Here is a 72,089-nt window from a genome sequence, read left to right as displayed (position 1 = left end):
TACGACATATTTGATTCACCAAATGAAGGAATTGGAAGATGCTTCATGGCCAAAGGTCCAAAGGTAACACATCTTGAGTATGTTGATTTCAATAGTGATGAAGATGACTTGCTTGTGGATGATGATTTACTTGTTGACAACTCTAGTGATGAATGCTATGATGAAACGTCAATTAATCATGCTAATCAAACGAATGACAATGATAAGGATAAAATTGAGCTTCTAACTAAAGAACTAAACACTCTAAAGTTGGCTCATGAAACTATCTTCGAAGATCATCGAGAACTTTTAAGGGCTCATGAGAAGTTACGCTTTGAAAAGCTCAATCTTGAGCAAGAGCATGAGTTCTTAAAGTCAATCAATGATGATCTCCGTAATAAAAGTTCTTCTTACATTGCCAAGCGTTTAATCTTATCTACTTACATGCCTCAAGTCAAGTCTGGTAACAAGTACAAGAAAGATACTTCCTCTAGTAGCAACAATAATAATGTTAAATCCAATATTGTTGCATCTAGTAGTTCTCTTGATTACACTAATGATTCTCTTAGCCAAGTTACACTTGAGCAAGAAAATAGCTTATTGAAGGGAATTATAGAGAAAGGTGTTTACAAGAGCCTTGCCGGGAGTAAGCAATTCGAGGAAATTGTACGCAAGCAAGGAAGACACCGGAAGAATCAAGGTGTTGGTTTTGAACGAAAGTTCAATGCCAATGGAGTTGAGTGGGAAGAAGATCAATACCCTAAGACGAAGTTTGTTCCTCAACAAGAGAAGTATGATCCTACTTCCTTCAAGGGAACACAAGCTCAAGATGATCTTCCTCCACAAGACCACAAGAACAAAGGCAAGGATAAGCTTCAAGAAGAGATTGATGCATTTGAAGAAGCACCTAAGGTCTCGGTCAAGTGGATTCCCAAGACTACGTCAAGTTCTACTTCATCAAGTACAACTACAACTCCAAGGATTCCCATCAAGATGATGTGGATCCCGAAGAAGAAGAACTAGAGAGTTCTTGAGGGTGACTCCGCCAACATTCTTCACTCATATCTTTATGGCAAGGACAAGTGCCATCAACTTCCACATCTTGCACTAGTTCAAGGAGTCACAAACCCTCATGTTAGTAAGGCAAGGGACAAGGTAACCTAATGGTTTCATGGACATCATCTTGTGTGTGCATCACTCTATGTCTATGGATATTCTTGTTTGTTCCTTGTGGGACTAACCCATGTAGGCAAGTTGAAAGTGCAACTCACTCCAAAGGATTGCTCCAAATGATCTACTTCAACATTGAGCATCCACATCTTCAACACCTACATGAAGTCATCATCGACAAAACCCAAGGTTAGTTCATCCCTCTAAAGGGGGATCTCACATCTAGGGGGAGCTTAACTCAAAAATTGAGTCAACGCAACTCTAATGGTGTGAACACATAAATGCATTATGTAAAAGTGGTAACCCCACTTGAGCTTAAACGATGAGTATGACCTATGATCAAATGTTCTCATTTGACTCCTAAGTCAATATACTCATATATAGATGACCTAGTCATCGCCAATTGTTTGATAGATGCTAGAATTGGTTGTGCATGCTTTGCCACATATTTCATTTGCCATTTTATTGTGTGAGCATGTTGGTGCATATTTTACTCATTCAAGGACATCTACTTGTTGTTTTGATTGTTTGGTTCATTCTTCTTTTGGCCAAGTGGATGGACAAGAATGCCTAAGAACCCTCTCTAGCTATCTATGCTTTTCTCGTCTCAAACTCTATTCATGCTACATCACAAAATTTGATCAAGTCAGATTCGAACCACTCTGTGTGAGGAGCACTCGGAGTCCCCGATTCGTCATAGACTTAAACTTCCAAAACCTCTTTGTGATTCTCGGTCTGACCGATTCCTCCATTTCGGTCCTACCGAGATCATTAAGTTGATCTGAGTTTTCAATCTCGGTGCAACCGATTTGAACTTTTCGGTCACACCGAGTTGCTGTAACTGAACACAGTTATGCATCTCGGTGCCACCGAGTTGTTCCACTCGGTCACACCGACAGGGTCGGGCTATATATAGACACGGGCAAAATTTTGGAAATTTCTCCGAACCCTTCGCCCGCGCAATAGCTCGCTCTGCCATCGAAGGTCTCCGGATCGTCTCCTCGTCGCCAGCCGCCTCCTGTCGCTGGTCTCCGCCGCCGTCAACGGAATTCAACCCCACCGTTGCCGCCGTAGCGAGTTCATCGCCGCACTAGGGTATGGACTGATCTTTGCTATCCACATCTGATTCCTAGCACATTGTACTCTTATTGATTCTTGCCACGATTGAAACAATCCTATCCAGCCAAAGTAGTCCGTAGAGTAGATTAGATTCAAATTTTTAGGGTTAGGTTTCCGCCGAAACCATCTCGGACCCACCGAGTTGAAAAACTCGGTCTCACCGATTTGGCATATGCCATTGCACTAGTGACTCTCGGTCTGACCGAGAATTACTAATCGGTGCGACCGATTTTAGGATTCTGTGAAACCCTAGCAGTCTCGGTGCCACCGAACTGTGACTCGGTCCAACCGAGTTCATCAGTTTAGGTTCCAAAAACTGCTTCGGTATCACCGAGTTTGAAAATCGGTTGATCTGAAATGCTTTCTGTGGAAAATTAAAACTGAATTTTTTGAATCATTCTTTTGAAAAATCTCTGCATTTGTGATGCTCATCCACTCTATCTCATCTATAACTCTTCACAGGGTCAGCAGTCAGCTTTTGCAGCATGTCAGACCAGAGTGACAGTCAGAACAGGTCAGCAGAGCAGATTCACTTGAGTGAGGGCACTAGTCCCTCCAGCACTTCAGATGAAGGGAGCAGAAGCACTCCTAGCAACCTGCCTAAGGCTGCTACCAGGCAAAGGAGAAAGAGAACCTCAGACTCAGAAGATGAGGACTACAAAGCTGAAGAAGATGAGGCTACTTCCAAGAAAGTGGTGCTCAAGAAGGAATATGGCTCAGCAAAGGATATAAAGCCAGGCATGAAGATTAAAAGGCCTGCAGGAAGACAACCAATGCCCAAGGCCAGAGCATCAACTCAACTGCCTGAAAAGCCTGATCCCAAAGAGCCAGCTGCTGAAGGCAAGAAGAGGAAGGAAAGGGTCAAGAAGACCATGGCCAGAGTTGTTGGGAAACCTTCCATGATGGAAGAGGAAGAGCTTACTGCACCAGCACCAAAGGCACCAAAGCTTATGGGTGATGCTATTAAATCTGGGGCTGCAACATCTAAGCCCAAGGAAGCACCCAAAGCTGCCCCCAAGGCCAAGTCTTCACCAAAGAGGAATACCAGGAGTATTCCAGCTGCTGAGAAGAACAAGGCCCCAGTGCCTGAGGTTGCTGAGGAGGAAGATGAAGAAGGACAGGTTCTAAGGAAGCTCAAGCCAAGATACCAGATCACAATGATGCCCATCCTGTGGCTGAGGACATGAACATCAGAAAAGACTCAGGGTTGAGGCTATGGAGGATGGCAGATCCATATGCCACAAGGAGAAGAACTGTTGTTGATTACAGGTTCCATACAAAGGAACATCAGGACTTCTATGAGACAATCCAGCAGGACTTCTATGAGACAATCTTATTGGACAAGAAGCCCATAGTTTGTGATATGAGGTGGGTCGACTGGACCTACATGAAGGAAAATGAAGAGCACTATCCTGGAATGCAAGACAGCTTTGTTGCTTATGGAGTTGCAGATTTTTTGGGCAAAAGCTCACAAACTGGAATGATGAACTTATCATGCAATTCTACTCCACAGCACATTTTTACCCAGATGGAAGAATTGTTTGGATGTCTGAAGGTACAAGGTACCAATCCACTGTAGAAGAATGGGCAAAACTGATAAATGCCCCAAAGGAAAATGATGATGATCTGGATGTATATGCCAAGAAGAAAATGGGACACAATACCATGCCACACATGTACAAGGAGATCCTAGACAAAGCCCTAGAGACTTTCTCTTTTGGATCAGTCCATTTTTTGTTGTCAGGACTGCCTACTATCAATTGGATTCTCAGGGACACTCTGTTGCCCAAGTCAGGTGTCCACAACATGATCAGAGGGCATGCCATCAATATGTTGCATTTATTTGATGTGCCACAGAAATTCAAAGTCATGAGCCTTATAGTTGAAACCATTAAGAGGACTGCAGCAGATCATAAGAGGAGATGTGGTTATGCCCCTCAGATTCAGGAATTGATCAACTCAAAGATGGGAACTGGCAAATATCTATTGGATAGGGAACATTTTCCACTCTATCCAGACTTTGAAGACAGTGAGGTTGTCATGAATGAGGATGATCCATCATCAGTTCAAGCTCAAGAGAAGAAGGATAAGGCAAGGAAGGAGAAGGCTGCCAAGATGCCAACTCAAGAGGAGGCATCTGAGTATTTCTTGAAAAACAAGCAGGATCAGCTTGGTTACTTGATAGCATCATCACTGAGGATTGAGAAGGGGTTGGCCACCTTAACTCAGAATTAGGAGAGCCTGGAAAGAATCATGGAACAAAAATTCTATGATCTAGATGACAAAGTAACTGAGATTCAGTCAGCTGTGGAGCAACTGCAGGATGACATGCAGGAGAGGAAGGGCAAGACAACCACAAATGTCTTTGCCAGAGTGCCTAGAGCTCAGAGGTCAGCTGCTGTGCCAGTGCCAGACACTAGAGCAACATCTTCAGCACCAGCTACTGCCCCTTCAGCTCCAGTGCAACCAGCTTCAGCATCAACTCCAGCACCCTCTACATCAACTGAAGCCTTCGTCCTTGGAGTTATCCGGACACCACCAACTGAAGATCAAGCCTGAGAGTCGATCTAGCACTATGCATTTTCTATGAACTTTTTGGTAACTTGTTGCCAAAGGGGGAGAAAAATGTATAGATCATAGGCTTCGAGAGAGAGAGTGTGTTCCTTTTGTTCTCTCTTGCTTTGTTGGTTTAAACTTGTTTGCTTTTTGATTGGTTGAGATACTATGCTATTCTTGTGAGACATTGATGATCATGTGTTTGATCATAAGCTACACTTATGCATGTTTGATGATATTATCCTATCTATCTTATGTGATCATTCACTTTGCTTGGTGATGAGTGCATGTATTCAATACTTATCATTTTGAGCGCTCCACCAAGATGTATGTGACATGGAAGAGTAACCCATGAGCCTAATTCCTTGTGCATTTGCAGTCCAAAGCAAATTTTAAACTATGCACAAATTTAGGGGGAGCTCTTGCTTATCACATACTTCTCAAAGCGACGATGTTTTTATTCTTATTATCATTTGTCGAAGCTTTGATCTATATGTTGTCATCAATTACCAAAAAGGGGGAGATTGAAAGTGCAACTATCCCTAGGTGGTTTTGGTAATTCATAACAACATATAGCTCATTGAGCTAATGCTATTCCAAGACTATTATTTCAGGAAAGCTCAATGAATGGCATGGCATGGATGATGAAAGTGGATCCCTCAAAATACTAAGGACAAAGGATTGGCTCAAGCTCAAAGGCTCAAGACTCTTCATTTTATATTTTAGTGATCCAAGATCACATTGAGTCTATAGGAAAAGCCAATACTATCAAGGAGGGATGAGGTGTTGCTTAATGAGCCTCTTGCTTCATGTGCTTTGTGATATGCTCCAAAACCCTCAGCTACTTTCCCACATCCACAAATGACCTAAACCCAAAGCCAAAATCGGTCACACCGATTCTTCCAATCCGGCGCCACCGATTCCAAAAGTCATAGCCACTGCCACAAACCCTAAGCAAATCGGTCCTACCGATAGGGATCTCGGTCTCACCGAGATGGGATTGTAATCTCTCTGTTTCCCTTTCGTAACGTTTCGGTCTAACCGAAGTGAGCGATCGGTCCCACCGAGATTGCAATGTAAACTCTCTGTTTCCCTTTTGTAACATTTCGGTCTCACCGAAAAGAGCAAATCGGTCCCACCGAGTTTACCTGACCAACTCTCTGGAAAGCTTATTACCAAAATCGGTCTTACCGAGTTTGTGTAATCGGTCTTACCGAGATTACGTTATGCCCTAACCCTAACCGAATCGGTCTCACCGAGTTGCATGTCAGTCCCACCGAAAATCACTAACGGTCACTAGGTTTACTAAATCGGTCCGACCGAGTCTGTTGAATCGGTCCCACCGAGTTTGGTAAATTGTGTGTAACGGTTAGATTTTGTGTGGAGGCTATATATACCCCTCCACCTCCTCTTCATTCGTGGAGAGAGCCATCAGACTAAACCTACACTTCCAACTTACCATTTCTGAGAGAGAACCACCTACTCATGTGTTGAGGCCAAGATATTCCATTCCTACCATATGAATCTTGATCTCTAGCCTTCCCAAGTTGCTTTCCACTCAAATCCTCTTTCCACCAGATCCAAATCCTATGAGAGAGAGTTGAGTGTTGGGGAGACTATCATTTGAAGCACAAGAGCAAGGAGTTCATCATCAACGCACCATTTGTTACTTCTTGGAGAGTGGTGTCTCCTAGATTGGCTAGGTGTCACTTGGGAGCCTCCGACAAGATTGTGGAGTTGAACCAAGGAGTTTGTAAGGGCAAGGAGATCGCCTACTTCGTGAAGATCTACCGCTAGTGAGGCAAGTCCTTCGTGGGCGACGGCCATGGTGGGATAGACAAGGTTGCTTCTTCGTGGACCCTTCGTGGGTGGAGCCCTCCGTGGACTCGCGCAACCGTTACCCTTCGTGGGTTGAAGTCTCCATCAATGTGGATGTACGATAGCACCACCTATCGGAACCACGCCAAAAACATCTGTGTCTCCAATTGCGTTTGAATCCTCCAAACCCTTCCCTTTACTTTCTTGCAAGTTGCATGCTTTAATTTCCGCTGCCTATATACTCTTTGCATGCTTGCTTGATTTGTGTGATGATTGCTTGACTTGTCCTAAGATAGCTAAAATCTGCCAAACTCTAAAATTGGGAAAAGGTTAAGTTTTTAATTGGTCAAGTAGTCTAATCACCCCCCTAGAATTCAGGTCCTACAGGAACCTTTGTCAACCCGAGAAGGTAAGATATCAAGCTCAATCCTTCAAAATGCAGATTCGGAGTCCCAGGCGGAAAGTTACTCGGTTTTCTCATTTCCGAACGAGGGATCGACGCAAATCCAGAGAAGATTGGCACAATCCTCCGAATGAAATGCCCAGTGTGTGTGCATGGCGTTCAGAAGCTTACCGGTTGTTTGGCTGCTTTGGGCCGATTCATCTCACGCGTTGGTGAAAAGGCACTGCCTCTTTACCGATTGATGAAGAAGTCTGACAAATTCAAGTGGAATGATGAAGCTGAAGCAGCATTTGAGGAGCTCAAAGCCCTGCTTTCCACCCAGCCGGTGCTTACTGCTCTGGTTAGCAAGGAGCCTCTACTGCTTTACATCGCTGCCACAGGACATGTTGTTAGCACGGTGCTCACAGTCGAGCAGGAAGAAGAAGAAGGCAAGGCCTCCAAAGTTCAGCGCCCCGTGTATTACATTTCAGAAGTCTTAACCCCATCCAAGCAGAGATACCCTCACTATCAGAAGCTTGTTTATGGGATTTACTTGACCACGATGAAAGTTGCACACAATTTCTCTGATCACTCAATTTCAGTCATCAGCGACGCTCCATTGTCAGAGATTCTGAATAACAAAGATACAACTGGTCGAGTGGCAAAGTGGGCAATTGAACTTCTTCCTTTATATATCAAATTTGAGGCAAAGAAGTGTTGGGGAACGTTGCATAAAATCAAAATTTTCCTATGTTCACCAAGATCAATCTACGAGTTCATCTAGCAACGAGAGAGAGGAGTGCATCTACATACCCTTGTAGATCGCGTGCGGAAGCGTTCAAGAGAACGAGGTTGAGGGAGTCATTCTCGTCGTGATCTAAATCACCGAAGATCCTAGCGCCAAATGGACGGCACCTCCGCGTTCAACACACGTACGGTCAGTGTGACGTCTCCTCCTTCTTGATCCAGCAAGGGGGAAGGAGAGGTTGATGAAGATCCAGCAACATGACGGCGTGGTGGTGGATGCAGTAGGGCTCCGGCAGGGCTTCGCCAAGCGACTACGGGAGGGAGAGGTGTAGCAAGGGGGGAAGGGAGGCGCCAGGTGTCAGGTGCGGCTGCCCTCCCACCCCCCCTCTTTATATAGGGACCCCAGGGGGGGCGCTGGCCCTAGGAGATGGGATCTCCTAGGGGGCGGCGGCCAAGGGGGAGACTTGCCCCCAAGGCAAGTGGAGGCGCCCCCTCCCCTAGGGTTCCCAACCCTAGGCGTAGAGGGGGGACCAGGGAGGGGGGTGCACCAGCCCACCAGGGGCTGGTTCCCCTCCCACTTCAGCCCATGGGGCCCTCCGGGATAGGTGGCCCCACCCGATGGACCGCCGGGACCCTTCCGGTGGTCCCGGTACAATACTGGTAACCCCCGAAACTTTCCCGATGGCCGAAACTCGACCTCCCATACATAATTCTTTACCTCCGGACCATTCCGAAACTCCTCGTGATGTCCGAGATCTCATCCGGGACTCCGAACAACTTTCGGTTTGCTGCATACTCATATCTCTACAACCCTAGCGTCACCGAACCTTAAGTGTGTAGACCCTACGGGTTCGGGAGACACGTAGACATGACCGAGACGGCTCTCCGGTCAATAACCAACAGCGGGATATGGATACCCATGTTGGCTCCCACATGCTCCTCGATGATCTCATCAGATGAACCACGATGTCGAGGATTCAAGCAACCCCGTATACAATTCCCTTTGTCAATCGGTATGTTACTTGCCCGAGATTCGATCGTCGGTATCCCAATACCTCGTTCAATCTCGTTACCGGCAAGTCACTTTACTCGTACCGTAATGCATGATCCCGTGACCAGACACTTGGTCACTTTGAGCTCATTATGATGATGCATTACCGAGTGGGCCCAGAGATACCTCTCCGTCATACGGAGTGACAAATCCCAGTCTCGATCCGTGTCAACCCAACAGACACTTTCGGAGATACCTGTAGTGCACCTTTATAGTCACCCAGTTACGTTGTGACGTTTGGTACACCCAAAGCACTCCTACGGTATCCGGGAGTTACACGATCTCATGGTCTAAGGAAAAGATACTTGACATTGGAAAAGCTCTAGCAAACGAACTACACGATCTTGTGCTATGCTTAGGATTGGGTCTTGTCCATCACATCATTCTCCTAATGATGTGATCCCGTTATCAATGACATCCAATGTCCATAGTCAGGAAACCATGACTATCTGTTGATCAACGAGCTAGTCAACTAGAGGCTCACTAGGGACATATTGTGGTCTATGTATTCACACGTGTATTACGATTTCCGGATAATACAATTATAGCATGAATAAAAGACAATTATCATGAACAAGGAAATATAATAATAATCCTTTTATTATTGCCTCTAGGGCATATTTCCAACAGTCTCCCACTTGCACTAGAGTCAATAATCTAGTTACATTGTGATGAATCGAACACCCATAGAGTTCTGGTGTTGATCATGTTTTGCTCGCGGAAGAGGTTTAGTCAACGGATCTGCGACATTCAGATCCGTATGTACTTTGCAAATATCTATGTCTCCATCTTGAACATTTTCACGGATGGAGTTGAAACGACGCTTGATGTGCCTGGTCTTCTTGTGAAACCTGGGCTCCTTGGCAAGGGCAATAGCTCCAGTGTTGTCACAGAAGAGAGTGATCGGCCCCGACGCATTGGGTATGACTCCTAGGTCGGTGATGAACTCCTTCATCCATATTGCTTCATGCGCTGCCTCCGAGGCTGCCATGTACTCCGCTTCACATGTAGATCCCGCCACGACGCTCTGCTTGCAACTGCACCAGCTTACTGCTCCACGATTCAACATATACACGTATCCGGTTTGTGACTTAGAGTCATCCAGATCTGTGTCGAAGCTAGCATCGACGTAACCCTTTACGATGAGCTCTTCGTCACCTCCATAAATGAGAAACATGTCCTTCATCCTTTTCAGGTACTTCAGGATATTCTTGACCGCTGTCCAGTGTTCCTTGCCGGGATTACTTTGGTACCTTCCTACCAAACTTACGGCAAGGTTTACATCAGGTCTGGTACACAGCATGGCATACATAATAGATCCTATGGCTGAGGCATAGGGGATGACACTCATCTCTTCTTTATCTTTTGCCGTGGTCGGGCATTGAGCCGAGCTCAATCTCACACCTTGCAATACAGGCAAGAACCCTTTCTTGGACTGATCCATTTTGAACTTCTTCAATATCTTATCAAGGTATGTGCTTTGTGAAAGACCTATGAGGCGTCTCGATCTATCCCTATAGATCTTGATGCCTAATATGTAAGCAGCTTCTCCAAGGTCCTTCATTGAAAAACACTTATTCAAGTAGGCCTTAATGTGTCCAAAAGTTCTATATCATTTCCCATCAAAAGTATGTCATCTACATATAATATGAGAAATGCTACAGAGCTCCCACTCACTTTCTTGTAAACGCAGGCTTCTCCATAAGTCTGCATAAACCCAAACGCTTTGATCATCTCATCAAAGCGAATGTTCCAACTCCGAGATGCTTGCACCAGCCCATAAATGGATCGCTGGAGCTTGCACACCTTGTTAGCATTCTTAGGATCGACAAAACCTTCCGGCTGCATCATATACAGCTCTTCCTTAAGATAGCCGTTAAGGAATGCCGTTTTGACGTCCATCTGCCATATCTCATAATCATAGTATGCGGCAATTGCTAACATGATTCGGACGGACTTCAGCTTCGCTACGGGAGAGAAAGTCTCATCGTAGTCAACCCCTTGAACTTGCCGATAACCCTTAGCGACAAGTCGAGCTTTATAGATGGTAACATTACCATCCGCGTCCGTCTTCTTCTTAAAGATCCATTTGTTTTCTATCGCTCGCCGATCATCGGGCAAGTCTGTCAAAGTCCATACTTTGTTTTCATACATGGATTCTATCTCGGATTGCATGGCTTCAAGCCATTTGTTGGAATCTGGGCCCGCCATCGCTTCTTCATAGTTCGAAGGTTCACCGTTGTCTAACAACATGATTTCCAGGACAGGGTTGCCATACCACTCTGGTGTGGAACGTGTCCTTGTGGACCTACGAAGTTCAGTAGCAACTTGATCCGAAGTACCTTGATCATCATCATTAATTTCCTCTCCAGTCGGTGTAGGCACCACAGGAACATTTTCCTGAGCTGCACTACTTTCCGGTTCAAGAGGTAGTACTTCATCGAGTTCTACTTTCCTCCCACTTACTCCTTTCGAGAGAAACTCTTTTTCCAGAAAGGATCCGTTCTTGGCAACAAAGATCTTGCCTTCGGATCTAAGGTAGAAGGTATACCCAATGGTTTCCTTAGGGTATCCTATGAAGACGCATTTTTCCGACTTGGGTTCGAGCTTTTCAGGTTGAAGTTTCTTGACATAAGCATCGCATCCCCAAACTTTTAGAAACGACAGCTTAGGTTTCTTCCCAAACCATAATTCATACGGTGTCGTCTCAACGGATTTAGACGGAGCCCTATTTAAAGTGAATGTAGCTGTCTCTAGAGCGTATCCCCAAAATGATAGCGGTAAATCGGTAAGAGACATCATAGATCGCACCATATCCAATAGAGTGCGATTACGACGTTCGGACACACCGTTACGCTGAGGTGTTCCAGGCGGCGTGAGTTGTGAAACGATTCCACATTTTCTTAAGTGCGTACCAAATTCGTGACTTAAATATTCTCCTCCACGATCTGATCGTAAGAATTTTATCTTTCGGTCACGTTGATTCTCTACTTCATTCTGAAATTCCTTGAACTTTTCAAAGGTCTCAGACTTGTGTTTCATCAAGTAGACATACCCATATCTACTCAAGTCATCAGTGAGAGTGAGAACATAACGATATCCTCCGCGAGCCTCAACGCTCATTGGACCACACACATCGGTATGTATGATTTCCAATAAGTTGGTTGCTCGCTCCATTGTTCCGGAGAACGGAGTCTTGGTCATTTTGCCCATGAGGCATGGTTCGCATGTGTCAAATGATTCATAATCGAGAGACTCTAAAAGTCCATCAGCATGGAGCTTCTTCATGCGCTTGACACCAATGTGACCAAGGCGGCAGTGCCACAAGTATGTGGGACTATCGTTATCAACTTTACATCTTTTGGTATTCACACTATGAATATGTGTAACATTACGTTCGAGATTCATTAAGAATAAACCATTGACCATCGGGGCATGACCATAAAACATATCTCTCATATAAATAGAACAACCATTATTCTCGGATTTAAATGAGTAGCCATCTCGTATTAAACGAGATCCAGATACAATGTTCATGCTCAAACTTGGCACTAAATAACAATTATTGAGGTTTAAAACTAATCCCGTAGGTAAATGTAGAGGTAGCGTGCCGACGGCGATCACATCGACCTTGGAACCATTCCCGACGCGCATCGTCACCTCGTCCTTCGCCAGTCTCCGCTTATTCCGCAGCTCCTGCTGTGAGTTACAAATATGAGCAACGGCACCGGTATCAAATACCCAGGAGTTACTACGAGTACTGGTAAGGTACACATCAATTACATGTATATCACATATACCTTTAGTGTTGCCGGCCTTCTTGTCCGCTAAGTATTTGGGGCAGTTCCGCTTCCAGTGACCCTTCCCTTTGCAATAAAAGCACTCAGTCTCAGGCTTGGGTCCATTCTTTGACTTCTTCCCGGCAACTGGCTTACCGGGCGCGGCAACATCTTTGCCGTCCTTCTTGAAGTTCTTCTTACCCTTGCCCTTCTTGAACTTGGTGGTTTTATTGACCATCAACACTTGATGTTCTTTCTTGATTTCTACCTCTGCTGACTTCAGCATTGAAAATACTTCAGGAATAGTTTTCACCATCCCCTGCATATTGTAGTTCATCACAAAGCTCTTGTAGCTCGGTGGGAGCGACTGAAGGATTCTGTCAATGACCGCCTCGTCCGGGAGGTTAATGTCCAGCTGGGACAGGCGGTTGTGCAACCCAGACATTTTGAGTATGTGCTCACTGACAGAACTATTTTCCTCCATCTTACAACTATAGAACTTGTCGGAGACTTCATATCTCTCGACCCGGGCATGAGCTTGGAAAACCATTTTCAGCTCCTCGAACATCTCATATGCTCCGTGTTGCTCAAAACGCTTTTGGAGCCCCGGTTCTAAGCTGTAAAGCATGCCGCACTGAACGAGGGAGTAATCATCAGCACGTGACTGCCAAGCGTTCATAACGTCTTGGTTCTCTGGGATGGGTGCTTCACCTAGCGGTCCTTCTAGGACATATGCTTTCTTGGCAGCTATGAGGATGATCCTCAGGTTCCGGACCCAGTCCGTATAGTTGCTGCCATCATCTTTCAGCTTGGTTTTCTCTAGGAACGCGTTGAAGTTCATGTTGACATGAGCGTTGGCCATTTGATCTACAAGACATATTTTGCAAAGATTTTAGACTAAGTTCATGATAATTAAGTTCATCTAATCAAATTATTTAATGAACTCCCACTCAGATTTGACATCCCTCTAGTCATCTAAGTGTTACATGATCCGAGTCGACTAGGCCGTGTCCGATCATCACGTGAGACGGACTAGTCATCATCGGTGAACATCTCCATGTTGATCGTATCTTCCATACGACTCATGTTCGACCTTTCGGTCTCTGTGTTCCGAGGCCATGTCTGTACATGCTAGGCTCGTCAAGTTAACCTAAGTGTTTTGCATGTGTAAAACTGTCTTACACCCGTTGTATGTGAACGTAAGAATCTATCACACCCGATCATCACGTGGTGCTTCGAAACGACGAACTTTAGCAACGGCGCACAGTTAGGGGGAACACTTTCTTGAAATTATTATGAGGGGTCATCTTATTTACTACCGTCGTTCTAAGTAAACAAGATGCATAAACATAATAAACATCACATGCAATTATATAGTAGTGACATGATATGGCCAATATCATATAGCTCCTTTGATCTCCATCTTCGGGGCTCCATGATCATCTTCGTCACCGGCATGACACCATGATCTCCATCATCGTGTCTCCATGAAGTTGCTCACTAACTATTACTTCTACTACTATGGCTAACGGTTTAGCAATAAAGTAAAGTAATTACATGGCATTAAATCATTGACACGCAGGTCATACAATAATTAAGACAACTCCTATGGCTCCTGCCGGTTGTCATACTCATCGACATGCAAGTCGTGATTCCTATTACAAGAACATGATCTCATACATCACAATATATCATTCATCATTCATCACAACTTTTGGCCATATCACATCACAAAGCAATTGCTGCAAAAACAAGTTAGACGTCCTCTAATTGTTGTTGCATCTTTTACGTGGCTGCAATAGGGTTCTAGCAAGAACGTTTTCTTACCTACGAATAACCACAACGTGATTTGTCAACTTCTATTTACCCTTCATAAGGACCCTTTTCATCGAATCCGCTCCAACTAAAGTGGGAGAGACAGACACCCGCTAGCCACCTTATGCAACTAGTGCATGTCAGTCGGTGGAACCTGTCTCACGTAAGCGTACGTGTAAGGTCGGTCCGGGCCGCTTCATCCCACAATACCGCTGAAGCAAAATAAGACTAGTAGTGGCAAGAAAGTTGACAACATCTACGCCCACAACAGATTTGTGTTCTACTCGTGCAATAGAGAACTACGCATAGACCTAGCTCATGATGCCACTGTTGGGGAACGTTGCATAAAATAAAAAATTTCCTACGTTCACCAAGATCAATCTATGAGTTCATCTAGCAACGAGAGAGAGGAGTGCATCTACATACCCTTGTAGATCGCGTGCGGAAGCGTTCAAGAGAACGGGGTTGAGGGAGTCGTTCTCGTCGTGATCCAAATCACCGGAGATCCTAGCGCCGAACGGACGGCACCTCCGCGTTCAACACACGTACGGTCAGCGTGACGTCTCCTCCTTCTTGATCCAGCAAGGGGGAAGGAGAGGTTGATGAAGATCCAGCAGCACGACGGCGTGGTGGTGGATGCAGCAGGGCTCCGGCAGGGCTTCGCCAAGCGTCAAGCGGGAGGGAGAGGTGTGGCAAGGGGGAAGGGAGGCGCCAAGTGCAAGGGTGCGGCTGCCCTCCCTCTACTCCTCTATATATAGGGTCCCCAGGGGGGGCGCCGGCCCTAGGAGATGGGATCTCCTAGGGGGGCGGCCAAGGGGGTGCCTTGCCCCCCAAGGCAAGTGGAGGCGCCCCCTCCCCTAGGGTTCCCAACCCTAGGCGCAGGGGGGCTGAAGGGGAGGGGGCGCACCAACTCACTAGGGGCTGGTTCCCCTCCCACTTCAGCCCATGGGGCCCTCCGGGATAGGTGGCCCACCCGGTGGACCCCGGGACCCTTCCGGTGGTCCCGGTACAATACCGGATGACCCCCGAAACTTTCCCGATGGCCGAAACTCGACTTCCCATATATAATTCTTTACCTCTGGACCATTCCGGAACTCCTCGTGACATCCAGGATCTCACCCGGGACTCCGAACAACTTTCGGGTTGCTGCATACTAATATCTCTACAACCCTAGCGTCACCGAACCTTAAGTGTGTAGACCCTATGGGTTCGGGAGACACGTAGACATGACCGAGACGGCTCTCCGGTCAATAACCAACAGCGGGATCTGGATACCCATGTTGGCTCCCACATGCTCCTCGATGATCTCATCGGATGAACCACGATGTCGAGGATTCAAGCAACCCCGTATACAATTCCCTTTGTCAATCGGTATGTTACTTGCCCGAGATTCGATCGTCGGTATCCCAATACCTCGTTCAATCTCGTTACCGGCAAGTCACTTTACTCGTACCGTAATGCATGATCCCGTGACCAGACACTTGGTCACTTTGAGCTCATTATGATGATGCATTACCGAGTGGGCCCAGAGATACCTCTCCGTCATACGGAGTGACAAATCCTAGTCTCGATCCGTGTCAACCCAACAGACACTTTCGGAGATACCTGTAGTGCACCTTTATAGTCACCCAGTTACGTTGTGACGTTTGGTACACCCAAAGCACTCCTACGGTATCCGGGAGTTACATGATCTCATGGTCTAAGGAAAAGATACTTGACACTGGAAAAGCTCTAGCAAACGAACTACACGATCTTTGTGCTATGCTTAGGATTGGGTCTTGTCCATCACATCATTCTCCTAATGATGTGATCCCGCTATCAATGACATCCAATGTCCATAGTCAGGAAACCATGACTATCTGTTGATCAATGAGCTAGTAAACTAGAGGCTCACTAGGGACATATTATGATCTATGTATTCACACGTGTATTACGATTTCCGGATAATACAATTATAGCATGAATAAAATACAATTATCATGAACAAGGAAATATAATAATAATCCTTTTATTATTGCCTCTAGGGCATATTTCCAACAAGAAGGCCATTAAGTCTCAAGCAATTGCGGGTTTCCTCGCAGAGTGGACAGAACAACAACAGTCGATTCAAATTCAATCGGAACATTGGACCATGTTCTTCGATGGATCCAAGATGTTAAATGGCTCTGGTGCAGGAGTGGTATTAGTGTCCCCACGAGGAGACAAGCTCAGTTATGTCCTCCAGATTCACTTTGATTCTTCGAACAATGAGGCTGAGTATGAGGCACTATTGTATGGGTTGCGTATGACCATTTCACTCGGTGTCCAACGCTTGATGGTTTATGGCGACTCAGACTTGGCGGTTAACCATGTTATGAAGGAATGGGACGTCAGGATTCCCGCAATGACAGGTTATTGCAATGCAGTGAGAAAGCTAGAAAAGAAGTTTGAGGGGTTAGAGCTCCACCACATCCCACGAATCAAGAATCAAGCTACTGATGATCTGGCGAAGATAGGTTCCACTCGGAAGCCTATCCCCAGCAATGTGTTTTTGGAACATCTCCATACCCCGTCAGTACAAGAAGATCCCTTCAAAGAAGAGCCCCCACAACCGATAAGTTCAACCAACCCGACTGAGATCGAGGGGTTCCAGCTGTGGTCGACCTGATCATGGAAGTCTTGGTGATCACACCCGATTGGACAGTACCGTATATCGCGTACATTCTCAGAAAGGAGCTCCCAGAAGATGAAGATGAGGCTCACCAGATAGTCTGTCGATCCAAAGCTTTCACAGTGATAAAAGGACAGCTTTTCAGAGAAAGCGTCACATGGGTGGCTCAGTGCTGCATCACCCTAGAAGAAGGTCGAATGATCCTAAATGATATCCACTTGGGGACCTGTGATCACCATGCGTCCTCTCGGACCATCGTGGCCAAAGCATACCGAGCGGGATTCTATTGGCCTCGAGCAAATGAGATGGCGAAAGATATAGTTGACAAGTGCGCAGGTTGCCAGTTCTATTCCAACATGTCCCACAAGCTTGCGTCTGCCCTGAAGACTATTCCACTCGTCTGGCCATTTGCAGTCTGGGGATTAGATATGGTTGGACCCTTCAAGACCGGCGCGAGTGGTTTCACCCATTTGCTTGTAGCAGTCGACAAGTTCACCAAGTGGATCGAAGCCAAGCCCATCAAAAACCTTGGTGCAGGCACTGCAGTCAGTTTCATCAAGGAGTTGATATTCATATATGGAGTACCTCACAACATTATAATAGATAATGGCTCCAACTTTGATTCTGATGAGTTCAGGGCGTTCTGCTCATCCCAAGGCACTTGGGTCGACTATGCGTCCGTCGCACACCCATAGTCGAATGGACAAGCAGAAAGGGCGAATTGTTTGATCCTTCAAGGGTTAAAACCCTGTCTGATGCGCGACCTCAAGCACATTGCTGGAGCCTGGGTGACTGAGTTACCGTCCGTCCTATGGGGGTTGGGAACAATGCCGAACCGGTTGACTGACCGAACCCCTTTCTTCCTGGTGTACAACGTCGAGGCTGTGCTTCTGAGTGACTTGCTGCACAATGCCCCCCGAGTGGAACATTTCTCAGAAGCTGAAGCGGAGCAGGCATGCAAGGACGCAGTTGATCTTGTGGAAGAAGAACACGAGATGGCTTTGATTCGGTCGACCATTTATCAGTAGGATCTGCGCTGATTCCATGCTCATAACGTCAGAGGTCGAGCATTTCAGGAAGGAGACCTTGTGCTCCAAGTGGATCAGAAACGGCCCCATAAAATCGCTCCAGACTAGGAAGGTCCCTTCATCATCACCAAGGTGCTTCAAACTAGAGCGTACCACATCTACAACATAGCCAAGAACATGGAAGAGCCACGCACATGGAACGTAGAGCTGCTTCGTCCTTTCTATGCTTAAAATTCACTCGACCCGTGATGTCTACTACACAACCTTCTTCTTGTAGATGTTGTTGGGCCTCCAAGTGCAGAGGTTTGTAGGACAGTAGCAAATTTCCCTCAAGTGGATGACCTAAGGTTTATCAATCCGTGGGAGGCGTAGGATGAAGATGGTCTCTCTCAAGCAACCCTGCAACCAAATAACAAAGAGTCTCTTGTATCCCCAACACACCCAATACAATGGTAAATTGTATAGGTGCACTAGTTCGGAGAAGAGATGATGATACAAGTGCAATATGGATGGTAGATATAGGTTTTTGTAATCTGAAAATATAAAACCAGAAAGGAAGCAAGTGGTAAAAGTGAGCGTAAACGGTATTGCAATGCTAGGAAACAAGGCCTAAGGTTCATACTTTCACTAGTGCAAGTTCTCTCAACAATAATAACATAAATGGATCATATAACTATCCCTCAACATGCAACAAAGAGTCACTCCAAAGTCACTAATAGCGGAGAACAAACGAAGATTATGGTAGGGTACGAGACCACCTCAAAGTTATCCTTTCTGTTCAATCTATTCAAGAGTCCATAGTAAAATAACATGAAGCTATTCTTTCCGTTCAATCTATCATAGAGTTCGTACTAGAATAACACCTTAAGACACAAATCAACCAAAACCCTAATGTCACCTAGATACCCCATTGTCACCTCAAGTATCCGCGGGCATGATTATACGATATGCATGACACAATCTCAGATTCATCTATTCACCCAACACAAAGTACTTCAAAGAGTGCCCCAAAGTTTCTACCGGAGAGTCAAGACGAAAACATGTGCCAACCCCTAAGCATAGATTCCCAAGGTCACGGAACCCGCAAGTTGATCACCAAAACATACATCAAGTAGATCACATGAATATCCCATTGTCACCACAGATGAGCACGGCAAGACATACATCAAGTGTTCTCAAATCCTTAAAGACTCAATCCGATAAGATAACTTCAAAGGGAAAACTCAATCCATTACAAGAGACTAGAGGGGGAGAAACATCATAAGATCCAACTATAATATCAAAGCTCGCGATACATTAAGATCATGCCAAATCAAGAACACGAGAGAGAGAGAGAGATCAAACACATAGCTATTGGTACATACCCTCAGCCCTGAGGGTGAACTACTCCCTCCTCGTCATGGAGAGCGCCGAGATGATGAAGATGGCCACCGGTGATGGGTTCCCCCTCCGGCAGGGTGCTGGAAAGGGCTCCCGAGAGGTTTTTGGTGGCTACAGAGGCTTGCTGTGGCGGAACCCCCGATCTATTGTGCTCTTCGGTATTTTTAGGGTATATGGAGATATATATAGGCGAAAGAAGTCGGTCAGGGGAGCCACGAGGGGCCCACGAGGGTGGGGGGCATGCCCAGGGGAGGTGGGCGCGCCTCCCTGCCTCATGGCCACTGAGGGAGTCCTGGATAAGGGGGTACCCGAACAACCGGACTATATGCTTTGGCCGGACTGTTGGACTATGAAGATACAAGATAGAAGACTTCGTCCCGTGTCCGGATGGGACTCTCCTTGGTGTGGAAGGCAAGCTTGGCAATTCATACGTAGATCTCCTTCTCTGTAAACCGACCCTGTGTAACCCTAGCCCCCTCCGGTGTCTATATAAACTAGAGGGTTCAGTCCGTAGGACTCACGATCATCAACAATCATACCATAGGCTAGCTTCTAGGGTTTAGCCTCTCTGATCTCGTGGTAGATCAACTCTTGTAACACTTATATCATCAAGATCAATCAAGCAGGAAGTAGGGTATTACCTCCATCGAGAGGGCCCGAACCTGGGTAAAACATCGTGTCCCCAGTCTCCTGTTACCATTAACCTTAGACGCATAGTTTGGGACCCCCTACCCGAGATCCGCCGGTTTTGACATCGACATTGCTGCTTTCATTGAGAGTTCCTCTGTGTCGTCACTACAAGGTTAGATGGCTTCTCCAACCTTCGACCACGCAGTCCTGGGTGAGACTTTTCTCCCCGGACAGATCTTCGTGTTCGGCGGCTTCGCACTGCGGGCCAATTCGCTTGGTCATCTGGAGCAGATTGATAGCTACGCCCCCGGCCATCAGGTCAGGTTTGGAAACCTAAACTACACCACCGACATCCACGGAGACTTGATCCTCGACGGATCTGGGCCTGCGTCAGGAGCACCGAACAATCACGACGTGCACGACCTAGATTGGCAGTCGGACAGTATTCAGAACATCGCACCTGCTACCTCTCCGGACTTCGCTCCAGAGCGGGTCGTGCCTTCCAAGGACGGGTGGATGGACCCCGCCCCGGAGGCCGCACACTCCTCGGTGTTGGAGCCGAACACAGAATCCTCTCCTAAAGGGATCTGTGTCTCTGGACCCCCGGACTCATCCCCGGCAGTGTGTTCCGGACCGCGCGCACTCGAGCCCATCGAATCTAACTGGGCTCCAGTCATGGAGTTCACCGCCGTGGATATCTTTCAGCACTTGCCCTTCGTAGACGTGCTGGACTCCCTAAGGTCTCTCTCTTTGTCAGGAGACTCCTGGCCGAACTATGTTCGGCTCGAGTGGGAAGCTGGCGGCGAAGAAATTCGTTCCCCACCCACCACCCACTTTACAGCCACTGTCGATGACCTAACATACATGCTTGACATCTCCCCCAATAACATCGATGGTATGGACGCTGATGCAGGGGAAAATCCGGAACCACCGCCCGCACGACGCTGGACTGCCACTTCATCATACGATGTCTACATGGTGGACACACCCAAAGAGGACAATAGCGACAAAAAGGACACAGCGGGGGATAAACCCCCCGGGCAAAAGCAAAAACGACGGCGTAAGCGCCGCCTCAAGTCCAGTCACAACAAAAATAGCGATAACAATCCAAAATAGGATGACACTCCGGTTGATTCCGAAGGCAACAACAACCACGGGATCCAGCGATGGATCAGGATAAATCAGGTCAGGCCAACACAGCCCGGAGCAGACGCCCGATTTAGAGGGACAAATTCATCACGCTACCTCCAAAGAAGCTAACAGTCCGGTTGACGATGCGTTCATCATCCCGGAAGAACATTCCAAGCAAGACAAACTCCGCAGAAAACTCTTGGCAACAGCGCGGAGCTTGAAGAAGCAGAGGCAAAGACTCAAGGCCGCGCAGGACACGCTCAACCGATGATGGAATAAGGTGCTGGACACCGAAGGAAAACATGGCGATAATTGCCACACAAAGAGCTACCCAAAGCGCAAACTGCTACCCAAATTCGACAATGAAGCTGCAGCACCTGTCCGGCCCAAAAACAATACGGCTACTCAGCAGGACCAACCAACTCACGACTGTGATAGAGCAGCCACGGATACCACACATGATTTACGAGAGCTCCCGGACAAAAAGGCCAGTGTGGCCAGGTCCATATATGGGTCCAGAGGACAGGCTTCGGTGCGGGATCATGGTCACCGTAGCGATCATGCTGATCGAATACCAGTCCGGAATCAACACCGGGAGCAACAACGGCCGGCAGCAGGCCGTGACACAGCCAGATACAGAGGGGCTGCACACCCCCTGTGCTTCACGGATGAGGTGCTGGATCATGAATTTCCACAAGGATTTAAACCCGTGAATATAGAGTCATACGACAGAACAACGGACCCTGGGGTCCGGATTGAAGATTTTATCCTTCACATACACATGGCTCGTGGGGATGACCTCCACACCATTAAATACCTCCCCCTCAAGTTAAAAGGACCAGCGCGTCATTGGCTGAAAAGCCTCCCCAAAAACTCAATTGGAAGTTGGGAGGAACTTGAGGAGGCTTTCAGGGCCAACTTTCAAGGGACCTATGTCCGGCCTCCAGACGCAGACGATTTAAGTCACATAATACAGCAGCCTGGAGAGTCAGCCCGGAAACTTTGGAACAGATTACTCACTAAGAATAATCAAATTGTCGACTGTCCGGACGCTGAAGCCTTAGCAGCCTTCAAACACAGTATCCGAGACGACTGGCTTGCCAGACACCTCGGACAAGAAAAGCCAAGAACGATGGCAGCCTTAACAAGCCTCATGACCCGATTTTGTGCGGGCGAGGACAACTGGTTGGCCCGTAAAGGCACCAGCGACGCAGGAACATCCGGAACTCGAGATGGCAACAGGAAGCCACGACACACCAAGAACAAACGTCGAAACAACGACAGTTCGGACAACACAGCAGTCAACGCCGGATTCAGGGGCCCTCGACCCGGTCAAGGAAAAAAGCCATTTAACAGCGGTAAAGAGAAACCATCCAGTCTGAACAAAGTCCTGGATAGATTGTGCCAAATCCATGGTACTTCCGACAAACCTGCAAATCACACCCACATAGAATGTTGGGTCTTCAAGCAGGCCGGCAAGTTAAGCGCCAAACATAAGGGAAGGGAAACACCAAGCACAGACGAGGATGAGCCTCGCCAGCCGAAGACTAGGGGCCAGAAACAATTCCCACCGAAAGTCAAAACGGTAAACATGGTACACGCAACTCACGCAGAGTTCGTAGCCCCCCAATCTAATCCCTGGGAAAATCGCCCGGTCACTTTTGATCATAGGGACTATCTAGCCAGTATCCGGCACGGAGGATCGGCTGCCTTGGTGCTCAACCCAATAATCGATGGATAACATCTCACTTGTGTCCTAATGGACGGCAACAGTAGTCTTAATTTAATATATCAATATACCATCCGTAGGATGGGGATATACCCATCCAGAATAAATCAAAACAACGCCACCTTCAATGGAGTAATTCCAGGCGTCGTGGCCCATTGTTGGGGATCCCTCGTGTTAGAAGTAACATTCGGTTCTCCCGACAACTTCAGACGCGAGAACTTACTCTTCAACATCGCTCCCTTCAGCAGCGATTATCATGCATTGCTTGGAAGACCAGCCCTCGCTTGCTTTAACGCAATACCGAACTATGCCTACCTTGAACTAAAGATGCCTGGTCCACGAGGCGTCATCACGGTTAGCGGTAACACAGAACAGTATGCGGCAGTTCTCACTGCCGTACTCTAGGCGGCCTCTCCCACCAGAATGCATGATCGGTCGTCAAGACCACAGACACGGTTAGACGAGTCCAATACACCATTTTTATAATGGCTCGGATATATCTGAGTCAGGGGATGTACATGTGTCCCTATAAATAATACGAGGGGCTGCAAACATGTAACGCAAGCTCATAATTCGGCTTGCCTCGCCGGATTTCGAACATCCCTCGAGCATAACTAAATTTTCGCACGTTCTCTTTTTTGTTCTTACAGACACTACCAGTGCGACACACTTCCAGGATACGGCACAACAGAGACACAGGCGCAGACGTGCAGCAGGGCCCCGCCCACAGGTTTCTCTTTAGATTTAGCCCCTGCATAAACCTCGTTTACTGTCTCTTGTTGCTCAACGTCCCATGGGTATTTCACACACCTATTCGGGACACTGGCGTTTTTGGCTTCTTTGCCATGACAGATCAATGCACGTACCTGGAATCACAGGGTCAAGGGCATTGTTTAGCCCAATATATTTTGTAAAGTCCGAATACCTTCGGGAGTGTTCGGCGTCACGAGTTTGGCCTTATATGCATCACCTTCGAATCATGTCTTTGGTCAAATGTTGGGTTAGCCTAGCTCCTGGGTTTGCTGCCTTACGTTCCGTTCTATCGGCTAAGGCGGCCAAAGGAGAACAACTGTGATTGTGCCCTGGTTATTCCGGATGAGCACCTCAGTAGAGAAAGCCAAAAACTAACTGTCATGATATAGCGAGAGACTGGTCAACCACTTGTGGACTCATCGGATTCTATAGGATTCCTCCGCATTAACGGAGGATTGGTCTACCGGTCAAGTATGCGCACCATATCGGGACGCGCGCGGAAGTACCAGGGGCTATATAGTAGCCCCACCTTTCAACTCCTTTGGCTAAGCGAAAGTGTTACAACTATATAGTCCGGTTGCCTGGTTCGACGTGCGATCACCTCCTTAATGGACCAAGACGTTGGATCAAGTGTGTTCACGCATATTTTCTCGAACACCCCCGCACTATGCGCGTGGGGGCCGACGCCAACGACTGCTAACTTTCACGATTATATGTATATATAAACAGCCGCACATGAGACACTATAATACTTTCAGGCAAAATTATACAAAAAGCAGCCTCCATAGTTAAACACATAGTTGTTTAAAATTTCATCACTCAAACATGACATTCTTGGAGCACTTGGCCTCTATTCTACGAGCACCTTCTATAACCTGCTCAAAATAGTGCTCGGCTGGGTCTTGGCTTCCGGTCGGACCCCGGGTTGCAATGCGGGTGGCCTCCATATCCGCCCAGTAAGTTTTCATGCGGGCAAGAGCCATCCGCGCACCCTCTATGCACGCCGATCTCTTCATGGCATCAATCTGCGCCCTAGCGCCAAATAATCGTTGCACCAGACCAAAGTAACTGTCGGCTTCGGCTCCTTCGGCCACAAATGGTCTATTACAAACCTCATTGCAAGGCCGGACAGCCTATGGAGCTCGGCTATGGCGGCCATCTTCTCACTCAAGGGCAAGGAGCGCGCTGGAGCATCAAATTGCGACCAGAACAATCCCTCCATTTTATTATCCTCATGATCCTTGAATAACTTGGTCGCATCAGCCGCACTCTTCGCCAAGTCCGCATACTCATCTGTGGCGCTCCATAGCTTATCCAACGGAGCATACTTTGGATCCAAAAACTTCATCCACGACACATAAGGTCTTCCGGCTTGTCAAAGTTCCTCCCGGGCGTCTCTAACCTGAGCGCGCATCTCTTTAGCCGAATCCATCGCCTTCTTCAGGTCGGCCGCCTTTGTTTGATTCTCCTTTTTGAGAAGCTCGTACCGTCCGGCAGCGTCCCTCAGCTCCACGGCCATCTCGGCTATCTTCTCCTCGCTTTGGAGATGAGCGGCCTGTTCGGCCTTTAATTCTTCGGCTGCCTTTAGAGCAGCCGCATTACTAATCTGGGCTTGCTCCTTGGCTAGAGCAAGCTCTACCCTTAGGGCCTCAGCGGCAGCAGCTCCGCCTGCAACTACATAACATCACATTAATATTTCAACCTTCTTGCAAAAATAGATGTGGATATAGGGAAGCATACTCTGCGACTCCTCGAATCGCTTGTTAACAAGCGTGAAGCCGGCCTCCACAATGTCAATCTGCCACCTCAGTTCGGCGCATTCAGCGGCCTGGTCTATCGTTGAATACTTAGCAACCTGCACATTAATACAGGTGCGATCATAATCTGGGAGTGTGATCCTCCGTTTGCTGCCATGGGCTGCCATCCGCAGTCTCAGGGGCTACTATTTATACAGAGCGCATGTATCGCGTACGGTTCAACTAAAAATTATGGCTTACCTCAAAGCCTTTGAGCAGGCTCTTAAAAGCTCAGTTTAAACCGCCTGTGGCAGAGGAGATTTTCTCCAGCACCGTACCCATTAGGGTACGATGACCCTCCAAGAGATCAGCTGACTCCAGGAGGCCCGTCAGCGTGTTCGGCTGGACTCCGGACTCTCCTGGATCCTTTTCGTTGTCTGCCATGGGAGCCGAACGCGCTGGGCTCAGGGTGGCCGAAGTGTTAGCTTCCGGCCCCATTGGATCCGGACTCCTCCGTGACAATACCTCAGGTTCGCCCGCCCCACGAGGTGGAGAGGTTGGTGGGGTTTTGTTCTCCATCATCTCCGGAAGGAGATCCCCCGAGGACGAACCCTGTTGAGACGAACTACTAGCCGTACTACAAAAACAGGTCCTGGTCATTACCCTCAGAGGAAGAAGAAATAAGATCCTTTCTTAATTAAAATTATAGCTCGATGGAGGGCTGTCCCGTTGGCGGGCGCTGTACGTCGAGTACGCCCTTCGAGGCAGGGTTCTTCGGCGAAATTCTTTTCCCTTGTTTAGGCGCCTCCATCTCCAAATCTACGGAGGCTGCCCTTTTCTTCCCGCGGGGGGAGGAAACCTCCAGAGTCGCCCCCCCCGGTTCTCCTCCTCCGTGGAGGCGCTGATCCCTTCGGTTCGGATGTGCAGTGAGTGAGGCCTACTCTTGGCCTCCCCGCTCTCCCCTTCAGCTTTCTCTAGTGGCACCCGACTAAGTGTCCGTTCGAGAATCCTGGCCATTGTCGGGCCAGGCGAACCTTCGGGAAGAGGGGCCGGACACCTAATCCTCTCCACCTTTCTCAGCCAATCCTGGTTGCGGACAGTGTTTAGAGCAATGCTATGACAAATATAAATGAGGTGTTCGGCCATGGGGTTACTTACTTGGGTATCGAGGCGATTGCAGCTCAGACCCGCATGCTCGGTGGTGTCCGTACACTTTATTCGTGGTCCGAAGAACAACTTGTACATCCCTTCGGGTGTCATACCGAAGAAGTGCTGAATGATCCGTGGACCTTCTGGATTGAATTCCCACATCCGGAGAGGCCGGCGTTTGCACGGTGGGATCCGCCGGACTAGCATTACTTGGATTATTTTGACGAGATTAATATTCCTCTCGAGGAGCTCCCGAATGCGGCTTTGCAGCATTGGTACATCATCTGCAGGCCCCCAGTTTAGTCCCACATTGGCCCACAATGCCAGTTGGGGTGGAGGGCCTAAGCGGAAGGCGGGAGCGGCCACCCACTTTGAGCCTCGGGGAGCTGTGACATAGAACCACCTCTGTTGCCATAAATCAGATACCTCTGGGAAGGAGCCTTCGGGCCACGGGGTATCAGCGTTCCTGCTTATCATGACACCTCCACACTCTGCGTGTCGCTCCTCAATTATCTTCGGTTTCACATCAAAAGTCTTGAGCCATAAGCCGAAGTGGGGGGCAATGTGAAGGAAGGCTTCACACACAATGATAAATGACGAGATGTGGAGGATGGAATCCGGAGCTAGATCGTAGAAATCTAGCCTGTAATAGTGCATGAGCCCCCTCACAAAGGGATCAAGAGTGAGACCCAAGCCTCGGAGGAAGTGGGATACGAATACGACGCTCTCGTTGGTCTCGGGAGTGGGGATAACCTGTTCGGGAGCAGGAAGCATGTGCTTGACATTGGCAGTTAAGTACCCAGCCTCCCTGAGCTTCTCAATATCCTCCTCTGTGACAGAGGAGGCCATCCATCGGCCTTGAAGGTCATATCTGGACATGATCGGAGATCTGGAGTGCTTAAGCTCGGGCTTTGGGTGTTGGAACTCAGGGCGCGAGATGTGCGAGCATGGAGATAGAGGGATAGGCCTCGGCCCCTTTATAAAGGGGGAAGAATACCAAGCGTCCCCGAACATGGTCGTTTGGGACTTGCCTAAAAACACAGGGTCATGCCAACGGGCACGGTTGGATTACCCATACTCGTATTGATGAGAATCTCGCAATAAGGGGAACACGATCTCTGCTCTGACAGGACGTGCCAAGGAAACCGCCTCGTGGTGTGTGCGGTAGTAGGTTGTAGGAACAGTTCGAATAAAAACCAGACCGTGGCGTGATGTCACTTTTCGAAGAATTGTCAGCAGATTGAATTCATGGATTATTAGTATTCTCTCTACGGTGGTGTATGGAATGTTATCTTGCAGAGCCGGACATGGTCTTTGTGTTCGGAATTTATCTTGGAGTATTCGGAAATGGAACCCGCCTCGCAATGCCGAAGACAATCTATGCGCCGGACTCATCGTCATTGAATCCTGGTTCAGGGGGTGCTGAGGGAGTCCTGGATAAGGGGGTATCCGGACAGCCGGACTATATGCTTTGGCCGGACTATTGGACTATGAAGATACAAGATAGAAGACTTCGTCCCGTGTCCGGATGGGACTCTCCTTGGCGTGGAAGGCAAGCTTGGCAATTCGTACGTAGATCTCCTTCTCTGTAAACCAACCCTGTGTAACCCTAGCCTCCTCCGGTGTCTATATAAACCGAAGGGTTTAGTCCGTAGGACTCACGATCATCAACAATCATACCATAGGCTAGCTTCTAGGGTTTAGCCTCTCTGATCTCGTGGTAGATCAACTCTTGTAACACTTATATCATCAAGATCAATCAAGGAGGAAGTAGGGTATTACCTCCATCGAGAGGGCTCGAATCTGGGTAAAACATCGTGTCCCTAGTCTCCTGTTAGCATTAACCTTAGACGCACAATTCGGGACCCCCTACCCGAGATCCGCCGGTTTTGGCACCAACAGCCACCTCGAAGCTTCCCTTACGTGCACTCCAAGTCCCCTGGATTGCTTCCGTTCCAAAAATAACTTTCCCGAAGGTTTCATTCCATTTGGACCCCGTTTGATATTCCTTTTCTTCGAAACACTGAAATAGGCAAGAAAACAGCAATATGGGCTGGGCCTCCGGTTAATAGGTTAGTCCCAAAAATAATATAAAAGTGCTTAGTAAAGCCCATAAACATCCAAAACAGATAATATAATAGCACGAATGCTTCATAAATTATAGATACGTTGGAGACGTATCAGCATCCCCAAGCTTAATTCCGGCTCGTCCTCGAGTAGGTAAATGATAAAAGAAAGAATTTATGAAGTGTGAATGCTAGCAGGTGCACAAGTTTGATCAATGATAATTTCAATCACCTTTTCTAGCATGATTATATGTCATAACAGTAGTTCATCTCATAAAACTTCTCAAGATCAAGTAACAAGCTATTCACATGTTAAAGCATAGACCATAAACTTTCTTGAAAACTAGCAAACTTCATTCTCGGTCATCAAACAATTAAAATTCATCTTATTTTCAGGAAGGGTCTATGTCAGAGCTTTGATTTAGCAAACTCCACATACTCAACTATCATATAGTCTTCCATGATTGCTACCACTCAAAGCATATTCTTAGAACAAATAGCATCCATCGAACACAGAGAAAGATAGGGGCTTAGTGTTTCGCCTCCCAACTCACTTATCATATAGATAATTGTCAACAATAATAATTCAAGATCAAATATATTTGCATGGCCATATATGCTTAGATCTTTCCCCAACACACGATGCTTGCCAACTAAAGAGTAGGTAGGAATGAGAAGGAATACTACTGAATCTTGCATAAAAGTAAAAGATAGGCCCTTCGCAGAGGGAAGCAGGGATTTGCAGAGGTGCCAGAGCTCGATTTTGAAATAGTGATGAAAATAATTTTGAGAGGTATGCTTTCATTGTCAACATAACAACCAAGAGCTCCCAATATCTTCCATACTACATACATTATAGGAGGTTCCCAAACAGAATGGTAAAGTTTTTACTCCCCCTCCACCAACAATCATCAATCCATGGCTTGCCCGAAACAATGGGTGCTTCCAACTAACATCAATCCCGGGGGAGTTTTGTTTGCAATTATTTTTTATTTGATTTTAATCTTTTGATCATGGGATTGGACATCCCAGTTACCAACCATTTTTCTCATGAATGATGAGCGGAGTCCACTCATCGTGAGAATAACCCACCTAGCATGGAAGATACTGACAGCCCCTAGTCGCTACATGAGCGATTCGGGCATACAAAATAGATTATTATTTGAAGGTTAGAGTTTGGCACATGCAAATTTACTTGGAACGGCAAGTAAATACCGCATATAGGTAGGTATGGTGGACACTCATGGAAGAAACTTGGTTCAAGGAATTTGGATGCACAAGCAGTATTCCCGCTTAGTACAGATATTTTGGCTAGCAAAGGATTCTAAAAAGCAAGCACCACATGTTGGAGGATCTATAACAATATAACTTCTATACAAATACACCCAAGCATAACTCATTATGTTGTCTTCCTTGTCCAACTTCAACTAATTTTCTCAGGTTTGAAAATAATTAATGGGGCTCACAATCATAGAAGATGTCTAAGATAGTATATTTATATGTGAAATTTCTCTCCCTTCAATATTCTTTCATGAATTGTTCAAGTGACCAATACAATGCTTGCTAACCTTCAATAAATTTACTACCTCTACTTCTTAGATGTGAAGTCATTACTCCCAACGGAGTAAGTATATGAAACATATATAATTTCAGATTTATGACATTCAATTCATTCAACCATTTACTCATAGGATATAAGTGAAGCACACGAGTAAATGACAAACTACTCCAAAAAGATATAAGTGAAGATCAACGAGTAGTTAAATAACTATGTAGCTATGTGAAGACTCTCTCTCATTTAAGAATTTCAGATCTTCGTATTTTATTCAAACATCAAGCAAAACAAAATAAAATGGCATTGCAAGGATAGCACGACTCATGTGAAGAAGCAAAAACTTAGGTTCAACCTATACTAGCCGATAATTGTTGAAGAAGAAAGGTGGGATGCCTACTGGGGCATCCCCAAGCTTGGATGCTTGAGACTTATTTAAATATTATCTTGGGGTGCCTTGGGCATCCCCAAACTTGAGCTTTTGTGTCTCCTTAATTCCTTTTATATCTCGGTTTCCTAAATCTCGAAAGCTTCATTCACACCAAACTCAACAAGAACTCGTGAGATAAGTTAGTATAAACCAATGCAAAAACCTTATCATTTTTTACTGTAACAAATCACTAAATTATTATTCAACATTACATACTAAATGTCTCTGCATATTTAGTAATCCTATCCTCAAATAGAATCATTAAACAAGCAAACATATGCAAACAATGCAAACATAACAGCAATCTGCCAAAACAGTATAGTATGTAAAGAATGCAAGATTCATCATACTTCCCTAACTCCAAAATTATGAGAAAAATACTACGCTGTAGAAGGTTTATCAGAGCCCAATATGCAAAAAGTTTCAACATTATATCATTTTCTGTCTTTTCTTGCGAATTTTTGCAACAGCGGTAAACTTTCTATTTTTAAACAGCAACATGTATACTAGCAAAATAAGCATGGTAAAGGCTATCCTTGACATTTTTATTGAAAATATAGATGCAAAACATTATTTTAAATAACATAAAGCAAATACTAATAAAAGAAAATGACACTCCAAGCAAAACACATATCATGTGGTGAATAAAAATATAGCTTCACGTAAAATTACCGATGAACGAAGACAAAAGAGGGGATGCCATCCGGGGCATCCGCAAGCTTAGGCTCTTGGTTGTCCTTGAATATTACCTTGTGGTGCCTTGGGCATCCCCAAGCTTAGGCTGTTGCCACTCCTTATTTCATAGTCCATCGAATCTTTACCAAAAACTTGAAAACTTCACAACACAAAACTCAACACAAAACTCGTAAGCTCCATTAGTATAAGAAAATAAATCACCACTTAAGTACTGTTGTGAACTCATTCTAAATTCATATTGGTGTAATATCTACTGTATTCCAACTTCTCTATGGTTCATACCCTTCGATACTACTCATAGATTCATCAAAATAAGCAAACAACACATAGAAAACAGAATCTGTCAAAAACAGAACACTCTATAGTAATCTGTATTATTCGAATATTTCTGTAACTCCAAAAATTATGAAATAAATTTTTGGACCTGAGTAATTTTTCTATTAATCATCTGCAAAAAGAATCAACCTAAAAGCACTCTCCAGTAAAAAATGGCAGCTAATCTCGTGAGCACAAAAGTTTCTGTTTTTTTACAGCAAGATCATAAAGACTTCACCCAAGTCTTCCCAAAGGTTCTACTTGGCACAAACACTAATTAAAACATGAAACCACATCTAACCAGAGGCTAGAGAATTATTTATTACTAAACAGGAACAAAAAGTAAGAAACAAAAATAAAGTTGGGTTGCCTCCCAACAAGCGTTGTCGTTTAACGCCCCTAGCTAGGCATGATGATTTCAATTATGCTCACATAAAAGATAAGAATTGAGACATAAAGAGAGCATCATGAAGAATATGACTAGCAAATTTAAGTCTAACCCACTTCCTATTCATAGGGATTTTGTGAGCAGACAACTTATGGGAACAATATTCAACTAGCATAGGAAGGCAAAACAAGCATAACTTCAAAGTTTTCAACACATAGAGAGGAAACTTGATATTATTGCAATTCCTACAAGCATATGTTCCTCCCTCATAATAATTTTCAGTAACATCATGAATGAATTCAACAATATAACCAGCACCTAAAGCATTCTTTTCATGATCTACTTGCATAGAAATTTTACTACTCTCCACATAAGCAAATTTATTCTCATCAATAGTAGTGGGAGCAAACTCAACAAAATAACTATCATGTGAAGCATAATCCAATTGAAAACTAAAATCATGATGACAAGTTTGATGGTTATCATTATTCTTAATAGTATACAGGTCATCACAATATCATCATAGATAGCAACTTTGTTCTCAAAATCAATTGGAACCGCTTCCGAAATAGTGGATTCATCACTAAATAAAGTCATGACCTCTCCAAATCCACTTTCATCAATATAATCATCATAAATAGGAGGCATGCTTTCATCATAATGGACATTCTCATCAAAACTTGGGGGACAAAAAATATCATCTTCATCAAACATAGCTTCCCCAATCTTGTGGCTTTGCATATCATTAGCATCATGGATATTCAAGGAATGCATACTAACAACATTGCAATCATGCTCATCATTCAAATATTTTATGCCAAACATTTTATAGACTTCTTCTTCTAGCACTTGAGCACATTTTTCCTTTCCATCATTCTCATGAAAGATATTAAAAAGATGAAGCGTATGAGACAAACTCAATTCCATTTTTTTATAGTTTTATTTTATATACTAAACTAGTGATAAAACAAGAAACAAAAAGATTCGATTGAAAGATCTAAAGATATACCTTCAAGCACTCACCTCCCCGACAACGGCGCCAGAAAATAGCTTGATATCTACTACACAACCTTCTTCTTGTAGACGTTGTTCGGCCTCCAAGTGCAGAGGTTTGTAGGACAGTAGCAAATTTCTCTCAAGTGGATGACCTAAGGTTTATCAATCCGTGGGAGGCGTAGGATGAAGATGGTCTCTCTCAAGCAACCCTGCAACCAAATAACAAAGAGTCTCTTGTATCCCCAACACACCCAATACAATGGTAAATTGTATAGGTGCACTAGTTCGGAGAAGAGATGATGATACAAGTGCAATATGGATGGTAGATATAGGTTTTTGTAATCTGAAAATATAAAACCAGAAAGGAAGCAAGTGGTAAAAGTGAGCGTAAACGGTATTGCAATGCTAGGAAACAAGGCCTAAGGTTCATACTTTCACTAGTGCAAGTTCTCTCAACAATAATAACATAAATGGATCATATAACTATCCCTCAACATGCAACAAAGAGTCACTCCAAAGTCACTAATAGCGGAGAACAAACGAAGATTATGGTAGGGTACGAGACCACCTCAAAGTTATCCTTTCTGTTCAATCTATTCAAGAGTCCATAGTAAAATAACATGAAGCTATTCTTTCCGTTCAATCTATCATAGAGTTCGTACTAGAATAACACCTTAAGACACAAATCAACCAAAACCCTAATGTCACCTAGATACCCCATTGTCACCTCAAGTATCCGCGGGCATGATTATACGATATGCATGACACAATCTCAGATTCATCTATTCACCCAACACAAAGTACTTCAAAGAGTGCCCAAAAGTTTCTACCGGAGAGTCAAGACGAAAACGTGTGCCAACCCCTATGCATAGATTCCCAAGGTCACGGAACCCGCAAGTTGATCACCAAAACAAACATCAAGTAGATCACGTGAATATCCCATCGTCACCACAGATAAGCACGACAAGACATACATCAAGTGTCCTCAAATCCTTAAAGACTCAATCTGATAAGATAACTTCAAAGGGAAAACTCAATCCATTACAAGAGAGTAGAGGGGGAGAAACATCATAAGATCCAACTATAGTAGCAAAGCTCGCGATACATCAAGATTGTGCCAAATCAAGAACACGAGAGAGAGAGAGAGAGAGAGAGATCAAACACATAGCTACTGGTACATACCCTCAGCCCCGAGGGTGAACTACTCCCTCCTCGTCATGGTGAGCGCCGAGATGATGAAGATGGCCACCGATGATGGGTTCCCCTCCGGCAGGGTGCCGGAAAGGGCTCCCGAGAGGTTTTTGGTGACTATAGAGGCTTGCGGCGGCAGAACTCCCGATCTATTGTGCTCTTCAGTGTTTTTCGGGTATATGGAGATATAAAGGTGAAAGAAGTCGGTCAGGGGAGCCACGAGGGGCCCACGAGGGTGAGAGCGCGCCCAGGGGAGGTGGGCAAGCCTCCCTGCCTCGTGGCCACCTTGAAGCTTCCCTTACGTGCACTCCAAGTCCCCTGGATTGCTTCCGTTCCAAAAGTAACTTTCCCGAAGGTTTCATTTCATTTGGACTCCGTTTGATATTCCTTTTCTTCGAAACACTGAAATAGGCAAGAAAACAACAATATGGGCTGGGCCTCCGGCTAATAGGTTAGTCCCAAAAATAATATAAAAGTGCTTAGTAAAGCCAATAAACATCCAAAATAGATAATATAATAGCATGAATGCTTCATAAGTTATATATACGTTGGAGACGTATCAACCCGATGAGTTGTAATAAGAGTATTTCAGTTTGCTTTTCAAAGACAAGATTTTTACAGTATCTTAATGATTGATTCCCCATAACCATTTGTGTCAAAATCCCCCAGTGGGTAGCTTAGCCTCAAACCTATTCACCTAAGTTGAAAAAACATTCCGAGTGGAGAGCAACCCTCCCACTCGGGAGCTTAGCTGCGACCCCGTAATCGCCTAAGTTAAAAACATTTCGAGTGGAGAGCAACCCTCCCACTCGGAGCTTAGCCGCGAACCTGATTCGCCTAAGTTAAAAACATTCCGAGTGGAGAGCAATCCTCCCACTCGGGGGCTTAGCTGCAACCCCATAATTGCCTAAGTTAAAAACATTCAGAGTGGAGACCAATCCTCCCACTCGGGGGCTTAGCTGTGACCCCGTAATCGCCTAAGTTAAAAACATTTCGAGTGGAGAGCAATCCTCCTACTCGGGGGCTTAGCTGTGACCCTGTAATTGCCTATGTTAAAAACATTCCGAGTGGAGAGTAATCCTCCCACTCGGGGCTTAGCTGCGACCCCGTAATCGCCTAAGTTAAAAACATTCCGAGTGGAGAGCAATCCTCCCACTCGGGGGCTTAGCTGTGACCCCGTAATCGCCTAAGTTAAAAACATTCTGAGTGGTGAGCAATCCTCCCACTCGGGATCTTAGTTGTGACCCCGTAATCGCCTAAATTAAAAACATTCCGAGTGGAGAGCAATCCTCCCACTCGGGGGCTTAGCTGCGACCCCGTAATCGCCTAAGTTAGAAACATTCCGAGTGGTGAGCAATCCTCCCACTCAGGGGCTTAGCTGCGACCCCATAATCGCCTAAGTTAAAAACATTCCGAGTGGTGAGAAATCCTCACAATGTGCGCTCCATCCCGATCCGCAAGGACGACGAGGTGTCGATTGAACACCTCGTATGAGCTGTGCCACGAATACAATGTGCATTCCATCTCGATCCGCAAGGACGACGAGGTGTCGACTGAAACCTCGTATGGGCTGCATCACAAGTACAATGTATGCTCCATCCTGGTCCACAAGGACGACAAGGTGTCGATTGAACGCCACGTATGAGCTGCTTCACAAATACAATGTACGTTCCATCCCGATCCGCAAGGATGACGAGGTGTCGATTGAACACCTCGTATGGGCTACATCACAAGTACAATGTATGTTCCATCCCGATCCGCAAGGATGGCAGGGTGTCAGGTCCACTCGACGAAAAGATCAAGTTCACTCAGAGACGAAAGACATTCAGAAACGATAAAAGCAAAAGCCATGATATTCAAGGAGAACCAAGTTCAGATAAAGCCCGCAAATGTTCAGAACCGTGACGGGCAGAAGTACTCAAACATCAAGCCTAAAAGAGTTTAACGATTACATAAACCACTCGGCATTCCGAGGCAAATAAAAGTAGGACATAATGTTTCGTTCACTCAGTCGGAGAAGGACTTGCTGGATCACAGAAACTGTCAAGGTCGATGTTGTCTGCAATACGAGTGGCGGCATCAAGGAAGGTGTCCATGAAAGAATGGAAAGTGAGCTTCTTTATGTTGGCGACCTTGAGTGCCGCCAGCTTGTCTTCTCTGACGTCCTGGCAGCGCACTCGGACTAACGACAGAGCAACGTCAGCACCACAGCGAGCAGATGACTTCTTCCATTCCTGCACTCGACCGGGGATTTGGTTCAGTCGAGCCATCAGAGACTCGAGGTCATGCGAGAGTTCCGCCTGAGGCTAGAGTTTAGCATCAACCCGCATCATCGCAACCTTCAGTCGAGCGAGGTAGTCCACGCGCTGTCCAAGCGAGACTCCAACCGCAACACATGCATTGCAATGTCATCTTTGACGGGACAATTTACGAGATCGAGACCTGTCTCGAATCGCTCAGTTTCTGCTTCAAAGTCTTGGCAAAATTCTGCATAATCGGAAAAACAGTTAATTGATAGTTTAACAAGGCACGTCAGTCGACACCAACAAATCAGTCGAACAAGGGGAGATACCTTCAAGTTTTAGGACCAACTTCGGAGAAAGCTGCCCCAGATAAGACTCCAGTTCACCCTTCTTAGCTTTAAGACTCCCCACTTCATCAGCCAAGCGTTCCTTGTCTTTCTTCAGTTGCGCAATCTCTTCTTCCAACTTGCTGACTGAAGCCAACTTCTTGTTCGCAAGTGTTGTTTTATCTCGCGCCTCCTTCTGGGCCGCGGCAAGATCCTGATCCTTCTTCTCCAGAGCTTGCTTAATTTTGTCTAAAGAAATAACATTCTTCAGACGAGCTTGAAGTTGACAATTTTCACTACGCACATCTGTTCGAGTGGAATCACTCGGTTCAAAGAGACTGAAAAAAGAGACAGAGAATCATAAGGTGGATGGTGGATGAGTGGTTACCTCCCATGATAGCTGTTTCGTCCTGGGCCTTCTTGAGGTTCTTCTTCGCCAAATCCAGATCAAGGCCGAGGCTGATCTGCTTCTTATTCAGCTCAGAAAGTTGGGCTCCAAGGTCACAAGACTTCTGCAGTCAGCAAATAAGATATGTTAGTCGACAAAAACAAAAGTCAATCACAACGAAAATTGTTCTAAGACTACCGCTGAATCAAACATTCAACAGTAGTCTCGGGGACTACACCTAGTGGGTGCACTTGGCGTGCCCCCACTGGTCTGGTTTTACACTCGGTATGGTCTGCCCAGTACGAGTAAAAAAAGGAGAGATTCTCAAACCCCAGTCGACTACCAACAAGTCGACCGCAGTCTCGGGGACTACACCCAGTGGGTGCACTCTGCGTGCCCTCACTGGTTCGGAAAACCACTCGACTCAACCTGGTCGATTCAAATGAAAGAGCTACTCAGTTCTAAAGCAGAAACACTCCAGTGGGTGATCAGATGCGAAATGCAAATCCATAGATGCACATAATAGGTTCCAAAATGCTCATCCAAGGACACAATATGGACAGTGAAGCAACAGTGACATATATTACTGCTCAAGGGACCAGTCGGAAATCAACTAACCTGGACGTTGGCTTGCAGAGCGGTGCTGGCATTGCAAGCAACCTGACTGGCCTCATGCACCACCTTCATCTGCTCCATCACGAGATTCACCTGGAGAAGAGCCTCCCTGGCGGCACTCGGCGGGTCATCTGGAGTCTGGTATGCAACAAAGAGCGACGGCGACAGCACAATCGGGGCAGTCATGGGATCAGATGCGTGGAGTTGTACTAGAGCAGCAAGGGCCTGAGCAGACGACCCCGATGGACGGTCAGTTGACAGTGGATTGGCAAAGGTGACACTAGTCTGAGCCAGGTCTCTAGATCGCTCGACCATTGTCTCAAGCACCGACATCGATTGAGGCACCTGACCCTCGGTCGCCTTCCCGCTTGAGGCCCTACTTCTTCTTCTTCTCTCTCTCAGAGGCACTTCTTCTTCTTCGTCATCCGGAAGATTAATTACATCCTGCGGAGCTGCAACAAAAACAATCTCAAGAGTTCAATCGACCAATGACCCAATCGGCAGAACAAACTCTAATCGGAAAGGGCCTACCAGCTTTGGAAGTGGCCGCGTCGTCGGCCTCCTCGTCACCTGGGGCCTTGTCAACATCCATGTCAGTCGCAGAAGTTGCAGGGCTGAAAAAGTTCATAATCCACTCGGTCAAAATAGAAAGATCAGTCAGAAGAAGAAAACACAGAAAGATCGAGCGCTCACCCAGAGGCGACGGGAACGTCCATCTTGATCTTGGGAAAGGTCTTCCGAGCCATCGAGGGCGCGACCTTGGGCTGCTTGGCGACTTTCTCCGTCGCCTCCGGGGTCGATGTCCGTGTGCGTTTCTGCGCTTGGGTGCTTGGAGTCACGGTCTTGTCGCGCCCGCCCGCTGGATTGTGGAGAAGCTTGGATCGGTGCTCTGAGCGTGGTGGCGAGTCGACCACCTCGTCGTCGTCCGACTCGTCGCTTTCCTCCTTGTCGTCCGACTCGTCGCTTTCCTCATCGTCTTCATCCTTTGGAGACTGCCAATCGCCGCTCTCTTTTGCGCTGTCCTCCCTCTCCTGGTCTTGCTCGAGAGCTTGTTCATCGTTGGGCATAGAGTACAACTCAGTGTAAATCTACAAGACAAAGAGTCAAACAAATGTCAGTCGGATTCAGAGAAAGATGCAAGACATACAGGAATACAGTCGGTAGCAAAGATCAAACCTTGTCTGGCTGGTTGTTCGCGTTGAATGGGTCGACTCTCCTGGCTCCTCTGGGATTATCCTTGTTTCCTGTAATGCCTTTCAACCACTTGGTCACCGTCGCGGCTGAGACCTCCTCTGGATGGACCCGAGCGGTGTCGTTGGCTCCAGAATACATCCACATTGGATGGTCACGAGCCTGCATCGGCTGGATGCGTTGACTGAGGAACACCTCCAGCAAGTCCATGCCAGTTACACCCTGATTGATCGACTGAACCACTCTCTCCACCAACATGTCCGTTTCCACCCTCTCGATAGCTGTCACTTTTAGCGAAGAAGGTTGCTGGGTGCGATCTAAAGAAAAAGGGGGAAGGCCGGTCGAGTGACCGGGAGTCACAATGTCCTGGCAGTAGAACCAGGTCGACTGCCAGCCCCTGACCGACTCGGGAAGTGTCATGGAAGGGAAAGCACTCCGTTTCCTCTTCTGGATCCCCAAACCCCCGCACATTTGGATCACATGCGTCCTCTCATCACTCGAATTGGCTTTCTTCACCGACTGGGAGCGAATTGTAAAGATATGCTTGAAAAGACCCCAGTGCGGTCGACAACCCAGGAAATTTTCGCACATAGACACGAACGCGGCGAGGTAAGTAATGGTGTTGGGGGAGAAGTGGTGGAGATGAGCTCCGAAGAAGTTCAAGAAACCCCAAAAAAAGGATGCAGGGGAAGGGAGAAACCCCGGTCGACATGGGTGGCAAGCAAAACACACTCACCCGGCCGCGGCTGGGGCTCCATCTCCCCTTTCGGCAGCCTCGCAGCTCCCTCGACCAGACCAGAGTCGGCCAGCTCCTCCAAGTCCTCTGGCCGGAGCGAAGATCAGATCCAATCGCCCTGGATCCAACCCGCCGGCAGCCCGGACCTTGACGACGACCCCCAAGCCATTTTCTTGCCCTTCGCCGCCTCCATTGCCTTCTTCACGCGTTCCAGCGCCGCCGTGCTATCCTTCACCATGGTGGCGGCGCGACGGCATCGAGAGTGGAGGAGAAAGGAGCAGTGGAGAAGCATAGGAGAAAGAAGGAGAATGGACGCGCACAGTGCAAGCGCCTCGGCCTCGTCGCCTTCTAAGGACCCACTTCCGAGTGACTGATGCGTGGGCCCAGGCAATCCTGTCAAATCCCGCAACAGTCGCGTGCTGAGTACGTAGCGGAAAAGGTGGCGCGGGGATCGAGGCGCTCCTGTCTATCCATCCCGTTTACTTCGGCACTCTCCGCCCCGCGCGCTTCCCCAAAATTTCGAATCCCGTGAGATCCGGGATATGCCGTAACCAATCGCGCCAAAGATTTCACGTCAAAAATAACACTCGATGAGTGGCGGTGTAAATCCACTCGGCAACTTCTGAATCGATCAAGACGAGTGAAACGAAGCCGAAGTCCCAACACGGGCTTCCAGTTCAACATAGATGCTTGTGAAGCCCAAGAGTCGAAGCAAGGCTAACTTCAACTTCTTTTCACTCGGACCTTAATCCATTCAGGGGCTAATGATGATGATATAGACCTAGGGTAGGGTCATAGGCCTGACCTATACGCCCTACCCAAGGTCACTACCCTAGAAGCAAAGAAGCCCAAGAGACGACAAGAAGTGCCCAGAGAAGGTGTCGAGTGCAATCCACTCGACTAATCAGTCACTCGGGTACCCCTCCTTCCTGATGACACTCGACCAATCAATCACTCGACCTACTGTAGACCAAGAGTCACTCAGAACGGCAACGATCGGGCGTTCACTTCGTAGTCTTTAAGATCATTAATAGCACTTATGGTCGGCGTTATCAGTAACGCCCCGTCTTTACGTACATTGAACTCCTTGTATTGGGGGATGGATAGGGTCTTGGCACACTCTATATAAGTCACCCCCCTCCTCTGGCACAATGGTTCGCACCTCCTATAACACACACCATATTCCAGTCGACCGCCTCAGGGCACCGAGACGTAGGGCTTTTACCTCCTCCTAGAGGGGCCTGAACTCGTATACACTTGCGTACAATCTCGCCGTAGCTAGAACCTTGCCTCCTCATTCGTACCCCTTATACTTACTGTCAGACTTAGTAACACGACATGTAGTGCTCTTATCTTTTTATGCCAGCCGATTGTGACTTTTCCGTTTTACTGTTTAGCTCTTGCTGAGCCTTTTTTTCGTTTGTTATTCAAAGCTTGGAGACTTTTGTTGGATATTTTGCTTATTAATAATATTGGCCGTATGCATCATTCTGATGCAGAGGCTGGGGCATACCTTCTTTTCAAAAAAAATGAAGGAGCCCTAATTAAAATAAAAGGTAAGTGAAGAAAATACCAAAAGTGAAAAGGAAGAAAATTACAGCAAAAGGAGAAGATAACATAGGAAGCTAAGTAAAAGATAATTGCTCAGATAGATAAGCAGCAGCAATTCAGCCGTCCCGTATTCCCCGCAAGGAGCACTGGCGACTCTGAATTTCTTATTTCAGAGGTGTGTTCATCATGGTCCCAACGGGAGTAGCTGTTGACTTTTCTACTACTAGTTCGCAGTGCTACTATTGTAAAATTTGGAATACCGATATCCACCGTACCATTGAAGGTGACTGGTGGCTTGCTCCAAACCAAATGGCAAACTATGCAACGTCGAAGGGTGTTAATACGGCCGGCCGAATTGTTGCTGTCGCAGATGATGACCTCGTACGGTACGGCAGCCTGTTCCGTTCCTCATTTTTCTTTTCTTGTCAAGCCGCTTGAACATGTTTTCCGTGCAGACTGGGATGGGATGGAGCCGGTTTGTCCCTTCCCGACACGACGCCTGCCCCTTCCCGGCTCCCGGTTACAGTCAAAGATTGACGACATCGCGACCGGGAAGTTGACACATGACAGATCTCTGCGAAAAGAAACGCAGAACCGATGTATTAAAACTGGGTATTTATTAATTACAACGCCGGCATACGAATATCCAGCGCAGCACCGCAGGCGACCGATTCCCCGCTCCAGTCCAATTGCAATTGGCAAATGATGCAACGTCGCAAGTTGTGAACAGGGAAGACCGAATTGTTGCCATCGCATGATCGTGGGCTTGCACGGCAGCTGGTTCGATGGGCACAGGAGCGACAGAGGCTTGTCCGACAGAAACACTTCAGAAATACTAATCCAGAGAAGAAGTCAAGCAACTACACATGCACCATCCTGCCTTGTGTCATGCTTTCCGTGTCATGCTCTCGCGTATCCGTGTCATGCAGCCCGTCCTCAACCAGGCTTAGGCGGGTCATAATGGGGAGTAACTTAGATTAGTAAGATACATATGTTACTAGTCCATGTTACTACCCTTATAGTGGGAAGTGTCAAAGGCGTAGTAACATATATGTCTTCATTTATTGCTTTGTAGACTCATTTTGTACTGGGAACCGCTATGTGATGGTAACATATTATGTTACTCTATTTGTCTCTCTCCTTTTTAATTACATGACACATCATTTTTTTTACTTATGTGGCATCTATGTTACTACTTATGTTACTCCCACTATGACTAGCCTTATGCAACCCGGCAAACAATTGAATCAGCCTCTTTCTGTTTCATTGGACGTCTGGACCGACTGATAAAACGGTCGGAAACCTCTTTCTGAGGGCAATTGGTCATATATATATTTGAACCATGGCGCAAAGACATTTAGAACAAGCTCAATCTTGGATACATTTCAAACACCTTTGAATTTTAACTTTCTTTTGCGGGTGGTTTGAATTTTAACGTTTCAGTTAACTTACTTCACTCAATTTATTTCATAGTGTCAACAAGACCAAATATCAGTGTGTGAAACTAATACTTGTGCAGTATAACTGAAGTTGCTTATTTCGGTGAATGAAATAAGTTTTTTGAAATGTGCAAAACAAGTTTTATTTTTTGCAATGACTGATATCTCTTTTCTTTTAAAGAAGTGATGTATATATTTGAATTCATAGGAGGCGCCACGATGCTTTGATTCACCGTATTGTGCGCTACCCACTTCAAATAAATAAATTGACTATTTCAAATATAATTTATTCTTTTTTTTCAAAAATTTGAAATTAGTTTTTAAAATGGATGAAATTAGTGAAATTCATTTTTTTGAACTGAACAAAACCGGTTTTATCCATGAAAGATGTTTTGTGAAATGAGTGTTTTGAAATAAGTGAATTCAGTTTTTGAAATATATTTTGTGAAATGAGTGATTTTTTTAAATGAGTGAAATTACTTTCTGAAATGAGTGCAATCATTTTTTCTTGAAGTAATTGAAATATGTATTTTGAAATGAGTGGAATGAGATTATGAATTTTTTGAAATAAGTCTTTTGAAATATGGTAATTGAAATGGTTTTTGTCCATTAATTAAAGCAACCTTTTGAAATAATTGAAATGGTACTTTTGAAATAGTTGAAATGAGTCTTTTGAATAATTTAAATGGCCCTTTTTGAAATAACTAAAATGGGTCCTTTGAAATAATTGAAATGGGAATTTTGAAATAAATGGAATGAGTCTTTTGAAATAATCAAAATGATCCTTTTTAAATAACCGAAATGAGTCTTTTGGATATTATTTCAAATGTAGAAATAAAAATAATAGAAAATATTTTAGATATGTACAAGATTGATCTTGTTTTGCTTGTTCTGAAGGTCTTCTCACTACGAAATCAGATATATAAAATATTTAAAAAACAAATATTTGATTGAAAAGATATCAATCATTCAAAATATGACAATGAAATTAAATGCATATCATTTGTACGAGGAGAGAGAATGCATGCATGTAGTGGTCTTTCTCTCCACTCTAAGCACCCCTCTTTTCTCTATTCCGTTAAAGAGAACAGGGTCTAACTCAGGGAGTACGGTGCTATGTAGACCATCCGGGTTAGAGTCACGAACTGACCCGTGATGCTTAGTTTCTTCTATAAAAATAGATGCCTCCAAGGGCTAGTCCTGGATGATTTCTTTTTTTTCTCAGTTCAGATAAAAAGTTGACATAGCCTGACACGTGTTGTATGTATTCCTCTCTTCTTCTTTTTTGCCAATGCACCAATCTAAAAGCAACGTGTGTCCAGCGAGCCGGAGAGAGATGGGCCGACATGAGCCAAGGGAGAAGAAGAACGAAAAAAATATACTATCCTTTTGTACTAAATCAACAATAATTAATATGAATCAAAGTTAAAACTAATTCTGAGTGGGTCCAACACTACACCAATCTAAAAGCAGTGTGTATGTGTATGTGTGTGTGTGTGTGTATGTGTGTGTGTGCGCGCGCGCGTGCGAGCGGTGTATAGCTTACCGCTACATTTACCACTTCCATGAAACTGCTCTTTACTGCAGATGAGGTCAAGTCAGCACTTGACAGTATCGGGACCTTGAAGGCCCCTGGTATGGACGGAATCCCGGCTATTTTTTTTAAACATTATTCGCAGCTGATTGGTGATTCCGTGGTAAACGAGATGTTGCAAGTGTTGCGAGGCGGCAGTATGCCGGCGGGATGGAACGACGCCCTGGTGGTGCTTATCCCAAAGGTCCAGAACCCTGAAACGTTAAAGGACTTACGCCTTATTAGCCTCTACAATGTGGTCTACAAACTCGTTTCAAAGGTTATTGCCAATCGCCTGAAGAATATCTTGGGGGAAGTGATATCACCGAATTAGAGTGCGTTCGTGCCGGGCAGATTGATTTCAGACAACACCATTCTCGCATATGAAATGACCCACTTTCTGAAGAGAAAGAGGACTGGGAAGTGTAGCTACGCAACGCTGAAGCTGGATATGAGTAAGGCCTACGACCGTGTGGAATGGGGATTCCTAGAAAAAGTAATGCTACAACTGGGGTTTGCGGAAGGTTTTGTGCAGCTAATCATGAAGTGCATCCGCACGTCAAGTTCAGATTTAAAGTAAATGGGTCATGCACGAACCAAATCACTCCAGGACGGAGCCTTTGACAGGGTGATCCAATCTCGCCGTACCTGTTCCTGTTGTGCGCGCAGGGACTCTCAGCCCTACTCCAACATGTTGAGGACTTGGGACATATCAAAGGGGTGAAGATTGCTCCTACAACGCCCTCCGTGAGCCACCTCCTTTTCACTGACGACTCCTTGCTATTGATGGAAGCCTCACCTGAGAGCATTGGAGTGGTGAACAACATTCTGCAAGTGTATGAACTTGGCTCGGGCCAGGTAATTAATAGGGACAAGTCGGTTGTTCTGTTTAGTAAGAATACAAGCAGCCAGAAGAAACAATAGATGCTTGGGCTCCTGGGTCTGCATGCTGAAAGTCTACAAGGCAAATATCTGGGTCTACCCAGTTATGTTGGCCGATCTAAACAGAAATGCTTCAAGTACCCACTGGACAAAATCTGGGAAATTTTGAAGGGATGGAAAATTAAGTTTTTGTCCAAAGTGGCTAAAGAGATCCTTATCAAGGCGGTCATCCAAGCTGTGCCAACTTACGCTATGGCTTGCTTTGATCTCACGAAGGCCCTTTGTGAGAGTACTACCAAAATGGTGGGCAGGTTCTGGTGGGAGAATCATGACGACGAGCACAAACATCACTTGGTTAGCTGGGAACAAATGATGCTGCCAAAGGAGCAGGGTGGATTGGGCTTCAGGGACCCCCATGCATTCAACATTGCGATGCTGGCCCAGCAGGTTTGACGCCTACTCCAAGCCCTTGACTTCCTATGTGCACGGGTGTTAAGGGCACGCTACTATCCAGATGGCTTGCTGCCAAACCGCAGGCGGGTGTCAGTTATGTATGGCGGAGCATTCTGCAAGGGGTGGAGGTCGTTCGAGTTGGTATGATATGGCGTATAGGTTCGGGAACAAATGTTATTAAGATTTGGACGGATCCCTGGATCCCCTCGAACGATACAAGACGACAAAAAACCCTACGGGGTGGAAATCTGCTCACCACGGTGGAGGAGTTGATTGACCCTATCAGCAATAAATGGGATCCCCAGCTGGTCAATCAAACCTTCGGTGTAGAGGATGCGGCTACGATTTTGTCCATTCCCATTTGTGATCAGTATGATGATTTTATCGCTTGGCACTTTGACAACAAGGGCTTGTTCTCAGTCCGGTCCGCTTATAGGGTCTACATTGGGCTGCTAGCCAACCAACAAACCAGGCAAAGAGGCGAGAGTAGTGCCGGAGATCCCAACGTGAGCATGTGGAGGCAAATTTGGAAATTGGAGTGTCCAGGCAGAGTACACCATTTCATGTGGCGCTTCATGTTAGAATACTTGTATGCGTATTATGGTGCAAGTATAAACCGTATATACGCTGTAGGGCCGGTGCGGCATGTTTATCTCGTGTAACTCGGTTGGTAGGATGTTGAATTGATCTCTATCTTGTATAGTTAACTTGGAGATCAATCCAACAACCTAACCAACTAAATCTTGTAAACCCTAGCCGCATTGTGGCCTATATATAACACGCAACGCGTCCCTGCTAGGCATACGCTTAACGCACTCTTATATGGTATTCAGAGCCTCCTTCTCTAGCACATCACGCACCCATGGCCTCCTCAAGCTCTGTCGTCGCCACACCAGCCCTCATCCCGATCGCCGATCGTCTTCACCGCTCCAACTTCCTGGTGTGGCGCGCGCAGGCCATGGCAGCTATCCGGGGCGCGCAGCTCGTCTCCTACCTCGACCCTGAGAGGGAGCTGCCGGCCCGGAAGCTCACGGACAAGGAAGGCAAGCCCACCGATGTGCCCAATCCGGCGTACGACATCGACAGGGCTCGCGACTCCCAGGTGCTGAGTTTCATCTTTAATTCAATCTCCGCACCGGTGATGATCCAGGTTGCACACTGCAACACGGCGGCCGAAGCTTGGGTCGCCATCACGGAGATCTTTATCTCCCAAACTCAGGCGCACATCGTGAACACCAGAATCGCCCTCTCCATGACGAAGAAGGGCAACTCGACGGTGGCCGAATACATCGGGCGCATGAAAGCGCTCGGTGACGAGATGGCATCTGCAGGAAAGCCTCTCACTGACGATGACATGGTGTCCTACATCCTGGCGGGGCTCGACTTCGACTACATGGCGTTCGTCTCCACCATCTGCGCCCGAACTGAATCCATCAAGGTGAGCGAGCTTTATTCGCAGCTCATTAACTTTGAAAGCAGGTTGGCTATGTTTGAGGGTGGCGGCCAGTCGTCCCACTCCTCCGCCAACACCGTCTCACACGGCGGACGTGGCGGACCCAACCGCGGTGGTGGCCGCGGTGGCAATGGTGGTCGCTATGGAGGCGACCGAGGAAATGGAGGTGGTGGCCGTGGCCAAGGCCGCGGTGGTGGCCGCGGCAATGGAGCGGGAGGTCGCAATGATCTTCCGGAAGTCTTCTGTCAAATCTGCACCAAGCCGAACCACACCGCCATGGAGTGCTACCGCCGCTTCGACATCTCCTTCAACAAGGAGAAAAGCGTGGCGGCCGTCAACACCAACCACGCCAACTCTCAGTCCTCCTATGGAGTGAATACCAACTGGTATGTGGACTCTGGAGCGTCAGATCACATCACCAGCGAGCTCGACAAGCTCACCGTTCGGGACAAGTACAACGGGCATGATCAAGTAAACATGCCCAATGGCGCAGGTATGAAAATTGCTCATATAGGTCATGCTTATGTTCGTACCCCTTCCCGCAATCTCCATCTTAAAAATATCCTACATGTATCAAATGCCACCAAGAACTTGATCTCTGCTCATCGGCTATCTTATGACAATCACGTTTTTCTTGAAACTCATCCTCATTTTTTCTGTGTTAAGGACAAGGCAACGAGGAAAACCCTCCTCCGCGGCAGGTGTAGAAACGGGCTCTATCCCCTATCATCAGCTCCCATAAGCTCGGGCAGGCATGCACTTGGCGCCACCAAGATCTCATCATCACGGTGGCACAATCGTTTAGGTCATCCATCTTCGGCAATCGTTCAGCATGTTCTCAAGCACAATAATATTTCCTTTTCTAGCAAAGAGTTGAATAATCAGGGTGTATGTGATGCTTGCCAACAAGGCAAGAGCCATCAACTACCCTATCCAAATTCTAGTAGTATTTCCAATGCTCCTTTAGAGCTAGTTTTCTCTGATGTATGGGGGCCTACCTGAGATTCAATCAATAAGAAAAACTATTATGTGAGTTTCATAGATGATTTCAGTAAGTTCACTTGGATTTACATTCTCAAACACAAATCCGAAGTGTTCAAAGTTTTTCATGAGTTTCAAGCACTTGTTGAACGTCTCTTTGACCGAAAAATCATCACTATGCAAACGGACTGGGGAGGCGAGTATGAGCGCCTAAACTCCTTTTTTTCGTCAGATAGGCATCACACACCATGTGTCATGTCCTCACGCCCATCAACAGAATGGGTCAGCTGAGAGAAAACATCGCCACATTGTAGATGTAGGTCTCTCACTTTTGGCTCATGCTTGCATGCCCTTGAAATTTTGGGATGAAGCGTTCCTCGCTGCCACTTATCTCATCAACCGCACTCCTAGTAAGGTGATCAATCTTGAAACTCCCTTAGAAAAATTGTTTCATGAAAAGCCAAATTATCATGCTCTCCGCACTTTCGGCTGTGCTTGCTGGCCAAATCTCCGTCCTTTCAACTCTAGAAAGCTAGAATTCCGCTCCAAGCAGTGCGTTTTTCTTGGCTACAGCAATCTTCACAAGGGTTTTAAATGCCTTGATATACAAGCAGGACGGGTGTATATTTCCCGTGATGTCATCTTTGATGAATCAGTTTTTCCTTTTGCTGCATTAAATCCAAACGCCGGAACCCCTCTTCGCTCCGAAGTTCTTCTCCTTCCTGAAACCATCCCCTCTGACCCTCTTGATCATGGGGACGAACAAACAGCTGATCCATCGGGTGATTTTCATAAAAATTCTGCAGCTAATTTTGGTGGAAATCCGGTTGTTCTTCATGATTTTATGCAGCAGCCAGGCGCGGAACACCATGCAGATTCAGGTGCTGCAGATCCTGATGGCGGCGATCCCGGGGCTGATTCTCCCTCGTCTGGCGCGCCTGCCAACAGCAGCGGCGGCGTATCTGCCTCGGGAGGAGATGAGTCGCCCGCGGCGTCCCACACGTCCAGCCGGGGGCCCACAGGCGAGGGCCCGGAAGCGCACTCCGCGCTTGACCAGACGAGCGCGCCCGTCCTGAACCGCCAGGTGGCGCGGTCTCCTGCACGCGGTCGGGCCGACCAGGCGGGTGCTTCGCGGACAGGAGGCAGCATCCGCCTCGTCCCTCGCGCTGGCCAATCAGATGCGGTGCATGCGGCTGACAGCATCCGCATCAGATCGGATGCGTCTGGATCGGCTGCTCCGGCTCCTGGTACGAGGATGAATGGATCTTCTGCGGCTGATGGTTCTGCGGTTATTCCTGCACCAACACAGAGGACAACAAGGTCGCAACATGGTATTTTGACACCAAAAATATGTACGGATGGTACGGTCAGATATGATAAGGTGCGGTTTGTTGGTCTTACCACTACTGGAGAACCACATAATTTGTCAAAAGCTTTAGAACATAAAAACTGGAAAAATGCAATGGATGAGGAATACAATGCTCTTATGAAAAACAGAGCATGGCATTTAGTTCCTCCAGCCAAAGGCAGAAATATAATTGATTGTAAATGGGTCTATAGAATCAAAAGAAGAGCAAATGGAGAAATAGATAGATACAAAGCAAGATTAGTTGCAAAGGGCTTTAAGCAAAGGTATGGGATAGATTATGAAGATACCTTCAGTCCAGTTGTAAAAGCAGCTACTGTCAGACTTGTTCTCTCTATTGCAGTATCAAACAACTGGCATCTTCATCAATTGGATGTGCAGAATGCGTTTCTTCATGGCATTCTAGAGGAGGAAGTGTATATGAAGCAACCACCTGGGTATGAGGTAAAAGATAAACATAATTATGTTTGCAGGCTTGATAAGGCTCTATATGGTTTGAAACAAGCACCCAGAGCATGGTACTCTAGGCTGAGTGAGAAACTCCAAAGGCTTGGTTTTCGACCATCCAGAGCTGACACATCTCTGTTCTTCTATAGAAAAGGGAAAATCACCATTTTCATGTTAGTATATGTTGATGACATTATTGTTGCAAGCTCATCACAGGATGCAATTAAGGCATTGCTTGAAGATCTAAGAAGAGATTTTTCTCTAAAAGATCTTGGTGATTTGCACTACTTCTTGGGAATAGAAGTAAAGAAGGTTAAAGATGGCATAGTCTTAACTCAAGAAAAGTATGTGTCAGATGTGTTAAAACGAGCAGGTATGATGAATTGCAAGGTTTCGAATATGCCTCTCTCAACTTCTGAAAAATTGTCAAAAGAAGAAGGTGAGCCACTAAGTGCTGAAGAATCTACAAACTATAGAAGTGTTGTAGGTGCCTTGCAATATCTAACGCTTACAAGACCTGATATATCTTTTCCTATTAATAAAGTATGTCAGTTCTTGCATACTCCTACTCTTGCACACTGGACAGCAGTAAAGAGGATCCTGAGATATCTAAGAGGCACTATGAGTACAGGTTTGAAGGTCACAAGGTCAACATCAACTTTGGTGAGTGCATTTTCTGATGCAGATTGGGCAGGTTGTCCTGATGATAGAAGATCAACAGGGGGCTTTGCTGTTTTCTTTGGACCAAATCTCATCTCATGGAGTGCACGGAAACAAGCTACTGTATCAAGATCAAGTACAGAAGCTGAATATAAAGCCTTGGCTAATGCTACGGCAGAGTTAATATGGATTCAAACCTTACTAAACGAGCTTCGTGTAAGTCATTCTCCAGTTGCACGTTTGTGGTGTGATAATATTGGTGCAACTTATCTTTCAGCAAATCCAGTGTTTCATGCAAGAACAAAGCACATTGAAGTGGATTATCATTTTGTGCGAGAAAGAGTAGCTCAGAAGCTACTTGATATTCGTTTCATTCCCACCAATGATCAAGTTGCAGATGGCTTCACTAAAGCCTTATCTTGGCGAAAACTAGAAGAGTTTAAGAACAATCTCAACTTGGTAAAGTTATGATTGAGGGGGAGTGTTAGAATACTTGTATGCGTATTATGGTGCAAGTATAAACCGTATATACGCTGTAGGGCCGGTGCGGCATGTTTATCTCGTGTAACTCGGTTGGTAGGATGTTGAATTGATCTCTATCTTGTATAGTTAACTTGGAGATCAATCCAACAACCTAACCAACTAAATCTTGTAAACCCTAGCCGCATTGTGGCCTATATATAACACGCAACGCGTCCCTGCTAGGCATACGCTTAACGCACTCTTATACTTCACGCATGACAGTCATCCCTTGTTAAGAAATGTTGAAAAACTGGGAGTGGAGCTTGACACCAGGTGTGTGGTGTGCAGGCGATTTCAGGAAGATGGGGGGCATCTATTTCTTAGGTGCACGGAGGTCAAAAAGTGTCGGAGAGCCTGCGACCTTGAATGGACCCGCCAAAATCTGCTAGCCTGTTCGTCTGCAAAGTAAGTGACTGCAGCGATCCTGAAACTCCCAACAGCGACACGCCTACGAGCAATCTGCCTTCTCTGGATGTGGTGGACAGAACGCAACAAGGCCAACCATGGGAAACCACGCCTCTCTGTAGAATCTTTCGGGGCACATGTTGGGGTCACAACTTTGGAATGGAATCAGTACCATAGCCCTACCAACATAGCCCTACCAACAGAGTTGCCACGCCTGGGCCGATTCTTAGTTGGAAGCCGCCACCTCCTGAGTTCATCAAGCTTAATATGGATGCCGCTTTCCACGCTAGCTCGGGTCGTGGTGGATGGGGAGTGATCGCCCGAGACGCTGATGGTGATGTGGTTCTCGCAGCTGCTGGAGCGCTATACAATCAAGGTTCAGCCCTGCAAGCTGAAGCAGAGGCATTTCTTCAGGCCATCAGAATCCCATAACAGTATGGTATGGGGCGGGTCATCTTTGAAACAGATTGTCTGGTTCTCCAGCAAGCTATGTCTTCGGTCAGCCAGGATCGAGGTCCCCTTGGAGTACTCTCCCGTGAAGCAAAATTCCTCTTGGGTCTACAATTTATACAATATAGAATTCTACACTGTCTTAGAAGTTGTAATAAGCCAGCGCATGTGCTGGCTTCACATGATTGCCGGGGCTATCCGAATGACCATGTGGTCTGGGAATCGGAGCTCCCGAACGATGTTATGTGTGCTGTGACCCCCGACTCGGTTGGTCCTCCGTAATTGGAATGCAATGTGTTGCAGCTAAAAAAAAAAGAAACTGCTCTTTCCCTCAACAAGCACACACACGCACACACAACAAAGGAGCATCCGTCGCCAACATGAGTTATTAATAAACCTTCTAAAAAAACATGAGTTATTAAACAGAAAGCGAGGATAATCGTTCGAACCAAAAAAAAAAAAATACGACTGCCCCTGCCAGTTGCTGAAGTTTCTTTATTCTAAGACCTACGGGGCACGAGGCGTGAACGCAGCGGCTTCTTCATGACGACGGTGAACTCGTTCTTCTCGGCGAAGTCCACCTCCTCGCCGGCGACCTCCTGCCACTTGAACTCCCTCACCATGTTGGCCACGAAGTACTCCAGGTGGAGCATGGCGATGCCCAGCCCGGCGCAGATCCTCCGGCCCACGCCGAACGGCATCATCTTGATCTCCCGATTGCCGGTCACGTCCACCGCTTCGCCTGCGCCGCCTTGCAGGAACCGATCCGGAGAGAACTCTAACGGCTTCTCCCACTCCCGCTCGTTCCGGCCCATCTCGGCTACCATGAAGTTCACCGTTGCGCCCTTGGGTATCAGGTAACCGCCGATTTCCATGTCCTCCGCCGCCTTGTGCGGCAGCACGAAGTGCCCCGGCGGGTGCTTCCGGAGGCCCTCGAGAACCACCGCCTTGAGGTAGGGCATCTTGTGGACGTCGTCCCCGGAGACCTCTTCTTGGTCGTCTCCCGTCGTGTCTTTGATCTCCTCGTAGAGCTTCTCCTGGATTGATGGGTTCTTGACCAGTTCGGCCATGATCCACTGTAGGCCAGTGGAGGTGGCAGTAATGCTACACTTACGTAGAGATAGTTACGTACTTCACGTAATTAGCAACGTGGCTAATGATCATTGGGGAAGGGGAGGAAGGGGCCCCACCCACCTGAAAATCAGGAGGGGCAGAGAAGTATATTTAGAAAGATTACGTAAACCCTTTCGTAGCTGTACGTGGATATATAATTCTCTGCCCACGAGGAGGTCGCCGGCGACCTCCTGCTCCTTCTGCCGCCGCCGCATGGCGTGCGCGGTCTGGAGGCGGTCACGAAAGACGTGCTTTGTGAGCGACGGGAAGAAGGCGAAGACAGCCATTTTCTTGGTGATGTAGAGCAGCTGGTCGCGCTGCGCGGCGGCGATCGCGCGCACCGCGGGCTCGTCGAGCCGCTCGCCGAAGGACATGAGCACGAGGAGGCAGAACATGGCGTACTGGAACGTCTCCACAACGGCCGCCCCGCCGGAGGACGACTCGTCCCGCAGCTTGTCGACGAGCACGCGGCGTACCCAGGAGCGCGCGGGCGCGAAGAGTCGGACGCGGGACGGGTGCAGCGTCTCGGAGACGAGGTTGCGGCGGAGGAGGCGCCACACGGGCCCGTAGCTGGCGCGCGTGATGGTGTTGTCATTCTCGCCCATGATCCTGACGGACGCGAGGGTCGGGCGGTCGGCCAGAGCGGCACCGCGCTCGACGAGTGCCGCGTGCGCGAGGCGGCGGTCGGCGACGAAGATGGAGAGCCGGGAGCCCACGCGCAGCGACACGATGGGACCATACCGCGCAAACAGACGCCGGAGGAGGAGTTCCCCGTCTGCGGGCGAGTTCGTGAGCCACACCATACTGCCCAGCACCGGAAAGGACGGCGGGCCAGGCGGGATGGGCCGCCGGGCGCCGCCGCCGGTCTTACCGGTGCGTAAAAGGAGGAGGGTCAGCGGGAGGGCGAAGAGGATAACGCCGAAGAAGATTTGCCATGTCTCCATGGCGCGTCTGGGTGCTGCTCCGCTTCCGCTCTCACTGGTGCTGGAGCGCCGTGTGGATAAATATGCTTTGGGTCGCCGTCTCGAATTTTAATCTTGTTTACATCGACTCGATGGCTTCGGAAAGAAAGGAGGGCAAGTCAACTATTGCAAAACTTGGGTTACAAGATGATTACAGCAACTGTGACGTGATACTAACGACTCGGCGTATATAACAACCGAATAGGGCCAATTGGCCTTCTTTTTTCTTTTGAAAAACAGCATGACTCTGCTGTGTATTTTTATGGACTTTTAAATAAATTTTATAAAATTAAATTACAGAAAAAGGACTATACAGGTAAATTAGAAAACGAAATTTGTTAATAGCACATCAAATCGTTTTTGCAAACTAACCGGACGCACTAGACACCACCCGTTTACGATCCGACGCGCCTCGTTCAATGCGGTTTGGGATAGATCCCGAGCAAAGAATCAGGAGCGAGTGGGTTGGGGGTGGGCGGTTCGCGTGCGTGCGTAAGGGTCGATGTGCAGGTCCAAGCAAAATCAACCTAAGAGCATGGCTAATAATAGAGCCAACAATCGGCTATAAGGAGCCGCCATGCCATCTAATGTTAACCTAATAGCCGACATGTACAATAATACATTCTAAATGCGTATTACTTTATGAATAGTTGACTCACCTTATAACCTCACAAACTGTCTTGGAGCTTGTGCTGCAGCTGGCTACTAGTGAAGAGCCTGCTTCTCTTCTCTCTGCTCCAACTAAACAAAGATACAATATTTTAGTCCTTATAGCCTGCTTATGTTACCTTATTGTACTTGCTCTAACTGGATCTAACGAAGCGTCGCCCACTTCCCCAACCCACCCAAATGAATTCATTCCAGGCTCTTCCCTGTCTGGCTTTTGGTTACCGCGCGCCACTCCGCTATTACTCTCTCCGCTCCCTGCTTTGTCGCCATTGCTTGCTCGAATCGATGTTGTTTCTTCGCGGTGGACGACGGCGAGTCCTCTCAGTGAGACGCATCCCCCCGCCCCCAATCCGTCGCCTATTTTTCTCGGTTTGCCATGATCGCCGATAATGGTGGTCATGTCATGGTCGCCACCGTTTTGTTTGCTCGAATCAGGAAGGAATATCATGGCGCTTAATCGGGGTGAGATTTCTTTTGCTTACTTCCCATTTCACATGCATGGCGGATTTCATGGTAATTTTGTAGGTCCCAAGCTCGTGGGTTGTGGAAGGGCGTTGATTGCGGGCATTGGGGAGCAATCTCCTCGGTTTTTTGTTGGTGGATTTGATGCTAGGGTTTTCAAGTGTTTTGAGGTTTTTGAAGCAACTGTTAATTTTTTGGGTGGTGTGATTCAGCGATTAGTGTTACTTTCCCTAATCTATTGCATGAATCTCCAAGTAAAAAACAATGCTCAGATCCCTTTGTTGTTTCAAATTCGCTCAACAAAACATTCTCTATTCCCTACTGTCCATTACATCTGGTAGTTAATATTGGATCCTACCATGCTAGTCATAGTTATCGTTACCATGCTTGTTGTGCTATCTATTTGGGGGTGGAGGTGGGGTGGTGTTGTCCATATGTTTGATGCATTTTCCTTTTGTAAATCCTCTTATTCAAATTGTTATTTTATCAACTCTATTGTGCATAAATTATCATGCCTAATGTACACAATTTATCAATGGTGCATAAGCATTTTTTAGGTTTGTGATATGCAATATATGTGCACTTACCAACTCTATTATGCATAAATTACCATGTCTAATGTACACAACTTATCAATGGAGCATAAATATTTTTTTAGGGTTGTGATCTTCAGTATATGTGTATTTACCAGCTATGTTATGCAGAAATTACTATGCGTAATGTGCACAACTTATCAGTGGAGCATAAGCATTTTTAGGGCTATGCTATGTAGTAAAAAGTGTTTAACCAACTCTATTATGCATAAATTACCATGCCTAATGAACACAACGCATCAGGGGAGCATAAGCAATTTTTAGTGCAGTGATATGTGGTGTATGAATATTTTACCAGCTCTATTATGCACAAACTACCATGTCTATTGTACCCAACTTATTAGTGGAGCATAAGCAAGTCTGCCAACTGATGCGCGCTTTTTTCATCATGTTTTTTTATGATGTTTGTTCTTATGTATAATGTGTCTTTGTACCATATTTTTTCCATGTCATTTTATCATTTTGTTGCAACCAATTATCATTTGTGTTGCTCATTAATTTTGTTTTCCTCAAGTAATTTCTGCACATCTACATGTTCTGTTATTTTTTACCCGGTTTGATTTGAATACTTTATCATGCTCATTCTATTATTATTACCAAGTTCTCCAGTAGTTTTTTCCTATCATGTTACTGCATCATGATACGTCAAACATCTTTTTCGTTTTGCAAAGGGGTATGGTTACTTATGTATTTTTTAGCATATAATGGGTACACTTTGTGTTTAGCATGGTATCCTAAATCCTCACTTCTGTGACGCCTGAATATTTAAACTACAGTGATCTCCCGTTGATGATGAAACGTCACCACGATTATTGTTCTTAAACTCGTGTTGGTTTGAAACCGGTTCAAATTCAAATCTAAAACAAAGTCGAAAATAAAAGTTTTCAGATGTCAAAACTAAAATGTTCACAATATTCTATAAATTCACCTGATCATTGTCATGTTGGAACCAACCTCTTTTGGATTCCCACAGTGCCCCCTGGAAATTTTATTTAGTCGTCCAACATCCAATTATTTGAGCTTTTCAATTTCTAAAAATAGTTGAACACTCCCAAATGCTTAAAAACTTTTTATACCAACCCAGGTTATTGCCTTATATTTTTGTGCCAAGTTTTGTATTAAACAAAACTCTTTAGTGGCTCAAAGAAAATAAACAAAAGGTAAAAACTAAAATAAGAAAATAAAAGGGGGCAACCCTCTCCCTCGCTGGGCCTCGGCCCAGCTGGCCTCTGACCTAGTCAGGCCAGCCTAGCCGGCCCATTCCTCCCCCTGCTTAACCCCCACCCCAACCGAACCCTAGGCCTCACCCACTCTCTCCCGCACAACCTCCCCCACGTCGCTCGCTCTCCCTCCCCTCTCGATCCAGATCGGGGGCTCGACCCCGCGGCACTCCCGACGACGCCCGTCGTTGCGGACCGCCGACCCCATCACGTCGCTGCTCGCCTCCTGAACTCCTCCTCGCCCTCCTCTCCTTCACGCGACACCCGCCTGACGCCGTGGCCTCGCCTCGTCATCGACCCGGCATCGTCGCCCGTCGTCACCGCCACCCCGTCGCCGTCCCGTCGTCGACCGCTGCTGCCCCGAGCTCCAGCGCCTCCCCGACTCCTCCTCGCGCACACTATTGCACACCTACAGGGCCCGGTGAGGCACCCTCCTCCGTTTCCCCCCTCTCCTTTCCCTCCCGTCGCCACAGGTCGCCCCCACCGTCACGCCGAAGCTCCCGAGGAGGGTTGCCGCGCCCGTGTGACCCGCCGTCGCGCGCTGGCCACCTCCCCGCGTTGCCTCCCCCGTCGCGTGCCCGTCCTTTGCCGCTGCTACTGCCGCGCCGCTTGCGCCCCGCTGGCCTATGCCGCAGCCCCTGCCTCCGGCCGCTGCCGCCCCCTCCGGCCGCGGGCCCTGCCGCTAGTCCAACCGGCCGCGTCGTGGCTGCCGGCGCCTTGTAGCCGCGCGAGCCCAGCCGGTGAGGCCATTGGCCTCTGCCTGGGCCGACCCCCCTCCTGTTCGGTTAGTGGGGATAACCCCTCCCTGACACTAACTAGTCCCCTAACCGCTCACTGACCCGTGGGCCCAAGGCCACTAACTTAATATGAGGCAATAACTTATTTTAATTTAAAAAAACCTGTTAAAATATGTGTCTCTTACACACGGTCCCCACCAGTCAGTTTGACCAGTCAACAGTCAACTGTTGACTGCTGACTGGGCTGCTGACTCAGCCCCTCCTGGACCCACATGTCAACCTGTGTACACTTATGTGTACACAGTGTTGTGTGCACTTAGCAATTTTTGCATTTATTTTCGGTTTAAAATTAATTTCAGAATATTAATAAAACTTTTAAAATTAATAGAAATTAAAGCGTCACTCGGATGAAAAAGTTTTCTACATGAAAATTGCTCAGAACAACAAGACGAATCCGAACACGCGGTCCTTCGTCCGCCACACTTCCCTAGCATAGCAAACATCGAACCTTTCCCCTCCGGTTCATTTATCTGACACACGTCCGGAATCGGGAAAACTTTCTCGGATGTTTCCCCCTTCGCCAGTACCGTGTAACACTGCGTTAGAGCACCCCTAGTGCTGCGTGTTTTCTTGTCGTGCATCTATATTACCTCTATGTGTTTTATATTTACTGTTTATTCCCCCCTCTTCTCTCCGGCAGACCCCGAGACCGCTGCTGATGCCCGTGTGATCGACTACGTCGACGACGACTCTTCTTCCCTTTCTGTGGAGCTTCCAGGCAACCCCCCTTGATCATCCCGATATCGCCCATTCCATTCTCTCATGCTGGCATTAGATTTTGCTACTGTAATTGATTACTCCTATTCTGATGCATAGCCTGCTTTTGTACCTGCTATTGTACCTTACATTGTTTATCCTAAACTGCTTAGTATAGGTTGGTTAGTGATCCATCAGTGACCCCCACCTTGTTCTTGTTGCCCCTGCTTCATCATTGACGACTCGATCAACGTGATCGACGACCAGAGCCCGACACCTCACATCACATCATGCCCTTTTTGTTGCTCAACTCTGCAGAGTTACCATCAAGTGCCGAGGGTGGTACCTCATACATCACTCCTGATGAGGTCTTTGTAGTGTAGCTATTCGGTCGTGGTCTTCGAGGGTGATTCCACCTTAACCACTTCCGATACGACTCTGTCATGCAACCCCTCAAGTGTGAACCTCGAGGGTGGTTCCTCTTATGTTCACCTTGATGTTTACATCGAGTGGAATACACCGAGGGTGATTCCTTGGGTTTTCCCCTTGATGTTTGGACACACGGTTACCTTGACTTTACTTGAGACCTTGGTGAAAGTCGGGCAGGCCCGGAGAGCACTCGCAAGATGGTTATGTGGCACGGCCGGGCATTCTGGGCCCTTGCCATAAGTCCACGAGATGGGGCGACGGGGTCACATTATCGCGAGTCTCTGCTCGTCTCCGCAAGCTAATAACTATGGTTTGGGTATTTGTTTTGAGTTGGCTTCTGGCCTTTACGCACTAACCACCACACGAGAATAGTTATGGGCCTCGACGTCATGGTATTAGCCGAAGCTTTGTCAGACGTCCAGTTCAGCAGTGCGGCACGGCTGGGCCGGCACCCCAGAGGTGGTGCCTAGGTCCGCCCTGCGCGCAACAACCCGGAGTGCAACAGGCGATGGGCCTAGACCCCGAGATGCTTAGGAGGTAGACCGGCGGGGATCTCTCTGCTGAGCCTAGGTAGGGCTGCGACATGTTGATCTTCTGAGGCCGGGCATTGACCCAGAAAAGTGTGTCCGGCCAGAGTAATCAAGAGTGTTGGAAAACGTAGTGCACCCCTGCAGGGAAGATTATCTATTAATAGCCGTGTCCACGGTAACGGACGTTCAGACTTATAACCTGATCTTATACAACTACAAATGGATACTTGAGATATGTGGCTCCGGGATTGCTTTCTCGCAGGGAGTCGAGGAAGGATCTCTGGGCGTTAATGTTACAACATGCTTGATAGTTATAAACCGTTATTCTTTACTATTCTACATGCTGCAAGATGCTCGGAGCTGCTTGAAGATGCTAGTCTTCGATAGGCTAGGCCTCCCCCTCTATTCTGGCATTCTGCAGTTCAGTCCACACATACAAACCTTCCATTTGATACCAATGCATACTTAGTATAGACCTGATGCTTGCGAGTACATTGGATGAGTACTCACGGTTGCTTTTCTACCCCTTTTCCCCCTTCTCTCTTATTTCCGGTTGATGCAACCAAATGGTGGATCCTTGGAGCTAGATGCTACCGTCGACGGATACTACTTCATGGAGACCGCCAAAGACTAGGAGTAGTTAGGAGGTCCCAGGCAGGAGGCCTCGCCTCCTTGATCGTTGATGGTTGTGCTAGCCTTCTTAAGACATTCTTGTTTAACTTATGTCTGTACTCAGATATTGTTGCTTCCGCTGACTCTTGTGTATCGAGCTTGTATCCGAGCCCTCGAGGCCCCTGGCTTGTAATATAAAGCTTGTATTATTTTTATTTGTGTCTAGAGTTGTGTTGTGATATCTTCCCATGAGTCCCTAATCTTGATCATACAAATTTGCGTGTATGATTAGTGTATGATTGAATCAGGGGTGTCACAAGTTGGTATCAGAGCCGACTGCCTGTAGAATCCCTCTTTCCAACTCCTTGGCCAAAGTTGAGTCCAGTCTTTGAAAAACTGATTTACTAACATGGATGTGTGGCTTACGGTCCCACGTCCCCATTGGATGATATTAGGATCTTTTACTCCTCGTCTATACTCTGGGACTCTGATCTCTCTTCTATTCGGTTTAAATGATTTTGTTAACTCTAACTCTAGGATCTCGTAAATAGTTTCTCCCAGAGAGCCTCTCACTCCAGATGATTGCTTGGTGCACAAGAAGATTCTGAAGATACTCTCCGACATTTTACTGAGTCCCTTGTATCCTTCGCCACTGGGATCCCTACCACCGATAAATACTTATGGGTAACTATCTAGATTGTCATTCATACCTTCATCCCCAGTTGCCCTTGTTAGTACAAGATGTCCTGAAATACCTCTGATGTTCCGAGAATCCTTTATGCTTACTGACACTGCCCTGTAGTTCCTTGCCGCATGAATACCCCTATGAATAATTCCTCACACTTTTCAAGGATTTGTTCATTCCTAGTTGATCAAGTGATTCATACTTTGAAGTACTATCCGATCTTTCGGTAATCCTCTCCAACTATTGCTCGACAAATACTTATCTGCTTGCATTATGGTTACCCTGTATGTCGAGCAATGCTCATTAGCATCCTTTGTCATTGTGATTTCGAGCATTTGATTCGATAAGTTTGTGAATGCTCGCGATCATCAGTCCTAGTTAGAATTCTTCCCTTTGCTCAGACGTCACTCCTGACATGAGCTGGTGTTCGACAAATCAAACCTTGTTTGATTGTCGATCTATGTCTATTGAACTTATTTGTCTTTGATCAGAGCCTCTACTTCTAATCCACCATGTTGGAAATCATAATTCCTTTACAGTTAAGCTTTAAATTAGTCAGTTGTTTCTATAATCTGATATCCTTGCATTCTTTCTTCTTCTGGGTGAGTACCGATACTCACTTCAGATCCCTTGTGGACCACCATATCCTTTGTTGGGTTTTATCCGACAACATCCTTCATATTCAGTAACCTTGTGTGATAGAGGCGAGGCATCCCAATATTTCGATGAGATGATAAGTATCGATTTGGTGAAGATGACTTTGACGATCCGACTGCAAACATGCACGACGTTGTGCCTTAGCAATCGTTAAACCAACTTCGAGAGGTTATTGACCACGCCGGAGAACAATCAACCTGACCACGAAGGTCTATTCCTGCAAGCAATCGAAGAACAAACAAGAATATGATAAAAGCAATCTGAATATTACGAGTATATATGAACTATTGATAAAGGTGGGGATCCGTAAGCGGTCTTGGTCTGGTCGTTGGACACAAATGAAGTACACGAAGTTGCAATGGCTAACTTTTAACTAAACAAATCCCAAGCGAAAAGCTACTAGATGGATCTACTTATATAGGAGCAAGGGGTGGCGTCCTAGGAGGTGGGAGGACGTCTCAAGGCAGCCTAAAACTAACCCTAGGTCGTACAAGGCCAATGGGCCCAAGTGGAGGTGATGCAACACCTTTGGACTTGTTGTTTGACTCGGATTCTGCTGCAGCGTCTGATTGTTTCGTCGATATCTCAACACTCCGGACGAATTTGAAGGTGAATCCAATTGGGCTGCAAAGAGCACGAAATCTAGAATCCAACAAAAAAAGAATCTCCCAATTCCGAGTCTGTATGAAAAAGTTGTTGGCGTTTTGAGTAAGGTATGTCTGTGCAGTCCGAATCTGAATCCAGAACGTGAGAGACTTGGACTATCTTCTCTTGGCCCAAAAGTGACGTGAGAGAACTTTTTGAACAGCAAGTAAACATCTCTTTCTCCCTTATCTTCATATGTGAATTGTACAAATGTCCCATACACCTGCAATTAGACAAAACACAAAAGTTTGTGAAGTATTTTTGTTCTGGATAACATAAATAGATTATTGAATAGTTTGCACTAGAAATCACCTGACAAATATGCATGTATGCAATATTTTTGGTCGTATCCAAGGTAGTCATGTCCTCATCATCCTCCCCTTTTTGAAAACAAAGCCGTCCTCGGCGTTGCTTAATCTGAAATGTGGCTAACAAAAGAGACAAGGTATACATGTTGTATATGTATATGTCATCCATTTTTACTTCCCTTGATTTTTGCACATATGACACATGTATACATGAGTAACTTTCATAGATCATAAAATATAAAGCCAAAATATTATCATTGTAGAAGGCATGAAAATATTGCAACTCAGTTTGCACATATAAGTGAAGCTCTTATTTCTATCAAAAGATTGACAATATTCACCATTAAACCATCCCAACATTGGTGAATAAACCTTACTTGCATCAAATTTACATGCTACAACATGCTTAAATAAGCAAACATGCAGTAAGTCATTGGACATAGAATCATCACCAAGATTAGAGGTCATATCAAAATGATTAAACATTGGTTCTTTTGCATCAATAGTTAATTCAATGGGTGCACTCAAAATTGTTGGTATTTCAGTTTTTTGATCACATAATGCATTCATGATAGTAACATGATTCTCTAAAATAGGTGGCGTGCTCAAATCAACAGGTAACTCAACACATGATGTATTTAAGTTAATTAGGGATGCATCATTCTCATGTGAAGTTATATCATCAATGCCTTTACTGTTACCATGTCGCAAAGACGTAGCTGATGTCGGTATGGACAATGACAATGCACCATACACTTGAGATGATGTCGCACTCATAATCTGAGGTGTGGCTGCTCTAGTAGGTGCAATGGTGGAGGAATCAACCGATGGTAGTGAGCATGAATTGGAATAGTAATTGTTGTAGTCACCCAATGCATCCTCCTGTAACTGTCTCTCAAAGGTACAAGCACGAACATACATACCAGTAATGCAACGAGGAATATACCTAAATCTTGCCTGAATATCATGGTTCAAACCACCAAAAAATCTATTCATTGTATCATCCTCAGATTCTTCTATGTCACAATGATGCATATAAGATTTGAACTCTTGGTAGTAAGCATGAACAGTGTTATTGCCTTGTTTAAATTGTTCAAATTTGCGAAGCAATTCACGACGATAGTAAGGAGGGAAACATTGTTGTCTCATTATATGTTTCAAATCTTTCCAAGTTGTGGGTTGGTTATCAATGTTTTTCTTATAATGCACACTCCACCAAACAGAAGCAAAACCAGTAAATGCTCTAGTGGCAGCTCGTACTCGCTCAAGTTCAGAAAAGTCATGGTAACTAAAAACTTGTTCTACTTCAAGCTCCCAAGCTAGATAAATAGCAGGATTAAATCTACCCTCAAATGATGGTAAAGAGATAACCTGACCATGTGCTTGTGTGTGTTGTCTCAACTCTCGTGATGGTAAAGATGTGTCCGTCGTCCAAGAACTTCTTTCTCTAGAACCTGTCATGATTAGTAGAAACAAGAAACAAAATTCGAGAATAATGTTCCTATGAACTACTAGGATGGTTGTAACGTGCTCACGGTAAAGCAAATATCAATATCTTACAAGTTCTTACCATGCAACAGGTGGTGACAGGCAACCAGCGGTGTCAAATAACTCCGAAGATTGTGGAAAGCGATTGCCAGGGGAATGTACGTATACACGGTGTAGAAATATATGGAGCTGGGTTGGCTATATATGGTAGCAAAAGATTAGCAATAATCAATTCAAAGATGCAATGTTGAATAAACACTCAACGACGGTACTTTGCTGGTCCTAGGCTAGACCATACTAGAGACGCGAGCCTAGAACACTAATGAGGTCACGACATAGCACAACTAGCATCAATGAAGGATAAGTAGCTCTGGATAGCAAGATATAAGCGAAGATCACAACGGCAGTAAAGATAATGATGAATAACAGCTGCCAAGCAGGATATATAACAACTCTCTCTCCAACTTTTCTCTTGCAAAGTTTGCTATTAACTCAAGCTTTCCAATGCAAAAAGAATCACTCAATTCCGAATTGATATGAGGAGTCAAAGAATTCTAAAACTGGCCTGAAAAATTGGAACAAACTGTATGCGCGAACTTCGAAGGACAAAAAGACCTATTTAGAAGCTGATTTTGAGAGGCCAAATATTGAACTAGCTATTGCAACTATTCAGATGTGTCTAGTCGCTAGCTTTAATTTGAGTACTTGTCGAGCCAAAACGGGTTTCGTATGAGGAAGTTATGCCTTTTTTACTGAACAATGTGCAAAACAGATTTCAATCCTAATTCAAGTACGAGATTGATTCTAGATAGATCCGAAATTTCTTTTTTTCTTCTCTTTTTTTTCTCTGACTTTTTTTCTTTTTCTTTCTCTCCTTTATTTTCCTCTGACTTTTTTTTCTCTTTTTTTCTCTCTGCTTTTTTTTTTCTCTCTGTTTTTTCTCTCTCCCTATTTCAAAGACAAACTAGATAAGATGCAGATTGGATCAAGTGAAGATGTGAACGACCACAACTATGATTGTGACAATGAATTATGGGTAGCATGTGGTGGAAATTGATGGATGGTGTGGTGGACAGCGGAAGGGATAATGATGCAGCGGCGACGTGACTAATGTGAATAGAACTCGAAACTCTAAACGAACGAGACACTAAGACCAGCAACACGACACGACGATGCAACCGATAATTCAACAACTCAAACAATGAAAAGAAAATTGCAAAGGCTCGGACTGGCTTGGACAAAGGATGAATAGATCTAACTTTTTTATGACTTTTTCTTGGACAATAGGTAAGAAAATAAATCTAATCTAGGGAAAACTGGAAATTCTCACCGAGCAACCTGAAAACTGATACCACTTGATAGAGGCGGGGCGTCCCGATCTTTCGATGAGATGATAACTATCGATTTGGTGAAGATGACTTTGACGATCCGACTACAAACGTGCACGACGTTGTGCCTTAGCAATCGTTAAACCAACTTCGAGAGGTTATTGACCACGCCGGAGCACAATCAACCTGACCACAAAGGTCTATTCCTGCAAGCAATCGAAGAACAAACAAGAATATGATAAAAGCAATCTCAATATTGCGAGTATATATGAAGTATTGATAAAGGTGGGGATCCGTAAGCGGTCTTGGTCTGGTCGTTGGACACAAACGAAGTACACGAAGTTGCAATGGCTAACTTTTAACTAAACAAATCCCAAGCGAAAAGCTACTAGATGGATCTACTTATATAGGATCAAGGGGTGGCGGCCTAGGAGGTGGGAGGACGTCCCAAGGCAGCATAAAACTAACCCTAGGTCATACAAGGCCAATGGGCCGAAGTGGAGGTGATGCAACACCTTTGGACTTGTTGTTTGACTCGGATTCTGCTGCAGCATCTGATTGTTTCATCGATATCTCAACACTCCGACAAATTTGAAGGTGAATCCAATTGGGCTGCAAAGAGCACGAAATCTAGAATGCAACAAAAAAAGAATCTCTCAATTCGGAGTCCCTATGAAAAAGTTGTTGGCGTTTTGAGTAAGGTATGTCTGTGCAGTCCGAATCTGAATCCAGAACGTGAGAGACTTGGACTATCTTCTCTTGGCCCAAAAGTGACGTGAGAGAACTTTTTGAACAGCAAGTAAACATCTCTTTCTCCCTTATCTTCATATGTGAATTGTACAAATGTCCCATACACCTGCAATTAGACAAAACACAAAAGTTTGTGAAGTATTTTTGTTCTGGATAACATAAATAGATTATTGAATAGTTTGCACTAGAAATCACCTGACAAATATGCATCATATGCAATATTTTTGGTCATATCCAAGGTAGTCATGTCCTCATCATCCTCCCCTTTTTGAAAACAAAGCCGTCCTCGGCATTGCTTAATCTGAAATGTGGCTAACAAAAGAGACAAGGTATACATGTTGTATATGTATATGTCATTCATTTTTACTTCCCTTGATTTTTGCACATATGACACATGTATACATGAGTAACTTTCATAGATCATAAAATATAAAGCCAAAATATTATCATAAGTAGAAGGCATGAAAATATTGCAACTCAGTTTGCACATATAAGTGAAGCTCTTATTTCTATCAAAAGATTGACAATATTCACCATTAAACCATCCCAACATTGGTGAATAAACCTTACTTGCATCAAATTTACGTGCTACAACATGCTTACATAAGCAAACATGCAGTAAGTCATTGGACATAGAATCATCACCAAGATTAGAGGTCATATCAAAATGATTAAACATTGGTTCTTTTGCATCAATAGTTAATTCAATGGGTGCACTCAAAATTGTTGGTATTTCAGTTTTTTGATCACATGATGCATTCATGATAGTAACATGATTCTCTAAAATAGGTGGCGTGCTCAAATCAACAGGTAACTCAACACATGATGTATTTAAGTTAATTAGGGATGCATCATTCTCATGTGAAGTTATATCATCAATGCCTTTACTGTTACCTTGTCGCAAAGACGTAGCTGATGTCAGTATGGACAATGACAATGCACCATACACTTGAGATGATGTCGCACTCATAATCTGAGGTGTGGCTGCTCTAGTAGGTGCAATGGTGGAGGAATCAACCGATGGTAGTGAGCATGAATTGGAATAGTAGTTGTTGTAGTCACCCAATGCATCCTCCTGTAACTATCTCTCAAAGGTACAAGCACGAACATACATACCAGTAATGCAACGAGGAATATACCTAAATCTTGCCTGAATATCATGGTTCAAACCACCAAAAAATCTATTCATTGTATCATCCTCAGATTCTTCTATGTCACAATGATGCATATAAGATTTGAACTCTTGGTAGTAAGCATGAACAGTGTTATTGCCTTGTTTAAATTGTTCAAATTTGCGAAGCAATTCACGACGATAGTAAGGAGGGAAACATTGTTGTCTCATTATATGTTTCAAATCTTTCCAAGTTGTGGGTTTGTTATCAATGTTTTTCTTATAATGCACACTCCACCAAACAGAAGCAAAACCAGTAAATGCTCTAGTGGCAGCTCGTACTCGCTCAAGTTCAGAAAAGTCATGGTAACTAAAAACTTGTTCTACTTCAAGCTCCCAAGCTAGATAAATAGTAGGATTAAATCTACCCTCAAATGATGGTAAAGAGATAACCTGACCATGTGCTTGTGTGTGTTGTCTCAACTCTCCTGATGGTAAAGATGTGTCCGTCGTCCAAGAACTTCTTTCTCTAGAACCTGTCATGATTAGTAGAAACAAGAAACAAAATTCGAGAATAATGTTCCTATGAACTACTAGGATGGTTGTAACGTGCTCACGGTAAAGCAAATATCAATATCTTACAAGTTCTTACCATGCAACAGGTGGTGACAGGAAACCAGCGGTGTCAAATAACTCCGAAGATTGTGGAAAGCGATTGCCAGAGGAATGTACATATACACGATGTAGAAATATGTGGAGCTGCGTTAGCTATATATGGTAGCAAAAGATTAGCAATAATCAATTCAAAGATGCAATGTTGAATAAACGCTCAACGATGGTACTGTGCTGGTCCTAGGCTAGACCATACTAGAGACGCGAGCCTAGAACACTAATGAGGTCACGGCATAGCACAACTAGTATCAATGAAGGATAAGTAGCTCTGTATAGCAAGATATAAGTGAAGATCACAACGGCAGTAAAGATAATGATGAATAACAGCTGCCAAGCAGGATATATAACAACTCTCTCTCCAACTTTTCTCTTGCAAAGTTTGCTACTAACTCAAGCTTTCCAATGCAAAAAGAATCACTCAATTCCGAATTGATATGAGGAGTCAAAGAATTCTAAAACTAGCCTGAAAAACTAGAACAAACTGTATGCGCGAACTTCAAAGGACAAAAAGACCTATTTAGAAGCTGATTTTGAGACGCCAAATATTGAACTAGCTTTTGCAACTATTCAGATGCGTCTAGTCGCTAGATTTAATTTGAGTACTTGTGCAGGCAAAACGGACTTCGTATGAGGAAGTTATGCCTTTTTACTGAACAGTGTGCAAAACAGATTTCAATCCTAATTCAAGTACGAGATTGATTCTAGATAGATCCGAAATTTCTTTTTTTCTTCTCTTTTTTTCTCTGACTTTTTTTCTTTTTCTTTCTCTCCTTTTTTTCCTCTGGCTTTTTTTTCTCTTTTTTTTCTCTCTGCCTTTTTTTCTCTCTGTTTTTTCTCTCTCCCTATTTCAAAGACAAAGTAGATAAGATGCAGATTGGATAAAGTGAAGATGTGAACGACCTCAACTATGATTGTGACAATGAATTATGGGTAGCATGTGGTGGAAATTGATGGATGGTGTGGTGGACAGCGGAAGGGATAATCATGCAGCGGCGACGTGACTAATGTGAATAGAACTCGAAACTCTAAACGAACGAGACACTAAGATCAGCAACACGACACGATGATGCAACCGATAATTCAACAATTCAAACAATGAAAAGAAAATTGCAAAGGCTCAGACTGGCTTGGACAAAGGTTGAATAGATCTAACTTTTTTATGACTTTTTCTTGGACAATAGGTAAGAAAATAAATCTAATCTAGGGAAAACTAGAAATTCTCACCGAGCAACCTGAAAACTGATACCACTTGATAGAGGCGGGGTGTCCCGATCTTTTGATGAGATGATAACTATCGATTTGGTGAAGATGACTTTGACGATCCGACTACAAACGTGCATGACGTTGTGCCTTAGCAATCGTTAAACCAACTTCGAGAGGTTATTGACCACGCCGGAGCACAATCAACCTGACCACAAAGGTCTATTCCTGTAAGCAATCGAAGAAGAAACAAGAATATGATAAAAGCAATCTGAATATTGCGAGTATATATGAAGTATTGATAAAGGTGGGGATCCGTAAGCGGTCTTGGTCTGGTCGTTGGACACAAACGAAGTACACGAAGTTGCAATGGCTAACTTTTAACTAAACAAATCCCAAGCGAAAAGCTACTAGATGGATCTACTCATATAGGATCAAGGGGTGGCGGCCTAGGAGGTGGGAGGACGTCCCAAGGCAGCCTAAAACTAACCATAGGTCGTACAAGGCCAATGGGCCCAAGTGGAGGTGATGCAACACCTTTGGACTTGTTGTTTGACTCGGATTCTGCTGCAGCGTCTGATTGTTTCGTCGATATCTCTACGCTCCGGACGAATTTGAAGGTGAATCCAATTGAGCTGCAAAGAGCACGAAATCTAGAATCCAACAAAAAAAGAATCACTCAATTCGGTGTCCGGATGAAAAAGTTGTTGGTGTTTTGAGTCAGGTATGTCTGTGCAGTCTGAATCTGAATCCAGAACGTGAGAGACTTGGACTCTATGTTCTCTTGGCCCAAAAGTGACGTGAGAGAACTTTTTGAACAGCAAGTAAACATCTCTTTCTCCCTTATCTTCATATGTGAATTGTACAAATGTCCCATACACCTGCAATTAGACAAAACACAAAAGTTTGTGAAGTATTTTTGTTCTGGATAACATAAATAGATTATTGAATAGTTTGCACTAGAAATCACCTGACAAATATGCATGTATGCAAAATTTTTGGTTGTATCCAAGGTAGTCATGTCCTCAGCATTGTGGGCCTTTCTCGGATACACAATGCCCTTGGTAAATTGTATCCCCCGCTTTCGTCAACCCTACTCTGCTTCCGGGCTTGAGTAATTTACTCGTGACGTTTGTGGTATATGTTCCTAAGATGTCCCTATGGGTTGAATCTATGTCTTCCCTAAATATGTGTGAACCCGGAAACTTCTACGACTCATACTCTACTGGTGTTATGCCAAAAAAATATAGACACTACGACTTCGTCGAAAATGAGAAGGAAACTAAGGGATATTAAGACCTCCTTTTAATAGAGAACCAGAATAAAGCATTAACACATAGTGAATACATGAACTCCTCAAACTACGGTCATCACCAAAAAGTATCCCGATTGTTGTCACCACGGGGTTTACAGATCATAACACGTAATAGGTGAATATGACTTGCAAGATCGGATCTAAAACATAGATATAATTGTGAAAACATAACGGTTAAGATCTGAGATCATGGCACACTGCCCCAAACTGACAAGCATTAAGCATGGCAAAGTCATAACAACATCAATCTGAGAATATAATGGATACTAGCGATCAAGCCCTAACAAAACTAACTCGATTACATGATGAATCTCATCCAACTACTCACCGACCAACGAGCCTACGAAGGAATTACTCCCTCCCGGTGGGGAGCATCATGGAATTAGCGATGAAAGAGGGTTGGTGATGACAAAGATCGAAGATCCCCCTCTCCGGAGCCCAAGACGGACTCTAGATCTGGCCTCCCGATGAAGAACAGGAGGTGGCAACGACTCCGTATCGTGAAACGCGATGAAACTTCCTCCCTGATTTTTTCTCCAAATAAGGGATTTTATAGAGTCGGAATCAGGGTCTGCGGGGCCACCAGGTGGGCACAACCCACCTGGGCGCGCTTGGAGGGGGGGCACGCCCTGGTGGGCTGTGCTGTAGCGACCCGACCTCAGATGGTCAAGTCTCTGTGCTTTCGTGTCATCCCTGGATCGGTAATGCTGACACACACAGTACTCGAAGGATTTATAACAGGGTAGCAATCACACACTTATTACATCGAATGTCTCAAAAGAGAACTTATTACAATAATATGGCTTAAGGCCATCTAATGCGATAACAGCGGAAGGCTTGGAAGATAAAGTGAGTCCATCAACTCCAACGGCATAGCTGAGCTGCACGGCAACGACCTACGAACCTTACTCCTCGTCTGAAAAGTCTGCAACATAATACGTTGCAGCCCGAGAACGGGCCAGCACATGGAATATGCTGGCAATGTAACACAAAAGAGCAATAACAGAATAATACTACCACTACATGCATATTTGGCTGGTGGAAAGCTCTATGGTTACAGTTTTGCGAAAAGCCAATTTTTCCCTACTACAAAGGAATAAATTTTAATTTAACTATCATGGTGGTTGAAACATCATTTGAGAAGGTAACCCCAACTCAATGATCCCAATTAAAATAGTTAACAACCCAACAAGATTAATTAGAAGTGTTGAGATACATGCGAATACTCAAGTACTAGATACTCGGAATTGTCCATAACCGGGGACACGGCTAACCATGATTAGATTGTACACTCTGCAGAGGTTTGCGCACTTTTCCCCACAAGACTCGATCGCCTCCGCTGATTCCTCGCACTACATGATGTTTGAGAAACGGATGACCGAGACACAGTCTTTCAGAAACATTAACTCTCTACTCCGGGCAGACCATACCAAACCTACAAACCCACTACCTGCTGATCCACCTCTTCAAGAGCTTCACGTAACTTACTCAACTATGCTAGAGCCCATAATAGCTTGCGGCTGCACACGGAAGTTTCTAGCATGAATAGACTCAGTTCCCTTTGAGCCTGGGTGGCAGTCCATAGGAGAATCACACGGTAACCCCAGGATTTCCAAAAATAAAACAGGCAATCACTGGATACCCCAGGTGCCTCAATCCACCCAGATGTGTATTAAAGTTGCCACCTTAAGTAAACCATTAATTTAACAATCTCACATCTGTTATGAAAATCACTCAAACCCAATCCACGTCTACGAGCATAGCATGGCAAAATAAGCAATGCGTAGAAGTAACTCCCAAGGGTTTGATAATAAACAGGGCAATAGGTTCTACCTCAACAACTACTTCCTAAAACCCACATATTAAAGACATCCTAGTCATGCAATGTTTGAGGATTGAAACTAATGCATAAAAACTGGGTATGAAAAGA

At 45.7% G+C, this 72,089-nt stretch overlaps 2 pseudogenes; one reads left to right on the top strand and one right to left on the bottom strand.

Annotated features, from left to right (window-relative positions):
• The first annotated feature begins 46,969 nt into the window (after window positions 1-46,969).
• Window positions 46,970-47,108, top strand: LOC123151572 (uncharacterized; annotated as a pseudogene).
• A 5,202-nt stretch (window positions 47,109-52,310) lies between these two features.
• On the bottom strand, window positions 52,311-54,116 carry LOC123091462 (cytochrome P450 89A2-like; annotated as a pseudogene).
• Window positions 54,117-72,089: the final 17,973 nt, after the last annotated feature.

Source organism: Triticum aestivum, chromosome 1B (assembly GCF_018294505.1).
Source record: "Triticum aestivum cultivar Chinese Spring chromosome 1B, IWGSC CS RefSeq v2.1, whole genome shotgun sequence".
In the NCBI taxonomy this organism is placed as follows: Eukaryota; Viridiplantae; Streptophyta; class Magnoliopsida; order Poales; family Poaceae; genus Triticum; species Triticum aestivum.
Note: the sequence above shows the minus strand (reverse complement) of the source record. Positions and strands in the feature narration are given on the sequence as shown.